Source organism: Elgaria multicarinata, chromosome 18 (genome assembly GCF_023053635.1).
Source record: "Elgaria multicarinata webbii isolate HBS135686 ecotype San Diego chromosome 18, rElgMul1.1.pri, whole genome shotgun sequence".
Lineage (NCBI taxonomy): Eukaryota > Metazoa > Chordata > Lepidosauria > Squamata > Anguidae > Elgaria > Elgaria multicarinata.
In genome coordinates, this window is record NC_086188.1 from 11,197,540 (window position 1) to 11,269,628 (window position 72,089).

A 72,089-nucleotide genomic window follows, 5' to 3' on the forward strand; every position below is an offset into this window, starting at 1 on the left:
TAAGTGATGGACGGTGTATGCATCGTACAGCTATCAGCAGCCCCCCCAAATGTAACATAAAAATCTCTTCATGCAAAGTTTACTAGAGTATTATTACACACTGCACACAATCCAGTACAGCTATAGTTTCCACGCTCAGATAACATGGCGGCGTTCATTTCCACCGGTGCTATTTAGGGTGACATAGATAAGGCTTGGGTCTAAAAATTCAACAGTAGGTGGAAAAACTCGCGGATCTCCTTCTGCCTTAGGGGACATATCAAAATAGCATCTGGTTGATAAAGGGCTGTTGCTACCATCACAGCCGTGGTGTCTAGGCTCAGACACCCACCTGATGCTAGCATTCATAATAAAGATAAAGATGCAATGGTGAACCCTACAGTGATAGTGGCAGCTGCTGTAAATGTGACATTCTTAACATCCCTCATTAAACCGCATCGTAGCAAGGAGCTGTTGGCTGCATTGGGAGGAAGAGACTTGGCCGTGTTTGTGACCTTTCTGGACCAATTCCAGGTAAGATCTCTCTCTCTTTTTTTTAAAAGGGGACTATTTCTCTTCTCTACACCCCCCCCCATCACCGCTTTCTCATTTGGACCTCAGGGATGTTATAACAGCTGTTTGTAAACACTGCAAATCCAAAATTAGCAGGGGGTTGAGCGGGAGAATCATTTATCAACGTCTGCCCTCTTGAGCATCTCAAAAATGTTGCAGATACGTTGGCACTTTGGTAGGGGATTTAAAGGGTCAGCCTAAGAAGCCAATAGCCAGCAGGCCGTCTCTTAGCAGAGATGCCCCCTATGTCACGGGACATGTGCTGGCACTCCGGAGAATGTCCATTTGGCTGCACAAATCAAGATGGTTGGCACTAATGAAACAGAAGCCTTGACGATCAGGGGATGATTTGGCCTCATTAATCATGCTTCGCTTCAGGAGATACCAACCCCGTTTTGAGTATGACCCGTGCTGAAGAAAACCCTCTGTCCTTCGCCCACTGGGTGATGAGAGAAGAGATAACATCTTGTTCCCTTCATAAGCAACTCACCTCTGAATATCGTAAAGAGAGCAAGTGAGATGGCCACCTTAAATGATCCTTTGCCCTCTACCAACAACAGATAAGAATGGTCATGCGTGAAGTACATGAAAAAGGCTAACATGTTTGGCCAAAACACCCATCATGTTACATGGTTCTCTGAGCTTCGTGAAGTATGTGAAATGTGGGTGAAATGTTGTTTTTATTTCTTTTTCTGGAACTCCATCCTGTTTAGCTTCTACAAAAAAAAAAAATGCCTGTATTAGGAGAAAGTTGCACAAAAAATGTTTAAGAATTCTCATGCAACTTTTTTTTAAAGTAGTGAACCAAATTTAAGACTGAAAAAAAAAGAGAGATGGAGGGAAACCAAAACTGACAGATTTGTCGATACCACAGCCCAACATTCAGTCAACGCCTTTAGCCCAGACATTCCCATGTTGATCTGGAAGGTATGAATGAGGTTACCACAGGGATTCAGTTGAACACACTCAGAAGTCTCCACATGGTTGGGAACCTATTGCATGGAGACTTCTAGGTGCAACCAGTTGCTGGGGAACATGGATGCGAGGGTGCTGTTGCACCGCTGCAATTCCTGGTCAAAAGCTTCCTGCCAAAGGAAGTGAGGCAGGTGGCTACTAGGAGGATGGCTTTCTCTGCTGTGGCACCCCAGCTGTGGAATGAGCTCCCCAGAGAGGTCCGCCTGGCACCTACACTGCACTCCTTCTGTCGCCAGCTGAAGGCCTTTTTATTTTCTCAGTATTTTAACACCTAATTTAACTTAAATTTAAATTTTGCTGGTTTAATTCCATATTTTAACCTATATCAATTTCTGCTGTGTGGTTTTATCCTGGTTGTACTTTTTATATTGTATTTCATAGAATCATAGAATCACAGAATAGCAGAGTTGGAAGGGGCCTACAAGGCCATCGAGTCCAACCCCCTGCTCAATGCAGGAATCCACCCTAAAGCATCCCTGACAGATGGTGGTCCAGCTGCCTCTTGAAGGCCTCTAGGGTGGGAGAGCCCACAACCTCCCTATTTGTGTTTTTAGACTGTTGGTTGTTTTATTATGTTTTTTATGGTTTTAATTTTTGTGAACTGCCCAAGGAGCTTTGGCTATTGGGCGGCATAAAAATGTAATAGTTAAATAAACAGCTTTTTGGCCACTGTGTGAACAGAGTGCTGGATTAGATGGACCCTTGGTCTGATCCAACAGGGCACTTAAGTTCTTACGTTCTAACCAACCAAATGTTCATAGAAGCAAACTTCACATCTTCCAGATCAATACAGGAAGGCTGAACCCCACTCATGTGCTGCTTTGCTCACTATACATTCAGGTCCTTACATAATAGGCTTAATACCTGCATGACAATGTGTGTGTGTGTGTTTTACTAGAACTCCTGAGATCCACCAACCCAGAGCCTGGTGCCAAAGGTGTACACTCATAGTTCCAGAATTTTGCGACCAGGAATTTGTTCTGAACACATAGGCCATAGCTAGACCGAAGGTTTATCCCAGGATTGTCCTGGGGTCAAACCTGTTCATCTAAGTGCCACACAGGGCATCCAGTGCTCAGGCAGGGACGAACCCGGGATGATCCTGGGATAAACCTTAGGTCTAGCTACGGCCATAGTCTTTCCACACCCAAATCCACTACCACTAATTTTGTTGTTGCAGTTGTTAAATCACTGGGAAATCCTTGCCAGTCTATGGCAAATCAATCAAGAATCCACCAGCAGATCCAGATCGACCTACAGCCTACCCTCCAGTCCTTACAACAACCCTGTAAGGTATGTCATATTTATATTATCCCCTATATTTATTTATTTTATTTACAACCTTTGTATACTACTCCTCATCTAGACAGATTCCAGAGCTGTGGACAATAAAAGACATGAGAACAGATAAAATAATAAAACTCCATGTTAATTATTATTATTATTATTAAAAAATAAATGAAATTCTGATTAAAAAAACATGGCTGGTCAGTTAAGTAACACTTCCTGAAATAAAGATGTTTACTTTTTTCTCTCCCGAATGTATTTTGTCTTTACTTCTGCCTTGTAGGCAGGGCAGGACCTGTGTTTTTTTTCACCTCAATGCCCCCCTTCCTATACCCCTTGTTGTTTTGTGGAGCACTATTAAAATGTTTGTTGTTGTTGTTGTTGTGGGCAGCGTTCAGATATGTGTAGCCGAAAGGAAAACCAAGTTTACTTTTGGCGTTTTTGATCCAAGGAGTTGTAGAAACGGGTAGAAACATCCTTGTGTGGTCAGGCATAAGCCAAAACCTAAACTAACAATGTGTTTTGAGAGTGACAAACTTCTCCCACAAGAATTTCCCTCCAACCGCTGAGCCGGTTGTTACGGGGGCTTTTGCCATCCCCGCCATCGGCCCATGCGTCCTGCCCCTGTGACTGGGTGCAATTTAGGTTGGCAGCACCCCTTTCCTTCGGATGTGTCAGCGAAATGTTTTCCAGGACTTTATTGATTGTCCTAGACAGCATCGATGGATTCCAACTTTTGCTGAAGAATTTACAATAAGCTAGTTGAGGTGGGGGCTTATATGCGCTCTCTTTGGATTCAACTCTCTCTTGAAATTTTAAACAAGGCATGGAGAACCTCAGGAATTCCGGAGGCCATTTTGCCCCCTAGATTTCCCACCCTTGTAGGCCACACCCACTCTGCGGTGCCCAGACAAAAAATGCTGTCTGGAGTGACTATGGAGCCAAGGGTCAAAATTAGCTTGTAAGGAGCGATGGAGTACTAAAAGGGAATATCCTGCTTGGTGTAGATGAGCCCTCTCTCTCTCTCTCTCTCTTTCTCTCTCTCTCACTCACTCACACACACACACCACATATATTGCTGTCACTTGGCAAAACGGGCCCAGAATATCCTCCAAGTTCCTTTCTCCGAGAGCAAATTCGTTGCCGAACAGAGAGAGAGAGAGAGAGAGATCAGCAACAAATTTGTTACTTTGGTAAATACATTGCTGAAATTACTCGCCCCACTGAGAGAGTTTGTAAATCCCAGAGCCTATGAGAGTAACTCCCCCAGGAACAGATGAATCTGCTGCTTTATGTTTCTCTCAGGTTCTCATTTTTCCAATCTTAGGTTGGGCTTCTCTTGAATGTGGAGGATTTTACCAGTCATAAATTCAGTGCATCCTGAACCTGGCGTATTTAGTGTGTGTGTGCATGTGTAATATGCACATGAAAATTCATAAGCCCTTTTGTGCACATTTCTCTGAACACATGTATTTGTGTAGGCATATGTGCCTTGTGTTGTTGTTGTCAAGCCATTTCCCAAATCTAACACATTTTTGTATGCACTTTTCGACTGTAGAACTTCGTTGGAAAAATCAGAGAGGCGTGAATTTGGAATGATAACTGAGTGTCCGTTTGCAGAGTGCAAAATTCATTACAATGCAAACTGAAAGGAATTCTCCCCTTTCCCTAAACTGGCCATGTCCTACTATACCTTATCCACCATTCAAAGCACACCTCAGCACCTGATGCATGCGTGGAATGGTGGACGGTGCTCTCCTGGGTGCCTCATTGCTCATGCACACATGTTCGCTGACATGTGCACTGGAGGCTAGGTGCACCTGCCCACCTGCCCTGAGATTGAACTGAGGAACAAGCTGTAGAGCGTCAGTATTAGCGACTCACACTAACAAAATCCAAATCAGGTAGCCAAAGTCAAAGGATAGGAAGAATGGACGAGAAAATAGAGTGATGGACACTGGTAAATAGGGATGGCTGGTTCATATGGATCAAAGAAGAAATCTCCCTGCATGTAGCAAACAAGCATGTCAGGGCCTTCCTCACTCGTTAGGTACCTGCACGGATTCTGACACGAGTGGTGGTCATTCCCAATGGGCATTCCACAATCACTGTTACTCTGAAGGAGGCCTCCATGCTTATGTCTGTATGCTTGTAGGGTGCCCTCCATAGGGATGTGATTCTTGATTGAATAGGATTTGTGTCCTCATAGGGGGAGCCCTACACATATACATCTGTACACACAAGGAACCCTTCTCTCCAGACTAAACACACATCAGCCAGGGGAGCAGTGATTTGGATTTTCTGAAGAATTTTGAATTGGAAAATTGGATGGAGGGAAGTCCATTCATCCTTATGTCCAATCCTGATTATTACCCACAATCCTTCCCAGTTGCACTGGCACAGACCTGCCATTCCTGCTTATGCCACTGTTTTTTCCATGCTCTTCTACCAGCTGTTTCCCTTTGGAGATGCTCCTCCCAGGTTCACCAGAGGTTGTTCTTTGCTTTTTTAAAAAACACTGTCTCTCTGTTGCTGCCAATATCCCATATACCTATTCAAACAAAATAAAGCACATTACAGAGCTCCTTTTGTGGTGGTCGTGGGGTACAAGCTTGTGATTTTATAGAGCTTGTAAACTGAGCTTGTAAAGTCTTTTAAGACCCATATCTTGTGTATATCACCCTAATGATGTCCCTAGAAAATGTCAGATCATCTACAGCCAAATAAGTTAAATAAATATAACTCCTACCGCAATCCCCTTGGGTCTAGTAAGTTTACACCATAGGTGAATCCCCCTCCAAACACACACTAATTACATTTAAATATAGTTTCTTCCATCTCTGTTTTCAATCTTCACTGGTGAATAATGGGCGAAGGGAAATTTGAAATAGCATAACGTAGCCACCAAGTTGCGGCAAATGACAGGAATTTATTTCTATAAAACGTCGATCCATCCCACAACATCAGATGAAACAGAATTCTGTTTCTTCTGATGGCTTGGATAAAGGGCACTTTAGGATCCACAGTACAATGATTTGGTTTTCACTCAACTGAAACTTGACCTGCAAAATCCAAAAGTTCCCTTGTTTAAATAAAGAGGCCCTACTTTACCCCAATCTCTGATGACTGTGGCCTTAACTAGACCTACCTGCTACACTGCGACGAAGGAGGGAAGATCTCACATTGTATTTAACGTGAGATCCCTCCTCCGTTTACACACGACGCGCCCACCATTTTTTTATTTTTAAATACTCGTGCACAAAAGGTAGGTAATTTTTAAAATTTAAATTATTTTCCCCGCTTTCCCCACACACACCCTAACCCATGTGCGCGGCTCCTGGCTCCTCACGAGGAATCTTGCATAGCCGGGTCAACCCGCTGCACCCGGCCACACGTTCCACGGTCTCGGGCTCAGCCCGGGACCACGGAAAAACCAGGGCCAAAGTGGAGGGCAAGATCCCGGGGCAAGGGAAGGATGATCCCTCCCTGATCCCGGGATCCCCTGTGCGCCATGTGGACGCACAGGGATGATCCCAGGGTTCGCCCTGGGATAAAGCCCCGTCTAGCTATAGCCTGGTTGGTTGTCAGGGCGGTGTAACAGAAGGCATACAACGTCAACACTGCCATCTAATACATTGACATCATAAAACAACATCACACTAAAAACAAATGAAGAGCGTGTATAGGATTGCCCTGTAGGAGACGCTTTCAAGAAGGTGATGGCTGCATTGATTAAATGCAAACAACGTTGAGATTTAGTCTGGCTATTCCGTAACCTACCCTCCCATCCACCCCCTCTCTTCTTCTCTTTTTGGTACATTATTTCTCAAGAAGAAACATGGGGACAGCACTGGCAACAGCCCTGCCGTGGACTTCTAAGAGAAGAGGGCCTGTCCGTGTTGTGCAGGTGCAACCGTCTGGCCAGCTGTGCACACAAGGATTCCCGGCAGGGAGTATTAAATTGGGACAGCTGCAGCTGGGCTCCAAAGAACCACCATGCACAGAGAGCTTAGGATGGATTTTCCCTGCATTAGGGAAACTGATTTTATGCAGTCTGCTGGGAGAGAAAGATGAGCCCCTCCGAGGTCTTCAGACGGTCAGCTGTGCCAAACTCTTGCAGACATGGCCGTTTGACCAGGCTCAAGGCGGAGTGTAACACTCACCTTTCAGGGGGGACACATGGCCTCTTTTACAGAAGGCAGTCCTCTATTTTGAAGGCATCGTCTATCTGAAGGGCTGTCCAGTCCAAATCCAATTTAAAGATGGAGCCGCATCAGAAGAGAGAGTTGGGCCTTGAAGTAGCTCATCACCATCACCTGGACAGCAAACTGAGCGGAACACTACAGTAAGACGTCCTGTGTTTCGGTTTAAATTGCAATAATGATTTCTAAATGTACATCTATAAATATAAATTAGTGATAGGGCAGCATCTCCACTGTATCAGGCTAACTTAGGAAGCACACAGCAGGCAGCCCAGCATACAGGTCCTTCCTTTAATATCTTGCTGCTGCCTCCCAGCAACTAAAGCTCTAAAAAGAAGCAAGCTCTGGCTTCAGGAATCATATAAAAGTTGTTTTATTGGTTTATATCCAAACATGCTGTGCTCAACGTTTTGGACTGCTTGTCCTTCGTCAGGAGCTATAATAATTTTAAAATGTACAAGTTATAGTAGAAACGGGAACAACACTCGAAAATTAAATTACATTCCTTTAGCCAAAACTATATAAGTCTCGCCTGTTCTTATATTCACATTTGCTGTTAACGAAAATGCAAAAAGGAATCCCAGAATAATACACAGAATATTTCTAGCCAGGAGAGATTCATCAACTTAGTCTTGCCCAGTTTTAAAAAGCCATAAAGACTGATCTCTTCTGGTAGGCCTACCCAGATATATATTTTTTAACATGTCCAATTGTTATTTTACTGTTGTATTAGTTTTATATGTTTTTAACCAGTTTTATGCATTTTATTGTGATTTTGTATTTAATGTTGTTCCCGGCCTCGATCCATAGGGAGAGGTGAGTAAGAAGTAAATATTCTATTCTATTCTATTCCATTCTATTCTTTTCTAATTCTCTATAAACCACAAGGTCTGTGTTTTGCTTCTTCTTTTTTTAAAGGCAAAATGCCAGCATTTCTGATAGATGACAACGGGTTTAGCCCTTGAGAGCACTCAGTTTCGCCCACGTTTGAGTCGTGAGATTGGCCTCAGGTTGGGAATCTGATACATATCAATGTGATTTCATGGTGGGACAGTCTAATGGAAGATAAAAGAGGCATAGGTTAAGGCTCTTCGGTTAGTGCCTTTCCTCTTGCCCAAGCAGAAGAAAATGTAAGGATAATCCAAGCCGAACACATGGGTGAACGTTGAGTTGTTGTGTGTGTGTGTTTTTCAAGACCCAGAAGCACCAGTAGCTTTCTTTTCCGATGCACCTGCTAAGTAGCCATACAGAGACATATTTTGTAAAGCCAAACGGGTAACACCACTCACACCATTAGCACATGGGCAAATGTTTTTCTTTCTCAATCAGGAGTGTTCAACGTCAGGTGCACAGAATAAATCTGGTCAATCTAGGGTCGCAAATTGGGTCTCCCCAAATGCAACGTCCCGTTCCATGCCCCCAACTGCTGCTTGTTGGGTGCTCTCCTGGCTTTCGGATATTCCCCCCACCCCCATTCTAGTAGGTCAAAATGCCTCTCTTAAGGCTTCGTTACTGGCAGTAAGAGCTTTATGCTGAAGCATGCTAGTGCTGTGGGCCCGCCCCTTTTGCCTTTAGCCCCGCCCACCACCAGAATGTGTCCCCAGGGACCTTCTCTCAGAAATGTCTGCTGGAGGTTGTGTCTAAGGCCATGGCTAGACAAGGAGGGTTGAGGGCGATGATCTTGCAATTTTATGATCCCAAGATCATCGCCCTCGTCTACATGTGGCGCGCAATGTCCAGGAAAGAAAAGGACATTGCATCCGCCATTTTTTAAAAATCAATTAAGAGCGCACGTGCGCTCATGCACAGAAGGTAAGTTTCCTTTTTTTAAAAAAAACCCATTCCCGCTCCCCCCATCCCATGCTCGATGGGCACAGAGCTCCTGAGGAGCCCTGTGCCCAGCTCCAAGCTCCTCGCAGTTACTCGCGAGCAGCTGGGACAAACCACGACACCCGGCCACACATTCTGCGGTCTTGGGATCATTCCATGGTGGAACACCACGAACAACAGGTCCTTCTTTTTCCGGTCTTGGGATCAGCCTGAGACCGCAGAAAAAGCAGGCTAGATGTGTGGGGCGAGATCCCAGGGGAAGGGAGGGATCATCCATCCCTGCTCCTGGGGTGCCCTGTGCGTCATGTGAACACACAGGGACGATCCCAGGGCGATCCCCGGAATATCGCCCCATCTAGCTATGGCCCAAGTTTGTGTTTGTCCTGGAAGATCCAAACTGGGTAAATCCTGAGCCAAAACGAACTGAAACGAATTCATCGTATATCCCCAGCCTATCCAAACCTTTCAAGTTTCCACACCCAGGTCTAGCTTGCATGGTTTATGAAAATGCCACACAATTAAAACAAAACTCCTAGTGGGGGGAGGGGCTACGAGGAAAAGGATAGCCACTTGTGCATCACTAAAAAAAAGGACCTGTATCACCAACCAAAGAGGTCACCGATTTGGTTCTGCACCTCATGCAGCAAAATGTCTTGGGTTGTCCCTGCTCAGAGGAAAGTCCCATTGTTCTCTATGGCCGTGTTCAGAAGACACCTTAAACCATGACTTTAACCATGGTGCTTAAGCCAGAAAGCTGGGTTGTGTTCAGAAGACACCTTAAACCATGTCCTTAACTATGGTGAATAAGGGTTTTTGCTTTATTCACAGTAGTTAAAGCCGTGGTTTAAGGTGTCTTCTGAACACAGCCTGGCTTTCTGGCTTAACCACTGTGGTTAAAGCTGTGGTTTAAGGTGTCTTCTGAACGGGGCCAATGGGGGCATATTCATAGGACTGCTACCTAACTCACTGAAGAGGTCAACCTTACGTTATGGAGCTCCTAACATAATTTGGCATCCCTCCCATCTCTGTCCCTTAGTAGAAGTACTAAAGGACTATCCAAGAGTTTAATAACAACAATTGAAGCAAGTCCTTCAGATGTGACTATCCACTGGGTCAGTTCCTGTCTGAGGGACTTGTTCGGAATGGAGCGATGGCTTCACGGGAAATGAATATGGGCCTTGTTTATTATTCTTAGGCGGCCTTCTATTTTCCAAACAGCACCCCGCGCATGCATAGTTTGGGTCTCGTCATGTATAGCTCCTTCCTGCATATGAGCCAGGTGTCAGTCAAAAGCGGCCGAGGGGGAAATCCGTGCTGGGAAGCCAGATGCTCCCAAAGGCTTTCGGGATCACTTGTCTATATTATTTGCTCTCCCGGGTTATGGGAAATGGACTGAACTCTCCAGGAAATGACAGCGAGACCCCTTCCTGTTATCTCGCTGGATGATCACTCAACCAGAAATGACATCAGCATCTCTGACACTGGGCATTTCATTTTATTTTATTTTTACCATTCCAAAGCACCTTTTGTTTTGCAGGAGGCAGGTGCCCAACCAAACAATGACCTGAACTCATCCCCATCCTGTCAAAATGAAGGGCTGTTTTGGCCCTCTCGGAAAGTCATGAGATGGCTTTCCCAACTTTTCTGTCTCCCTGTGTCTCCCCCCCCCTCAGATCAGCGGTGCTACAAAGTAAGTCCATTTCAGAAAATAGGGAAGATGAGCTTTTGAGCAACCTGTCTTTTGGAGGTGGTGCTCAGAGCAGCAAATATGAAAGTTCTTAATTTATATTCAAAGGAAGGAAAACAGCTAAGTTTGGGGCAACGTTCGGGGCAATGTTCCTGCAACTCAACTCAGAATCAACTCAGTAATTAATAGGAATGGACAAGAAAAATGTTTCCGTTCATGTAAGACCAGAATTTATTATTTATTTATTAGTAATACTTATAGTCTGCTTCATATAAAAGCTCTTAAGTGGTCCCCATCTAAATGCACGTAGTTTGCACCTCCCAGTTGAGAATGTGAATGAAATCTGAGATCGAAGCTCATAGACTCCAAAGCTTGTGTGATGCTGTGACTGGGAAAAATACTTTCAAAATAAATAAATAAATAAATGTGCACATTAGAAAAATACACATCAAAAAGACCAGTTTTTAAAACAGTGTTCACAGTTGTGTGCTTTAATCAATGAGAGAAGATGGCTTACTTTTGGATGGGTACCCAGGTATGTTCCCAAATATTTTGTGGCTTTCATGTGCTTCACCGCTGGGGCCTACCTGCCAGCAACTGCACCTTTGGATGCCAATGCTTTCTAGGATGGGGCAGTCACCCAGCCTCATCTTCTGGCTCCACAGGTGAAGTAGATTTATCAGGGGCCCGTCTACAGGTGCCTTAAGAAGCACTGTTGAAGAAAGGCCTGGTGTGACCACTTCAGTGAGTAGAGGTGAGGGGTGGCTATGGAAGTGCTCAACTCAGGGGGGTCTTATGGGGTCTTCACCTTCAGAGTCTTCATCCAAGGTGGAGACTTCCCAGCATGGGCCAAGGTCAGGCCAGTGGAACCTGGTGGCTCCTATTTTAGTGAGGCTTGGTATCCACTCTGGGTTCAGCACCTTGGATAGCTCTTTTAGAATTATGACTGGTTCTGAGTGAAACTACCATATTTCTTCGATTCTAAGATGCTATCGATTGTAAGACGCACACTAATTTCACTACCACCAACAGAAAAAAAGCTTTGATTCTAAGAAATAATAAACGCACCTGCGATTCTAAGATGCACCCCATTTTTAGAGATGTTTATATGGGGGGGGAAGTGTGTCTTAGAATCGAAGAAATACGGTATGTTTTATTCTGGTTGTCCTTTTATATTGTGGTTTTAAGCTTCCATATTATATATTTTAAGCTGTGCCTTGTGGTTCTTTGTGAACCACTCAGAGAGCTTTGGCTATTGGGCGGTATGGAAATTCATTCCTTCACAGCCCCACTGCAATAGGAGCCATCAGCCTCCGCTAGACCAGGCATGACACTATCCCAGGAACATAGGGATTCAGCATATCTGGGAGTTAGATACAGATGTGCCTGCTATCTTTGCTCCCTGTTTGCCTGCCCTGGATTCAAATCCTGATTCTCCCCTGCCTCCCCGAATAGCTTTACCATAGTAGATGAAAAAGAAAAGAAAAATGCCTAGGTAAGTTGGTATGATTCTTAAAAGAATCTTTTTTTTTTCTGAGTCATCAAAATACCTACAAGCTTAAAAAAGCAAAACTGAGCAGCTACGTGTTCTGATTTATGGCACGACTGTGGTGTAAAGTATGCGTCTAGCTCGGGTTAACAGATGTTTTGTTAATTCCCAATTTCTCCCATAATCTGTATATTTTTGTCCCACACTTGGGGGCACGGTCTACAGTGTATGATGGAGTGCTCCCTCATCAATCATGTGCGAGTGGAAGTATGAGCCAGTTTTATTCGTTTTCAGAGCTCCAGGCCACATAAATTAACTGGAACGTGTGTTTAATGTATCTCAAGCAACTCAGCTCACCTCTCAGAGTGACACAGTAGCTCTCACAGAAACGGTTTGGCCAATGGACTCTTAGACCTCTAACAGAATTCTTAGTACCTGCACTAAACGATTATTTCAAGGATTTGGGGCATGGGGAGAGGAGAAATGGGGAAGCCATGACTGTTAATCTAGTGTTTCACAGTCCCGAGGGAGAATTCCCAGAGGGAGAATTCTCTAGGGTTGTTTCCATTGGAAGAGGGATGTATGAGCATTTCATTTCTGTTAATGTGTTGCATTTTTCGGGGGGGATCTGTTGCATTTTTCGGGGGGGGATCTGTTGCATTTTTCTGGAAACATTCACCCATTCTCAAACTTGCGATCGCATTCACAAAATGCATCCTTTTGGCAAAATGTGCACTGTTATTATTTTTTAAAACACATTCTCATGCTTTATTCAATGGGGAGGAGTGTGCATTTGGAAGTGTACTTGGGGAAAATGTGCGTTGTTCTTGTTTGAAAATGCACATTTCTCCTGTTCGGGAGGTGGGGGATATTCACATTCATGAACAACTTTTGAAAAAGCGGGAAGGATTGGATTTTGATTTAAATGGGGGCAAAGTGGGATAAAGGGAGGGCATAAAAAAAAATCTTGTGTCACTCCATGTTTCTTTCCCAGACTTCATTCTTAGTCCCTGGAATTCTGCTGGTGTAACTGTCATGATGGTAGCATATCTGGCGTTGGACAGGTCTGTATTTTATTAACAGACTCTATAAGCACCCACCACTTTGTTGGTCCGCGCATTGGAAGAAATAGGTTTCTTTTCCTTAAGGAACCCAATATCGATGGCCTTATAGGCCCCTTACAACTCTTTTATATTGTATTTTATATTATGGTTTTATACTGTTCTTTTATACTTCGAATGGTTTTAATTTTTGTGAACCGCCCAGAGAGCTCCAGCTATTGAGCTGTATAGAAATGCAATAAATAAATAAATAAATAAATAAATAAATACTATTCTATGATTCTATAAGTGATTCACGATTCCCTCGGGGCAATCCATTGAAAATGAGGAGTTCCTCATCTCACTGGAATCAATAGAATGAGAGGTCACGAATTGTACTGCTAAAGACTGCTAAAGGCTAAGCAAGCATACCAGCAGGAAGTTTGATTCCATTGAACCTAGTGGAATTCACTAGCCTGGGCTTTCTTCCATTGCAACTAACTTTAGCTAGGGTGACCATATTTGGGAAACCAAAAAAGAGGACACCTAGTGAGTGTGTGGGGTCCTGCTTTCTGAGTCCTGCAGAAAGTACGTTATTCCCCCACCACCTTAAAGAACCCGATTGGAGTGGAGGAGGGGAAAGGATTTCATTCTGCACCACCACCATCCACTCCAATTGGGGCCTTTTCTAGAATGTCCACGAATGACCCACTTTCCCCTTTAAGACCTCAATTGGAGCTCGGGGTGGGGGAATGATGTGCCTCAAGAAAGCATGTCATTCCCTCCTGCCATGCTAATGGCAGCCTTAAAGGGGAAGGTGTGTCATTCCAGGACATTATTGAAAATTATAGAAAATCCCCCCTGACACCATGGAAAGAACAAAAACCAGGACAAATCCGGGGAAATCCTGACAGTTGGTCACCCTACTTTAGCTCAACTGTAAACCTTAGTCTTTTCACTATAGCAAACACACTAACAGGACTGTGGGGGTTTCCATCCCTGGAATTTAAAATAAATTATGATGGTTTTCTGTTAGTATACATATTTCAGAACTGGGCCAAGATAAGTAGGGCTGTATGGTTCACTCTGTGTGATCTGTTTCACTTTCTCACATGCTCACCCATACGTCTGTTCCATTCTGGGCCATTTCTGCATGAAAATAAATACCTATTTTCCACGTATTTTCTTTCAAAACACCCATTTCTAAACGTGTTTTCTCTTAAAATACACACGTCTAAACGTATTTCCCCACAAAACATGCATTTTAATTTCACTTTGATATGTTCCTTTTCGGTGGTGGGGGGGGGAGTCGTTAGCTGCGTCCCCACTTTTGGAGCTGTGCAAAATCCAAACATTAATGCTTTGATCCACACATTAATTTGGGGACTGTGGGTTAGGTCTGTTTGGCTTGGAATTGACCAAGATCGTATCCCTCAAGCAACCCTAAAGATAAGACAAATCCACATGTATTTGGAGGAGCAAAAGCCGAAGGAGGAAAATGAGCTGCCGAAAACTCAGCATCGTTAAATTAATTCGCCTTTAAAGAATATATGTATAAATCAGTGCTTATGGATAGATGCGTATAACAGATTTGACGATATTGTCACAGTATCCCCTTCAACAAAGAGGTGTTTTCCAGCCAAATGGGCCAACCATTCTTTTTCTTTGTTTTTCTAAGAGCAAACCATATGTGCAATGGAGGAAGGCTTTTTATGGGCAATTAAGGAGCATTTTTAGGTGCCAAGCATCTGTATTGCTGTAAAATTAAATTAATTGCCCAATGGAGTTGGAAACAGAGATTCTGGATAGCCATGCTTTGGCTGGAGTTCCATCGAGGGGAATATCACCTGATTAATCAAAGCCAATGTTATTTCCTCTTGCCGCTCAAAACACACAAGTATCTCCCCTTCGTCCTTATCATGAGTCCTCTTCAATCACTCCCTGCCATGGGGAAGGGGCCTAATGGAAGAGACAAAGGAACAGCCAGGCATCCGTTGCCTCAAACCCAATCTCTCTTTCCTTCCTGGTTCTCTGTAGCATCTTTCATGATTCCATCAGAGGACAGTTAAGCTGCCGCCAGGGCCGTTGCTTCCTCGTTAGGGCATCATGAAATGCTGTGTGTGCCGAAAGCCAGACAGAGGGTGGTGGTGGAGGATATGAATATTAATTTCACAGCCTCATCTTTCCCTGTGCGCAGGGGTTATAGGGGAGGAGCAGGAGAGGAAGCAATGACTAAGTTCTGGCTAGTTTCACCTCCGAATGATATATGACTTCTTCCCCTCTTCTCTCTTCACATAATTAGGGGCCAGAATGCATGAGTTACGAAGGCCGAACAATGGGACATTGGAGTATTTCATTACTGCTGGAGGTGAAATAAATTGGGGGGGATGGAGAGGAAAGGAAAGGAGTTAGAACCGAACTGGAGATGCACAACCAATGATCTCACAACTTCAAATCATCTGTGTGCGATTCTTTCATGGCCATGGCAGACTGAGCTTTTGTTGCTACACCTCGTACTCATTGTTCTAATTTCTTTGTCCTCAAAAATTAGATGCCCTCCTGCTGGAAATCTAAGTTCTGTCATGAGCCTTGGGGTGGGTCATAATGTCCATGTGGAGAACGCACTCATAGACTGATCATGAGCAGTCCTCATTTCCTCCCCCCATCCCTTTGCTATTGGAAAGTTGGGCATAACTTGAAAAGGAATGGGAAATAAAACTGCCGATATCGTACTGACCTTAGGCAAATCTATGGTGTGACCATACTTGGAATTTTATTTATTTATTTATTTATTACATTTCTATACTGCCCAACAGCCAGAGCTCTCTGGGCGGTTCACAAAAATTAAAACCATTCAAAGTATAAAACAACAGTATAAAACCATAGTACAAAATACAATATAAAAGCTCAACCAGATAAAAACAGCAGCAATGCAAAATTATGAATTTAAAACACCAAGTTAAAATTTATTTATAGACTGTTAAAATGCTGGGAGAATAAGGTCTTCACTGGGCGTCTAAAGGCATACAATGTAGGTGCCAAGCGAACCTCCTTAGGGAGCTCATTCCACAGCCGGGGGGCCACAGTAGAGAAGGCCCTCCTCCTGGTAGCCACCTGCCTCACTTCCTTTGGCAGGGGCTCACGGAGAAGGAGCCCTGTGGATGATCTTAAGGTCCGGGCAGGCACATATGGGAGGAATACTGTGTACTGACATTTATGATTTGCTACTTCTGGATGTGTGTTCTGTGCATTTGGCAAAATGCATCTGAGAATGTGGCTTCCTTTACAAGACACAGTTGAAATCATGGAAGGGAGAGATCTAGGTGGAGAGAGAGACCCTCAACGGGCCCCTCCCTCAGTGAGTCAACCTTCTCACCACTATGGTCACCAGCTGTTCTTGCTCCTCTTCCTCTTCCTCATCAAGGCTACTACTGCTCCTCCTCCTCACCACCACCACCATGGTCTGGACCAGAGCAGGAGGTGGGTGAACAAGCAGGTTGCAATGGTGAAGAGGAGCAACTCCAGGGAGCTCTTGTTACTGGGTCCCTGCTGGGATGTGGACCCACAGTGGCTGCCCATCCATGTCAACCCTGGACACCAGCTCTGCATATTTCCATTAAACTATAGTCATTTTTCCCCAAATTTGCATCTGTACATATAAATCCACATATGCAATTGTTTCACAAATTTGTGTCGTGTGTGTGTGTGTGTGTGTTGCATTTCCTCTTTTGGGAGGGTGATGTGTAATTGGCCACCCTTCTTTGAGATTTCTCTCCCACCTCCTCTCCCCCCTTCTGTCCATCTGACATAGTCTGAAGATGTCGGATATACTGAAGTCAACAAAATGCTTGACTTGTAAAACTTGTCCGCTAAGCCAAAAATCACATTTCTTGCTGCCGCTTCAGGTGGCGTCCAGAGAGCTGTGAAACATTAATTGAGAACTTAGGGCTAAAGACGTGGAACGCAGGAAGCTGCCTTGTATGGATCCGATCCTTGGTCCAATCTAATCCGAATGAGGAGAGTCTGAAAGAACGGGGCATGTTTAGCCTGAAGAAGAGAAGACTGAGGGGAGATATGATAGCACTCTTCAAATACTTGAAAGGTTGTCACACAGAGGAGGTCCAGGATCTCTTCTCCAGCATCCCAGAGTGCAGGACATGGAATAATGGGGTCAAGTTACAGGAAGCCAGATTCCAGCTGGACATAAGGAAAAATGTCCTGACTGTTAGAGCAGTATGACAACAGAACCAGTGACCTAGGGAGGTTGTGGGCTCTCCCACACTAGAGACCTTCAAGAGGCAGCTGGGTGGCCCTCTGTCAGGGATGCTTTAGGGTGGATTCCTGAATTCAGCAGGGGGTTGGACTTGATGGCCTTATAGGTCCCTTCCAACTCTGCTATTCTATGATAAGCCAGTATTGTCGACACTGACTGGTAGTGGCACTCCAGGGTTTGAGACAGGAGTTTTTCAGCCCTCTGGACAACATAGCAACTTGTGGGTTGGGAAACGATTTATTTTTTTATTTATTTTTATTTATTTAAGGATTTTTATGCCGCCATTCAGCCAAAAAAGGCTCTCATGGCGGCTTACAAAAGTATTTCTTGACAGTCCCTGCCCACAGGCTTACAATCTAAAAGACATGACACAAAAGGAAAGGGGATTGGGAGGGAGGAGGAGGAGGGGGAAAAGGAAAGCAAACTCAGGCACTACAATCTTAGTTGGAAAGTTCAGCAGTTACAGGTGACAGCAGGAGGGAGGGGGCTCTCAGCTGGAGCTGGACCCAGGCACGGTGGAGAGGTGCCTGGCTGCTGCTTCCTCCCTCTCTGGTGGCCTCTGCAGTTACAGGTGACAGCAGGAGGGAGGGGGCTCTCAGCTGGAGCTGGACCCAGGCATGGTGGAGAGGTGCCTGGCTGCTGCTTCCTCCCTCACTGGTGGCCTCTGCAGAGACAGTTGGTAGCAGGAGGGAGGGGGCTCTCAGCTGGAGCTGGACCCAGGCACGGTGGAGAAGTGCCTGGCTGCTGCTTCCTCCCTCACTGGTGGCCTCTGCAGAGACAGTTGGTAGCAGGAGGGAGGGGGCTCTCAGCTGGAGCTGGACCCAGGCCCGGTGGAGAGGTGCCTGGCTGCTGCTTCCTCCCTCACTGGTGGCCTCTGCAGTGTCAGTTGGTAGCAGGAGGGAGGGGGCTCTCAGCTGGAGCTGGACCCAGGCACGGTGGAGAAGTGCCTGGCTGCTGCTTCCTCCCTCACTGGTGGCCTCTGCAGAGACAGTTGGTAGCAGGAGGGAGGGGGCTCTCAGCTGGAGCTGGACCCAGGCCCGGTGGAGAGGTGCCTGGCTGCTGCTTCCTCCCTCACTGGTGGCCTCTGCAGTGTCAGTTGGTAGCAGGAGGGAGGGGGCTCTCAGCTGGAGCTGGACCCAGGCCCGGTGGAGAAGTGCCTGGCTGCTGCTTCCTCCCTCACTGATGGCCTCTGCAGAGTCAGTTGGTAGCAGGAGGGAGGGGGCTCTCAGCTGGAGCTGGACCCAGGCCCGGTGGAGAGGTGCCTGGCTGCTGCTTCCTCCCTCACTGGTGGCCTCTCCAGTGGGAACAACCATTTGGGGAGGGGGGGATAGGAATGGACTTACAACTGCATGTGAAACAGACAAATAGACTGATCTGATCTGATCTGCGGAACCTGAGAAGTGGGAATCCAGTCAGTTTGTGTCAAAACGTGGGCCAAACAAAATTTCCCAGCCTCTCTCCTTTGAGACTGACTTTTAAGAGAAGTCCATTTCTTTCAGACAAACCTGCTGCAAAGAACGGTAGTCTTGATCAAGGTGGTGACATAGTCCATGTACGCAAATGCCATACTAAAACGGCTAGCCTTTAAGATGCCACCGAACTTTTTTATTTTTTGCTAAATCAGACAAAGATGGTTATCCCCTCTGGAATAGTTTCCCCTCGAACCCCAAGCAGGGGTACCATGTCCAGCCATCGTTAGAGTAAGCAACGGACTGATCTAAGAAAATCCTGGTTTCTCATCTTGCTTAATCTAGGAAAATCCTAGGCTCTAATCCTGCTTAAGCTGCAGACTAACATTTTGAACCTCTTTGAGTCTGACTTCATCCCTTCTTGCCTGACACAGGCCAGATGTACAATAGTGTGAAAAACCAGGGCTTTGCTGAAAAACCACATGGATTTCTCATGGGGAGACGAAACCCACAACCGCCAAGCGTTGGGAAGCACCTGTTGAGGCCACGGAGGCAACAGTAGATAGAGAAATCTTCATGGATAGTGTGAGCCTCTTATCAAGGACCAACGGCTGGAGGACTGGCAATAAATCTACATATTTGGCTGACAGCTAAAACCATCTTTTGAAACATGGAATCAGGGGACGCACAATGTATGGACAACCTGAAAACTTGTTCCATCTTTTTAAACCCCAAATGTGTGCAATAATATGATCAGTGGAGGGGGGCATTTAAGGTTGTTTCAGGAATTCAATCTTGGTCCATTTTGATAGATATGGACTAAATCTGCACCTAGGGTTGGATGTGCCAAGAAAAAAGGACCATCTGCAAGAGAAAGGACTCTACTAGTCCATGCCGGCTCCGGGGGTCACTGAATACATAAGAACATAATGCTGTAAGAAGAGCCCTGCTGGATCAGACCAAGGGTCCATCTAGTCCAGCATCCTGTTCACATGGGAAGCCCACAAGCAGGACACAAGTGCAACAGCACCTTCTGACCATGTTCCCCAGCAACTGGTGTACATACTGCCTCTGATACTGGAGGTAGCACATAGCCACCGGGACTAGTAGCCATCTTCCTGGGATTTATCCAACTCCCTTTTAAAGCCATCCAAATTGGTGGCCATCACTACCTCTTGAGAACGTGAATTCCATAGTTTAACTTTGCACTGTGTGGAGAAGTCCTTCCTTTGATCTGACCTGAATCTCCCACCGATAACTTCATGGGGTGACTTTGGTTTCTAGTATTATAAGAAGGGGGGGAAATGTCTCTCTATCCACATTCTCCAGACTAGCAGAAGCTCCCCCCCCTTTGAAGACACTCTCAATGGGACCCCTCCCTCAGTCCATCTAGCATGCCTGTAGCATGCCTCTGACTCAACTTGCATTCGTGTGCTAAGCCGTGGGTTTTCCCTGAACTCTGTGGACTTTTTATGTATTTGGGAGGAGGGGTGTCCCTATCTGCATAAATTGCATCCCAAAATGTATGTAATTTGTGCAAATCGCAGCCATACTTTGCACCAATTTGTGCCAGTTCAGCAAATTGGTGCAAAATTCAGCCACAATTTGCATTTTTAAAAAATAAAATAAAATAAATAGCTAGCTGGACCGAATCGTGGCAGATTGAATCGGGCCAGTGAGCAGAGAACAGACTGAAGTCAAGGGGGCACGAACCAATGAAATCTCATCATGCTCCATCACACACACACCCCAACAGATTCCTCTGACATCGCCCATAGTTCTAGAACATTGGCAAAGTTCTATTTCAGTGCCTTCACCACCACCCAATATGTCTTTGCACTATAACGTAGGTAAACTAAATGTTAATCCAGCCTTCTCCACGTACTTTCAAGACGATGTCGGTAGCCGACGTGAAATGTAGCTGCACAAGTGAATACTCGACTTGGAAGACCCACGTCTCTGGTTTCATATTTATTCATCCGCTGGTTTTTCTAGTTTGGCAAACCGTCTGTGTCAATATTTAGTTATTGCTGTGGGAACAGCAAGTAAAGAAAGACGGGAAATAATACGAAAAAACATTATGTTAAGGCTTAACCTACTTGGCTGTGCCGGTAGGTTGAACTCATTTATTTAACTACCTTTTCTTTTCTTTCCTCTTGTGTGTCTCTCATACACACACACACTGAAGGCAAACAGGAATCGAAAAAGGAAAGCAAGACCCAAAATGTTTACATGGCTTGTAGGCAAATCCAAGGGAGGCTGCCAGGCATTCTGTGAGTGTCTCTCTCTCTCACACACATACACAATCTCTATCCCAATCTCGTCTCCATCTGCTCTCAATTTCTTGAATTTCGGGGTCTACACATTGCATTCCACACTCCCCTTTTGTTGCTATAGATCTGCCGATAAGGAGGCGACAACGGTCATTCAGCAGCGGGGCTGTTGTTGATATGACTCACCACGTGTTCAGAAATGCGTGAAGGGGAAGCAGGGTTGTGCCTGCTGATGTACGTGCATAAGGCTCCTTCACTCGAGCAGGGACCCTGATTGGCTAGGATCAAAGGAACACAGCTCTACGCATGCAGGGAAATGTGAATCAGCAGAACTGGAGCTCCCTGAAGTTCTCCAGATTCCATCTCAAAGCTTGTTCTGACTCGAATATGTATCAGATTGCGAGCTTTATTTTTTGGCCATTGGATTCTTGTGGGAAGGAAGGGGCATAAAGGACTTCCTGTTGCCATTCCAGCTGTGCAACATGGTCTTCCTGACCTCTGATGGGTTCTTATCTCCTTGGTTAATAGAAGTATAGCTTCCAAATCATACGAGGTAGTGGTTCCTCTCTATTCGGCACTAGTCAGGCCTCATCTTGAGTATTGCATCCAGTTCTCGGCACCACACTTCAAGAAGGATGCAGACAAGCTGGAGGGGTTCAGGGGAGGGCAACGAGGGTGATCGGGGTGTGGAAACAAAGCCCTATGAGGAGAGACTGAAAGAACTGGGCAAGTTTAGCCTTGAAAAGAGGAGGCTATGGAGAGGCATGAAAGCACTCTTCAAGGACTTGAAAAGTTGCCACACAGAGGAGGGTGAGGATCTCTTCTCGATCATCCCAGAGTGCAGGACACAGAATAATGGGCTCAAGTGACAGGAAGCCAGATTCTGGCTGGGCTTCCTGATGGTTAGAACGATACGACAATGGAACCAATGACCTAGGAAGGTCGTGGGCTCTCCCACAATAGAGGCATTCAAGACGCAGCTGGACAGCCACCTTACAGGGATGCTTTAAGGTGGATTCCTACATTGAGCAGGGGGCTGGACTTGATGGCATTATAGGCCCCTTTCAACTCTACTATTCTACAATTCTATGGTTATTCTTTGGTCCTGCTTCCGAGTTTATCCTCCAGCTCTAACTTGTTCTTCAGTCATGACTTCATTCATCCTGTCCCCTGCTTTATCCTCTGGTCCTAACTTATGACTTGTCTTATGGCTTCTGGTTCCTGATAGGGATGGACAAATGTGTCAGCTTCACTATAGGGATGTGCAAACCAGTCAAACTCAAGTTCTCCAGAGCTCTCCGAAATCCATCTCAAAGCCTGTTCCGACACAATTCTGTATCATATTTTGAGCTTTGGGTTTCCCCCCAACAAATGGATGTGTGCATATTTCCCCAAATGTCAATAGTTCACCTATTTTCAATGTATGCATTCTTCTCCCATTGATTAAAACTTATTTGTTCACCTTTTTCAAAAGTACGTATTTTTTCATGTGCATTTTTCAAATGTATGCATGCTGTCGACTGGAAGTTTTATTTTTTGAAGGGGGGGTGTCAGTGAATCACCCTTCCATAATGCTTTGGAATCATTTAACATCTAGGGCCTTGGGTGTAATTAAATGGGTGATTACCTCCAAGAAGATCCACCCCTGCCACTGGATTAAACCGTCTCCCTCTACCAAGTAGTAGAAAGGAAGAATGAAGGTGTACAAATGGGGATAATGAAGAATATACACATTTGGTTGTCAATGCATTCCCTTAGGAATAAATGAAACTGAACAGAGGTGGCCTGTGGTGTTACACCCCACAAGTCAGTTCCCAAATGTATGTCTGCAGTTTGTAAGTCTGTGGTGATTTTAGAATGTTGGCCTGAGTGGGCGGAGTTAGAATGTCTTGGGAGTGGGGAGGAGTGATATATAAGGGAATGACGGAGGGGATTGTGAGGGACTTGTTAGGTACTCTTAGAGTCTTTAGTGCTCTCTGTGTTTAGGGTACTTACGTTCTGGGAAATTTGAGGTTCAGGGTAGAGAGTGGTGTCTTTAGAGTGTGGTGTGCACATAGTGGATGTATATTAATCAATACTGAGAATAAAGAAAGTTCAAGATTGATTGTGTGAGAAAAAGGAAAGCGCGTATGTGAATGAGTGAAAGGATTGGATGAAAGGTTTCAAAAAGGTTTTTAAATGTTTTATTTGAAACAAAACTTGTGAACTTTTAAAAATAAATTTTAATTATTTTGTTTTTAACTACCACAAAAATCCCACGTGTCTGTTTGACATAGCACCCACTCTGACAATCATTCATCTCAGCACATATAACTCACAGTGTTTTATTTTATATATTGAAATCCTTCTCCATTTAAACCCCTTTCTCCACATTGTTTGGAGGAAGGTGGTTTTTGTCCCTTGTCTCAGGTGTATCAAGCGGTGGTGCTTGGCTTGAGCAGGGAGTAGCTGCGGCCAGGCTTGGTGTTCAAAGCCTGTGTCGTGGCAAGGCCCCATTAGGTTCCATTTTTCATTCATTCCTAAATGAATGGCAATCCCCAAGTGAGTCTGAAGAGCCCCAGTAAAAGTCAATGGGCCCAGCTCGATGCCTGCTTAAAAGCTGCAGGGCCTGCTTCCAAATTCAGCTGCTGGTATGCAGAGTTGTCTTAGCAGGTGATTATCCTTCTGCCAAAAGTGCAAATTCCTGATGAATGTCTAAGGAAATGCAAGACAGAAAAAGTACCCCAGGCTTTGGCAAAAAGCACGCAGACATGTACCCATTCCGGGCTGGCTTCCTGAATGCAAAATGGGGGGGAAGAATCACATCATGCTGGCAGCAAGCAGCATCCTTGTGGTTTGTGTTCTCTGATCCTTTCGCAACTCCAAAAAAACAGCAAGAAGTCGCCGGAAGGCTGAGCCAATCCCATGTAGTGCTCTCTACCAAAGCGATGCATTCGCCAGCTGGAATCAGAGAGGTAGCTCATGGCAGGTGAAATCCCCTCCGTCAAATGGTCAGGAATGGGGAGAGGGAAGCAGCAGCAAACCAGAATGAAGGAAGTAGGGCAAAAGCCAGCACGGAAGAGAGTTCAGGGCAGCTGGGATGGACCCACCCAGAGCTGGCACCAAGAGCTGGCAGCTTTGGCCATCCGCCAGGGCTCCAGTTCAAGATGTATAAGAATTTTGTTCTTGCTCTTAAAACATGAGAGCATACCCTGTTCAAAGCTCTGAATATGACTGCAAGCGTGTGTCCGCCACACTTCAAGAAGGATGCAGACAAGCTGGAGCATGTCAGGAGGACGGCAACCAGGATGATCAGGGGTCTGGAAATAAAGCCCTATGAAGAGAGACTGAAAGAACTGGGCATGTTTAGCCTGGAGAAGAGAAGATGGAGGGGAGACATGATAGCGCTCCTCAAATACTAAAAAGGTTGTCACACAAAGGAGGGCCAGGATCTCTTCTCGATCCTCCCAGAGTGCAGGACACGGAATAATGGGCTCAAGTTACAGGAAGCCAGATTCCGGCTGGACATCAGGAAAAACTTCCTGTCTGTTAGAGCAGTACGACAATGGAACCAGTTACCTAGGGAGGTTGTGGGCTCTCCCACACTAGAGGCCTTCAAGAGGCAGCTGGACAGCCATCTGTCAGGGATGCTTTAGGGTGGATTCCTGCACTGAGTGGGGGGTTGGAATCAATGGCATTATAGGCCCCTTCCAATTCTACTATTCTATGATTCTATGAAAATATTTGCAAATTATCAAACGTGTGGTCACATGCCTCTCATTTCTGATTTCCAGTTCAATTTCCTAATTCATCCACGTTTCCTCAGTAGACTGAACGAGCCCTGTTTTAGTCCACGGAGGAAATCTGTACAAATTAGGAGGTTTTCGCAAATCTGGGGAGATTCGCCCAAATTTGGGAAGATTTGATTGCTGCTCAATTTGTGAAAAAAATTCCCGCAAGCAGAAATGAGAATCTGACATGAGACAAGACGTGAGTCAATGTTCAGAGAATCCTATCCATCTTGAACATGGCTTAGATTTTTATGAATCAGACCCATGGATTCAGCAGCAGATAATCTTTTACCCAGTTGGGCAGTTTCCGTGGACTCGCAAGCTGTTTTTCTAACTTTTCTAAGTTTTGCGCAAATTTAACAATACAAAAATATGCCAAATAAAATTTAAAGAACTAGCCGGAAATGCACATTTCTCCTATAGGCTAAAGTGTGAAAAAATGCATTGGGGGGATCTCTTTATTTTGGGGGCATTTGCACACATGTAGAAATTAGAAAAAATAATAATCCAAGTCCATTGATGAGCAGACAACGGAACCAAAGGCACCTGATCATCAATGATACACAGATGTAATGGATCACACACAATCTGAGCATCCCTAGCTCTAGCTGATAAACATTTAAAAATGGGACCCAATCAAAATGTTGTGGAGTGGAGTGACAGTTCCAGCCAGCCACACTTTCCTTCTGGGAGCTCCAATCTATGACCCCTTCTCCCGTTGCCTCATTTACAATTGCTTTCCCATGCATGTGTAAGTAGGAATCATAGAATAGCAGAGTTAGAAGGGGTCTATAAGGCCATCGAGTCCAACCCCCCACTCCATGCAGGAATCCACCCTAAAGCATACCTGACAGATGGTTGTCCAGCTGCCTCTTGAAGGCCTCTAGTGTGGGAGAGCCCACAACCTCCCTAGGTCACTGGTTCCATTGCCGTACTGGTCTAACAGTCAGGAAGTTTTTCCTGATGTCCAGCCAAAATCAGGCTTCCTGTAACTTGAGCCCATTTTTCTGTGTCCTGCACTCTGGGAGGATCAAGAAGAGATCCTGGCCGTTCTCTGTGTGACAACCTTTTAAGTATTTGAAAAGTGCTCTCATGTCTCCCCTCCATCTTCTCTTCCCCAGGCTAAACATGCCCAGTTCTTTCAGTCTCTTCTCATAGGGCTTTGTTTCCAGACCCCTGATCATCCTGGTTGCCCTCCTCTGAACATGCTCCAGCTTGTCTGCATCCTTCTTGAAGTGTGGTCCCCAGAACTGGATGCAATAGTCAAGATGAGGCCTAACCAGTGCCGAATAGAGAGGAACTAGTATCTCACATGATTTGGAATTAAGTCCCATTGGCCTGGTTCAGACAACACGCTAAACATGGGTTAGTGTGTTGTCTGAACCAGGCCGTTATGTCCAGTGGGGCTTACTTCCTAGTGAGGGTGTTGAGGTTTGCACCCTGGCGGGTCTCCCATCCCTTCGTTCAGAGCTGAGACATTGGGAAGTATGTGTGTGTGTGTGTGTGTCTATTTTATGAATGTTCCTCTCTCCACTGCCATCATGTTGCTCTGTTCAGAACACCACGTCCCTCCTTTCTCCTTCAATTGCAGGAAACGTGTAAGTTTATAAGATTATCAACCCATTATTAACATTTTGGGAAAACAGAGATTGGTTTCCACTTTATCTGTTTATTCTGTGACTGATAAAAATTGTTGCCATTTTTCAGCTTTCAGTTTATAATCCCCATTCCCCGTCTTCCCAGACAATATGGTTCATGTTTGGGGCCGATACCTGACTTCCCCCGGTGGAGCCGTTTCTCTTGGCCACGGTGACGCAGGAAGTTGGTGAAAACCAAGTTGTTTGCACAGGATTTAGGCAACTGGAGAAGTGGGAAAGCGAGGGGGGAGAGAAGGAGAGGGGGGGAATTGAAAAATGGATGTGAAGGAAAATGCCCAGCTAGTTGTAAAAAAAAGTGTTTTGCCATGCACACAGCTGCTTCCTGGCTGTTTCGTTTTTATTGCATTGAGTGCAAGGTTTACAGGAAATTCCAGTTTGGAGACAATCCCAGACACTCCTGAATTCGGACTGCAGAATAAATGGCATCTCTCTTCTGTCTTGATGAGAAGCCATAGGTTAGGGAGACATTTCTCTCTCTAGCTCATAAGACTAGAAACCGGAGTCATCCCATGAAGCTGATAGGTGGGAGATTCAGGATAGATAAACAGAAGGAGGTCTCCACACAGCGCAGAGTTAAACTATGGAATTCACTTCCTCAAGAGGTAGTGATGGCCACCAATTTGGATGGCTTTAAAAGGGGGTTGGATACATTCTTGGAGGAGAAGACTCTCAATGGCTACTAGTCCTGTTTGCTTTATGCTACTTCCAGTATCAGAGTCCGTAAGCTTCTCTTCTGTTCTCCAGACTAAACATGCCCAGTTCTTCCAGCCTTTCTCAAAGGCTGTCTCCACTGGTACCCTCCAGATATTTTGAACTCCCATCAGCCCCAGCCAGAATGGCTAGTGGTCAGGAATACTGGGAATTGTAGTCCAAGAGCTGGTAGTAGAAGCCAACTGGATATCTCTCCAGTTTGTTAGAAGCGGTTGAAAAATCTAAGCTCACCTATGTATTGTTTGACTACTTGGTAGGTAGTCAAATGTTTTGAAAATGTGGTATTAGTGGGTGGCTCCTCCCAGCTTAGCACTATGTGTAAGGTTGTATATCTCAGAGTGGGTGGGAGAGGAAGTCTTGGGGTTTGTTGTGGTTCAGCTTGTTTTTTCCCAAGCAAAAGATGATGAACACATCCCCCGAAGCACAGTTCCTTTGCCAATATTTAGGTTTGCATCAACAGCTCACAACAACTTCCTTGTCCTTCAGGGTTACTGGGTTCACAGGATCCCAGATCTAAAAGTAGGACATGCACCACCCAAAAATGGTGGAAGACGGAAGAGGACACAGATTTGCATGAAATGGAAATCTAGTACATCTCGCCAAATCTGGAAATAATTTTCAGAATTGAAATAGAAATATAGTACATCTCACCATGGTGTAGAAGACCATGACCACCAGGTCACCTGTGTGCCTTGCTCAGCCTGCTATCCAGGTGCTGTTGAAAGGTGATTTCAAGGCCCAGTTCTTCCTTCTGTTGAAGAGTCCAAGACTAATCCAAGCCCAGTTTAAGATAGAGTTAAAACCAGACATTTATTTATTTATTTATTACATTCATATCCTACCTTTTTTCCTCCTTAAGGAACCCAAGGTGGCATACATAACTCTCCTCTTCTCCACTTTTATCCTCACAACAGCAACCCTGTGAGGTAGTTTGGGCTGTGAGTCTGTGACTGGCCCAAAGTCACCCAGTGGGTTCCCCGGGCCGAGTGAGGACACTCCTAAGTCCCAGCCCAACTCTCTAACCGCTACACCATAAACATTGAGTAGAGAGCATTTTAAACAGAGAAGGCCTTCAGAAGAGTGGGCTGATAGCCCATCGAATAAAGCTCAGTCCACTGTCAAGGAGTACACATGGACAGCCCAGATCATATTCTGATGGATTTGCTGAGGCAATGTTCCCGAAACATACAAATGAAAGAAAAATCACACACGACACCAGCATGTACGAAATGTTTTAATCTTCAGCATTTATTATTAGCTCAATAACCCCAAAACATGCTCTAAGCATTGGCAGTAGGCCTCACCAAGGGGCGGTGCGCGCGTCAGCCATATTGGCTTCCCATCTGAGAGTGCTCGTGTGAAAGACAAGCATGGACAAAGTTCGCCGTTTTCGCTGACTTGGCACAAATCCTACTGCCCCCTCCCCAAAGCAGATGCAGGGGGGTGGGGAGAAAATTACACACCCAGTCCTTGGAAAGCAACTCAAGCGTGTATGTACAAATTAGTGTTTTAGCATGCCCTTGCCATTTGCAGATTTGATCGTTTGGGGACCGAATCAAGACAGGAGCGGGGAGAGAAGCTGAGGCAGCATGCTTTAAACACACGCCGGACCGGTAGACAGAAAACCTGTGCTGGGTTTGGCCCAAGGCTGCGCTTCGAGGGACGTTGTAAATCAACACGCAACAGCAAAAAAGCCAAAACACAAACAGTTTAATGGGGGTTTGGAATTAAAGTCCTTTTCATGTGTGAAATAATTGGAGTGAAAATGACACTTAATTTTAATCAAATTACACAAATGAGGTGTTAAGTGCTTTCAAATGATCTCCTTTCCACTCACGGCCCCGCAGATGGGAAGGCAGAAGCAACTTTAATTCTTGCTGAGCAAACAGCATGTTCTCTTTTATATCTCCACAAGAATTTATTTATTTGATACGTTTCTAATCAGCCCAATCACGAATGTCCTCTGGGCGGATTACAGGGTTTTTTTTAAAAAAAAAACACCTAAATGGCACTTTAAAAAAATCAGTTAAAAAGGTTTTTAAAAGGCACACATGTTTTAAAGAATACAATGCAATATAATGCCAAACAATAAAGAGCACAGGAATTGAGAAAACACCCATAATAGCTAGGGGTGGGTGAATTCACCTGGGTCCGATTCGTGTGACGCTCGCCCTGCCACTGCCCTGAGATCCCCGTTGGTGAGCGCCCGACAGCCGGCCGCCCCCAGCCAGCGCCTCCATTGTGAGTGACAATGGAGTCTCTGGGTAATTCCCCCCACTGCATAAATGGGGCTTTGACAGCTGCCATTTATGCAGCAGGGGCAAATGAGCAATTTCTGGAGCCTCCATTGTCGCACCCAATGGAGGTTCTGGATGGGGCCGGCCAGCTGCCCGGGGCTTGATGGAAGCAGGCGAGTCCATCGAACTCCTGGAAGTGAGGCAGGTGGCTATCAGGAGCAGGGCCTTCTCTGCTGTGGCACCTTGACTGTGCAATGAGCTCCATAAAGAGGTTCGCCTGGCACCTACACTATATTCTTTCAGACGCCCCGCAAAGACCTTTTTATTCTCTCGGTATTTCAACAGTCTATAAATTAATTTTAACTTTGACGTTTTAAATTTGTATTTTAAATTTGTATTTCTGCACGGCTGCTGATTTTATCCTGGTGGGTGCTTTTATATTGTATTTTATATCATGTTTTTATACTTTGAATGGTTTTAATTTTTGTGAACCGCCCAGAGAGCTTCGGCTATTGGGTGGTATAGAAATGCAAGCAATCAATCAATCAATCAATAAATTTGGGCTCCCACGACATCTCTAATAATAGCCTAGCACTCGGTCTCTAAAAATGCCTGGGAGAAAAGAATGGTCTTTGTTTGGCACTGGAAAGATAACAGTGTAGGTGCCAGGCGAACCTCTTTGGGGGGGAAAAAGGACCAGGGACTCGTTTGTTTTGCTCTGTTTTTTAAATGAAAGCTGAATATGCAGGGAAGAGGTTCAGAATATCCATAAGGGAGCCAAACCCTCCTCATTACCCACCCACCCTAACTTACCCCAGGGATGAACAACCTTTCTCAGCCAAGGGTTGAACTCCACTTTTTGAGACGCTTTCGGGAGCTGCATTTATTTATTTATTATTTATTTATTAATTATATTTCTATACCGCCCAATAGCCGGAGCTCTCCAGTGGTGGGCAAGGCTGAAGGCAAAAAGGGGTGGAGTCAAAAGTAGTCACATATTGCAACTTCAAATCCTTGCTCCCAGTAACAAAGCTGGGTTATAAATACCGCTGAACCAAAATGGGAGAGGGCCATTTTTGATGGAAAATGCCCTCTCTTCCCTTCCACTGTCCCGAGTGAAAAGTGACCAGCTTTGGATGATTTTTCAAAGGGGAGGGGGCTACAAACAAGAGTGAAAACGGTCACGTGCTCAGAATGTGGGCGAAAAGCATGGCTCTCCCTCGAAACTGTCTTTGTGACATTGCCATAAAGCCAATCAACCTGGCTCTGTAATGCCTTCACTTGGATCAAAGAAGTCACATCATTATCCTCAATGGACAGAGATTGAAAGATTTCATCTTAATTAGTGCCACCTTGTGTTTATAACCAGCCCTGCATCCCAAAGGTATCAAAATAATATCATGTCTTTTGCAATCATTTCATTATCACCTCATGCTACACACACACCCTAAGAAAAAGCAGATGGAGGAGATTTTGAGCAGGGAAAAAGTGGTCTGTGTAGAGAAAGAAGCTCTTCCACACCGTTGTGAATACTTCTGTGGCTGCATTTTAGGAAGAAAAGAAAAGAAGGAAGGATGGATGGATGGATGGATGGATGGATGGATGGGAGGGAGGGAGGGAGGGAGGGAGGGAGGGGATAAAATTACATGCAATATAGCATCTTGTAGACTTTGACACCCCCCCCATGCAATAATACTGAGTCCAGGATTTTGAAGGCCCTTGGACATGACATCTCAATGGGCTTCCTTAACCAGGAAGAAGTGGGACATTAAAAAAAACCAAGACTTTTTAAAAATAAAACAAAATAGGAGGGTATCCAGTGGGGCCACTCCGCCTCTGCCTGTTCAGTTGCAGTGGCACTCAAAAATGAGTGGAAAAGCTCCTTTCTACATTAGGACAGGTCAGTGGGAGCGGTGAGTCCCATGAGTTGATGGCCCAGTAGGATACTACAGTGGAGGCTGGTGGCTCCCATTTTGATGGGCCATGAATCCATTGTGGGTCTCAGAACCGGCTGTCCAAGGTGCTGAACCTATTCTGGAGCTAGGGTTCAGCACCTTGGACAGCTCATTCAGAGTTCTGGCTGGTTCTAACTAAACCTCAGCCTGCGTTGCAATACTGCCCTCTCTCCTCGAGTACTTTGTGCAACGTGAGAATGGGAGCTCTTTTAGGGCAGTGAGGCCTCTCCTGATCTTGGGGCTCTGGCAAATAGCCAACGTTGCCACCTTCCAGAGCCAGCCTTGCCCTAAAGGCTCAGAAAGATTGTGCTTTGGATTCTTGTTGAACCGACGCGAATTGGATCACTGGAAATGATTTCAAAAGGGCTTAGTTTTTTAAGACGTTGCCGTGCTGCCTCACTTCCTTTTGAACTATGCCACACCCCTTGCAGTGTGCTCCGTCACTGCGGTGCAACACATTGCAGACAGGGATGGGGCAGAAATTCATTCGGTTCACATTTTAGAGCAAACGTACCCCATTTCATACTTTTGAACTAGTATACGAATTGAATATGAAAATTCGCACTCATCTGAATTTTGCAACGGAGTTCTCCAACCATGCTATGTGCACCAAAGCTCAGTTATCCTTCAGAATTCACACTTGTTTACATTTTGCAAAGGAGTTCTCCCAGGAACTCCTTTGTAGGAAAATGAGTATATTACCAGAAATAGCATTTTAAAAAGCATTTGATCAGGATAATTGCTTGCAAAAATAAATAAATGAATGTGTGCTTTAGGCAAACCCCAAAATGTGGGAGAAATTCATGCAGAAATGAGTGCAATTCATGCAAAATTTTGAGCAATTTCTGCAAACTATGGCAAAACTTGAACAAATTATACAAGTTATGGACAAATTTGCATACTTTGCAAATTCAGCCATAATTGTGCAAAATGCTCAGAAATTTTCACAAATTTTAGAACCTCTCTCTCACACACAAATAGGTGCAAACAGTTTCCTGGAATTCGGGGAACAGCCTGCAATGAGTCATACATGCTGCAGAACTCCGCCGAACCCTCCAAAAAGTAGATTTCCTAGTGAAGGACAATCCTAGCAGTGTCCTAGCAAGTAATAAATAAAATAAACCAAAATATGCTCACAAGGGTATCTAAAATATGCTCACAGGTATCTGTAAACATTCTCTCTCTCTCTCTCTCTCTCTCTCTCTCTCTCTCTCTCTCTCTCTCTCTCTGTGTGTGTGTGTGTGTGTGTGATCCGACAGAACAATCCCATCTTGGAACAATCCCATCCATCGAGAAAGGAACAGAGAGACCATATAATGCAATGTTTGCTCAGCATTGTCTGGCTTCCAAACCAAACACCTAAATGCGTATTCTGAATCCTCCACCAGTAAAAGAGGCAAATGTAACCCTCCTCCCTCTTGTTTGCAAGAGACTTCTTCAGGGCGTTTGCTGTGACAGCAGGTAAAGGCCCACCGTGAAAGTCAACAGATGAGGAAAATGACAAGCGTACAAGAGTAATGAAGATAATGAAAGAAACCATTCAAACGTAATTCAGGAGGATGGACTCAGCCGGATCTAGACATGTGATACTCCCTGGCCAACCTCACCAAGAAACACCCATGGGTCCTTTTTTTAAAAAGTGCTTCTAATGTTAAAGCGTCAGTTGTTGAAATGTGGTTTTTGCCTTAGAGTCCCTGTTTGCCTTGCGGCTTTCATAGGGCTTCTTACCCATGTAGAGTTACCTAGGAGGAAGCCCCATGGAACGTTCCCAGGTAAACATGGATAGGATTGTACTGCACGGTTAATCAATGAACCCTCAATCTGTCCAACACCTTACTGGCAAGAGCCAGGCATTGTGAGAGGAGTACAGAGAATTTGCATCTGCTCCTTCCTCCATAAGAAATAAATCCCAGCATTTCCAAAGAACACTTCATTGATTATCTCCAGCTCCAATCCTAGCTATAACTGCAATTAGCTTTTTCTTTCACCATGCTTCCCTCCTCTGTCCCCCTACCAGGTCCCTTCCATGACAAAGCTCAAAGTGAACAGTTTGATGGGATTCCACAAGAGGCTTTTGCAACCTTCTTTTCCTCTAATTTCCTAGTTTTGAACTAGACAGGCCTCTGAGCCCGTCCAAGAGACCCACATCTCTCCTTCCTCCTCCCCTCCTTAGCCACCATCCTGCCCCCTTTCCCCCCTCTGCACCTTTCTCCTGAGGCCACTGTTGTGACCTGAGAAGAGGAGCTTTCTGTGGCAGCAACAAGGGATGGGGGAATCCATGGATTTCTCCCCTCCAAAGGTTGCAACTGTGCCAATAGCCTTGGGGGCGGGGGAGTTGCAACATGTTATGGATGCCCCTGGATGTCCTCCCAGGGACCATTAGGTTCCTTTGCCTGTGGCAGATCCAATTGGACAGTTTTTCAGGGCTTTAAAAACAGTCACCACCACACAGTCCATGAAAATGAATCAACCAACAATCGGTTCCTTCCCTTCCAAGGAAATTCCAAGATGGTCCTTCGTTCCTTCCCTATTTATTGATTTGTTTTATATTTGTATCCCAGCTTTCTGTCCTAACTACCAGGGGTGGATGCTGGGAATTGTAGTCCAATATACCTGGAATGTTCCTGGTTGGAGAAGGTACAGGAATCATTTGGAAAGCAAGAGATGCAAGGAAGCCCCCCAAAAAAGTTAAAACATAATTTCTGCCTCCAAGGAGACACTGGCAACTCTTCCATGGCATGTTCATAGGACTTCACGTACAGGATGGTCCTCTGGCATCCCAACAAATAGGGAACTGTCCTCTGTAAAATAAGGGACATAGGGGAGACTCTCCCTGAGGACCAAGGACCTACAGTGTCAGGCTTTAGATGTCAAAACGAGCAACTCAGCTTGGACTCAGAAATATGGTGATATTGGGGACAGACAAAAGAGGCTGTGGTGCTTTGGGGGTGTGACTACCCTGCCACCAGCAGAAATGAAGACTGTGAAGGCCTGTCTTCCATTCATGGCCCACCTGCCAGCTACCTAGGACTGGCCCTAGAGTGAAGCAATCATTTCAGGTGGAAGATTCTGGGAGGCGGCAGCAAGCTATTGAAGGAGAGCTGGGAGGCCATGTAGCTTGTCCTGTCCCCCCTAAGCTAGCTTGTTGCCTTCAGGTGTGGAGGAGGATGCTATCCCACTGCCAGTCTGGTTGGATTTCTACATGGGGTGGAGGAGAGGGTGCGGTCTTGTCCTTCACCACAGGCAGCAACATGTTTCGGGCCAGCCCTGCGACTACCCTGCTTCCAGCAGAAATGAAGGCTCACCTTCCCTTCGTGGCCGGCCTGCCAGCCAGCCCACAGCTCTGCCGCCTTTCCGCAATCCCTGTCCGTCTCCTCCGAGCATGCTGTCAGCAGTTCAAGACATCACTCTGAGCCTTCGGCACTCTGACACCTTCTCTCATACTTCGCATTCTCACACCCACTCCACCACCGAGAGAGACGATTCCCAGCAAAATATTTAAACAACTCCTTCTGAAAAACTCCAGGAGGATTAATATTTGGCACGTGCACGGTGCGACAAAGGCACCTCTCTGGGGAAAGGGGAGGTACATCCCGAGTCCCATCTTGAGAAGAGCTGGGTTCTTCAGGGTCCTAGGAGTCTTTGCCTCTCAGGTCTGACTGCTTCAAAGACAAGAGTTTCCACCCGTCAGCACCGCCAAGTAACCCGAAATGGTTTATTTTTGATAGATACTCTTCCATCAGTCACAGAATAACTTCCTTCTTTTCCTTTTATGCCCAAGCTCAGTATACTCACCCACCCGTGGTATTGCTAGATACTTAAGAGATTTGGTGCCCAGGCCTACAGGAAACAAATCTGTATATATATGCAAATTTAGAAGGAAATGTTAGGATTTAGGGATGTGCAACATAAGAGTTTGGATTTCTGTGGATCCCACACCGGACTGGCTTTTTCCAAGTCACATTGGTTCCATGGAATTGTAGAGCAGTTTTTCACTTTTGAAAATTCTCAAGGTTCGGGATGAACAAAACTTAGGATGGGGAAAATGAGAAATGGAGAGAAACCAAGATTGACAGATGTATTCAACCTTAGTCTCTTCAGCCTCAAACAAGCTATAGTTTTTTAAACAAACAAACACACACACACACACAGAGGGAGAGGGGGGGAATATTATGCATGTGTAAATTTACATTTAACCAATCACAAGTGATCATGGAATGCAGGCTGATCATTAGGGGAAGAAACATAAAAACAGTTTGGAGGAGGAATGGAATATCCTAGAAAAGGTCTTGGATGGTTGGATGGCTGGCTGGAACCCTGAACAGGATTACTCTACACACTGCAACATTTTTTGTTTCAGGTCCCAATGGTCTGTTCCACTTATTCTTAGAAAGTGTTGCTGCAACAAGGATCCTACAGCTTCGTCAGCACTCGCCTGCTCCGAAAGCCATGAAAGAGGGAGGCCAGGTGTCTTCTTTTAGAGAGGGCCGTCCTCTGTTTTGAAGGCATCCTCTATCTGTCAAGTCCAAGCGAACGTTGAAGATTAAAAACCATCTGAAGGAAGACCTGGGCCTTGAAGGTGCCCATCAACAGCACCTGGACAGCAGACTTGAGTGAGCCACCCAGGTCACCTCCTATGTTCCACACTATGGGGAGATGCCCTGTATTTCTACTTAAATTGTAATAATTATTTCTACACTTGCAGCTATACATATAAATCAGCATATGCAGATTCCGTGCATTTGGGTGTCCTCTTTTGGGGCCGGCCATTTTAAATACAGCCCAGCAAATTTTGCGGCCGGCATTATCCACTCCTTCTTTCCCTCTTCCTCACTCCCCTTCCAGTTCCAACTCTGGAGACCAGGTGTCCTCATCCCCCCCACTGCCCCCCCCACCCTGAAGAATCAGGCCAGTGATGTAAGAGAGAGGCAGGCTTGCTATAATTAAGACACCACACTGTTCCCATTAGAGTCACCAACAGCTGAAGCTGGGACTAAGGTTTCATAGGAGATTTTATGACTTCTCCCATTTGCAAAAGGGATCTAGTTTAAACACTCCCCGGGCTCAGCCGGTGAGAATTGGTGGCACTGGAGGATTCGCCTCTGTGAAAAGCTGCTGGTAAGGATGAGTAGGAGGGGTTCTCCACTCCGGAGCCAAGCGATGGGCTTGGCCAGCTAACAAAGTCCACCCCTCCCCAAGAGAGAGAGGAAGAGCAGCCTGCTGGCACCTGGGGAGAATTAGTGTTCGTGGAGTGTTGAAAGCAATCAGCCTTGGGGTAGCGTGATAGGTTACTCCGAAGCCGATACGGACCAAATGAAGCCAAATTCTCCTGGCAAGTCAAGGAAGCATTAAGGGTGCCTGTTAGGGCCAATCCAAGCAAGCTCCTCAACAGGAAAGATACCAATATGTGTTGGACTGCAAGTTGCATCATCCCTAGAGGGGTAGTCAGTGGCGAGGGACGATGGGTCTTGCAGTCCAAAAAACACAAGGGTGTGCCAGATCACAACAGTGCCTGTTTCTTTTTGGGCAAGGCCAACATTTCGGAGTCCGGCTCCTTCTTCAGAAATTACCTGCTCTAGTCCATGCTAATCCTTGCCACTACTTGATCATCCCAGAGTGCAGGACATGGAATAATGGGCTCAAGTGACCGGAAGCCAGATTCCGGCTGGACATCAGGAAAAACTTCTTCACTGTTAGAGCAGTATGACAATGGAACCAGTTACCTAGGGAGGTTGTGAGCTCTCCCACACTAAAGGCCTTCAAGAGGCAGCTGGACAACCATCTGTCAGGGATGCTTTAAGGTGGACTCCTGTATTGAGGAGGGGGTTGGACTCGGTGGCCCCTTCCAACGCTACTATTCTATGATTCTATGATTCTAGGGTAGTAGGAAAGGTAACAGATGGATAACTGCTGATCAGAATTTTCTATTGGAGGACTTTCTGCCTAGATCCAGCTGGTCTATCCAGGGGAGCACTGGTAGGTCTTTTCCTCCTGTGATTCTATGAGCTTGTGCCCTGATAACCAGAAACCGTGCCTTCTGGATTTATTCTGAAAAAGCCTGCCTAATCCTCAAATGTGCTACTAAAGAAGACCGGAGAGTTGAAATACACTTGACATTGATTTATGTGCATTGGTATTAGATTGTATATGTTGGTTTTGTCGAGGACAAGCTGTTTTTTCTGGCCTTCACCGCACATAGGATGCAAGGGTGAAGTTTTAAGTCATTGCATTGCAATGTTTGGCCACTGTATATTATTCTAATGCATTCCGTTTTGAGTATTTATATATTCCATTGCATTCTTCCGGGCATAAACTTTTCCATTCTTCCAGCAGCATTTGCCATTTTTGTTGTGAGCTTTTCATACTGAAGCCTGAGTTTGAGTGGTCATTCCTTTGTTCAGGAGTCAGGCATTTGGTCATCAAGGGATGAGCATGCCAGAGATGGACACCGCATGTGTGAACAGAGCATTCAGACAAAACGAAGAAAAGTTCTAGTTAAATACCAATGACAAAAGCAGCCAAACTGTTATCTCGGCGACTTCATCTTGCTACATCCATTAGGGGACAAAAGATCAATACTTAATTCTGGAAAATCTCACTCTGCTGGAATAATGTCAAAAACATGGTTCCTCGGCTGTTTTTGGACTCGCCAGATTTCCACAGCCTCCCGGACTTGGCTTGCATTTTGTGGTCTGCGGGTTTTTCCCGCAAACCAGGAACTCCTTCTACTTCTTTTTTAACACGCGTAAATAGAAATGATGTGCAGATTTCAACCGCAATTTGTGCAAATCACAGCCCCAACGTGCGCAAATTATGAAAATTACATCCAAAACGTGTGCAACTCATGCAAATTTCCGCCAATTTCTATTTATGCAATTTTTTTAAAAAACGGGGAACTCAGCAAATTGCCCCAGTTTGATGCAGGTTGATTCCTCCCAGCTTGCAGGAAATTAGCCAAAGTCTGGGAGTGGGGGGAGAGCTGTTGAAAACTTGCTGAATCCCACCCTCTGGACAGTTTCCTCCAACATCCATACATTGGTACGTATTTTTTGTTGTTGTTGTTGTTCAACTCATCCATTTGCTGCAGCTGTAGAAGACAGTTCCAAATGCATATCGAATCTGTGCTTTTCGGACATTGACGGGAGATTTGATTTGATCCCATCCAAGAAATGGTTAATGGGCCAGACCCCTCCAAAGGCTGATGCTGCTGAAATGTGTCACTGCCTTTTGTGCGGATAGACGTGTTTTTGCAGGGGGAAGCTTAGGTCATCAGCACGCCAGTTGGTTAAGTCCCTCATTTCACAAATACAATACAAAATGGCTCCCCTGGTGCTGGAAGGCTGCAGAGGTTAAACACTTAGTTCCGGCACATAAAGTTTATATTCACTCACACCCGCAAAGGAACTCCCATCAACCTAACCCACATTCTGCTTATGTTCAGGAGACAGACCGGGAACCAGAAAAACAACTAAAATGATAATGGGGTTGGAGCATCTCCCCTATGGGGGATGGATACAACAATTCTGATTGTTCCATTTTGGGGGAAAGGAGGGTAACGGGAGACATGATAGAGGTGTACAAAGCTATACCTGGTGTGGAGAATGAGGACAGAGAGACATTTCTCTCTTTCCTCCTCATAATACTATAACCCGGAGAATCATCCCAATGGATGTCACTGGCCTCTCTGGGCGGTTTACATAGGATAAAAACACTTAAAAGCAATATACAAAAATTTAAAATCACAAAAACATACGATTTAAAAACACAAAAACAGGAAAACAAACCCAGGCTAATTACATATTGCTAACTGCCTGGGAGAAGAGAAAAGTCTTGACCTGGCGCTGAAAAGATAACAATGTCCGCGCCAGGCAGGCCTCATCAGGAGTTGGATAAATTCCTAAAGGAGAAGGCTATCAGTGGCTACTAGACCAGATGGGTATGTGCCACCTTCAATATCATAGGCAGTAAGCCTGTATACACCAGTTGCTGGGGAACATGGGTGGGAGGGTGATGTTGTACCGTGTCCTGCTTGGGGGTCCCTGGTTGACCGCTGGTTGGCCTCTGTGTGAACAGAGTTCTGGACTAGATGGACCCTTGGTCTGATCCAGCAGGCTTCATCTGATGTCCTTATGAGCAGATGGGGAGTGACCAGCCCAAAGGCCGTCTGGTATAAGACAACAATGCTCCTTTGCTCGGTGCCACCCAAAACGGCGCTCCCTGAAACCGGTGCGTTTCTATAACTTAAGGTGCCGTCTTTCCTTGGATGCCCAGCCTGAATGTCTAGTCTCAGCCGGTTCAGATGATCCTTAGAGAAACAGCTCTAGGGTGCTTATCTAAACGGGAGATCCTGCCCCTTTGATCATGGCCAGGCAGTAATAACAACACCCCGATACATATGTAGCATCTTCCATGCACGGAAAGCCCAACGCCCTTTGCGAGCCTTAATTAAGTGCTGCAACGCCCCTTTCTGATTGCTCTTGTAATTATCCGACTGTCAGCTTCAAAGCAACATCTAATGATGGGAGCCTGGGACGTGTTGCAGCGGCTCCTGAGAAGGCCTCCGCCAAATCCTGTGGAACTCCAAGTTTTCCAACCTCCGCATCCTGCATGTCAAGAGTTCATGTAAGGGTGAGGACCCCACGGGGCATCTGGTTGAGGGCAACCATCCTGGCTACTTGGCTTTCAGGGACCTGCTGTAGAATCCTGGTTTAGCAGCACTGGCTCATGCGTGGGCCACTGAGGAAGGCAATGTGGCACGGTAGTTACAGCAGCCTTCCCCCAACTGGTACACACACACACACACACACACACACACACACACACACGTCAGACTACAACTCCTATTATTGCTCACCCAGCATGGCCAATGGTGTTGAAGTCCAACTCGCAGAGCCGGCCCAATATTTATTTATATTTATTACTTTATTTATTTATTTATTACACTTATATACCGCTCCCATAGCCAGGGCTCTCTGGGCGGTTTACAGAAATTCTAAAATTGAGGTAAAAACAAGTATACAAAATTTAAAACTCTAAAACACAGAACATACACACATAAAGCAATTAAAACCGATTAAAAACTAAACATGTGGGTAATTAGGATGTGCCACCATATGCCTGGGCAAAGAGGAAAGTCTTAACCTGGCGTTGGAAAGATAGAAGCATTGGTGCCAGGCGAGCCTCATCAGGGAGATTATTCCACAGTCTGGGGGCCACCCCAGTATATATACCCCAGTATATATACCCCGGTATATAAATGTAAATTTATTACATTTATATACCGCCCCATAGCCGAAGCTGCCTGAGGCAGAGCAGCCACCCACCCAAGCTGAGTTACATAGTACCCAAAGTTAGCTGAATTATTTTGGTACATGTGTCAGAGAATGTCATAAACACCTCTCCCCCTCCACAGCAGAAGAAATACAATAGCAACAAGGTCAATACCTTACAATCTACCACCCTTTTAGGACACCCAAAATTGGTGGCCTGAGGCAACTGCCTCACTCTGCCCCATGGTGTTGAGCCAAGGGAGAGACCAAGACAGCCCATCCATTGGCCGGAAAAAGGAGCAGTTGCAAGGAGGTTTTCTCTGTCAGAAAGAACACTCAGCTTCTACCACCTGTAGCCCTGAGACTTCGGAAAGAAGGTGAAAGAACACTCTGGGCTCATCTACACCAAGCAGATATTCCACTATGAAAGTGGTATAAAAAAGGCAGGAGCCACACGACTGCTTTATAGCAGTATTGAAGTGCACTGACAACTGTTGGGGCCCATGACACATGCCATAGACCGCTTCCATACCACTTTCATAGTGGAATATCCTGCTTGGTGTAGGTGAGCCCTCTGACTCCGTCCAACAGCCAAATAGCCACCAATGGCTCAGAGGCCTTTCTAGAGAAAAATACAAGCGGTCAGAGAAGCAGAAATCACCCTACCCAATGCCAAAAGCAGGATCAGAGCTTTCTATCTAACAAGGGTGCAACCCACAGGATCTAGGACTCTAGATTTCAGTAGGTTAGCACAAACCACAAGATTTCATTTGGGAACAATTACGTCACCAGAGACGTATGATGATGACATTTATATACTGCCCCATAGCTGAAGCTCTCTGGGTTCTTTACAAAGTTTCAAAGACTGAACATTAAAAATCAATATAGAAAATTTAAAACCATAAAAACAGCTAACATTTAAAACAATTTTTAAACTCTCAGCCAGGCCAAAGATAGTTCCGGAGTCAGTTAAAACTCCACATATTCTGTTAAATGCCTGGAAGAAAAGAAAAGTCTTGACCTGGCGCCGAAAAGATAATGATGTTGGTGCCAGGTGGGCCTCATTGGGGAAATCGTTCGACAATTGCGGGGGTCACCACAGAGAAGTCCCTCTCCCTTGTTGCCATCCTCTGAGCTTCCCTCGGAGTAGGTACCCGGATGAGGACCTTAGATGTTGAGCGTGGAATTTGGGTAGATTCATGTTGGGAGAGGCATTCCATTAGGTATTGTGGTTGGGGAATTTTTCTATAGATTTAGAAAAATACCCCAGCCAATCCTGCCCCCAAATATTTCATAATAATGACATTTTTACATGACATTTATGCTGAGTTTATAACATACTTCTGACACCACAGACACAAGTTTGTGGGGGCATTACACCATCCTAGGATACATTCGAAAATGGCTTGACACAGTAAAAATCCTCTCCCCAAGAACATGCTGATCTCGACCACTATAGGAGGCTAATCTTGATCTTTAATTCACTGTTTCGGCCATTCTTCCACAGAGGAAGGAAACACGGGCAAAGGACCTTCCGTGCCTCTGGGTCCCTTGCAGTGCTTCTGTTCTATGCCCAAAGTCGGTTTCGCTTCACAACCAGGCCCGGCGAAGGAGAGACAGGACGTAGCCACTTGCTCCAATGAGCCTGGCCCCTTAAGGGTTATCTCAATCCCGCCTCCTCGCTTTTGTCCTCGCGCCTCACAAATCCTTCTCGCGTCCTCATAAAAGTGTCGAGCTGTCTCTTAACCCCATTCACGTTATTTGTTTAAGTGACCTATCTTGGCAAGTATTCGTCTTAAAGCCTTTTTGACGGCCAGGCTCGCTTTGTCACGGCTTCCAGTTTTATCTCGGCGGCCGCTTCCAGTTGCACCACACACACACACACACACACAAAAGGGTTGTGATTTGGACACAAGAAGGAACAGGGTGATAAATGCTCAGATAAGAAACACTCAAAAGCAAAGGGGAAAGGTGGGGGAACCTTTCCAGGAAGGAGCAATGCCAGCGTCATGTAATTTTGCCCACCTCTCCTTCTGCATTTCACATTTCCCCAGGTCTAATAGAAGCTTTGCCTTCTATTTTATTTCTTCAAAACATGTCTCAGGCTGGATAGGATTGTTTGCGGAGCAGTTTAAAATACACAAAACTTGACAGGCGACCATCAAGTAGAGTCTATGCTTGATCTCTCAATGTAGGTGTGCTTTCTACATCTATAAATGATGTTTATTATATTTTGATGGAGATATTTATGGCATGCCACCAGAATTCATGCAGGTGGTTCATAGAATCATAGAACTGAGGAGTTGGAAGGGACCACAAGGATCATTTAGTCCAACCCTCTACAATGTGCAGGAAAACCAATTAAACCAACCAGGAGAGGTGGCTGTCCAGCCTCTTCCTACAGCTCAGTGTGACAGATTCGATCCTGGGCTTCTCCAGGTAGGGCGAGGAAAGAATCCTGCCTGAAACCCTGGAGAGCCGCTGCTGCCAGTCAGTGTTGGCAATACTGGGTTAGATGGACTAAGGGTCTGACTCGGTATAAGGCAGCTTCGTATGTTCCTATGATGAAACACCTACAACCTCCGTAAGTAGATTGTTCCACTGTTGTACAGATCTTACTGTTAATTTACACCCATTATTTCGGGTCCTAATTTTTGTGGCAATGGATAACAATTCTTGACCATCTTCCCTGTGAGACTCATTTATGTACCTGAACACTGCTAATACGTCTCCCCTCAGTCTTCTTTTCTCCAGACTGAACATCCCAAATGCCTCAGCCTGCACTCACAGAGTTGACTTATTTGATTTATTATTATTATTATTTATTTATATAGCACCATCAATGTACATGGTGCTGTACAGAGTAAAACAGTAAATAGCAAGACCCTGCCGCATAGGCTTACATTCTAATAAAATCATAATAAAACAATAAGGAGGGGAAGAGAATGCAAACAGGCACAGGGTAGGGTAAACAGGCACTGGGTAGGGTAAAACTAACAGTATAAAGTCAGAACAAAATCAAGTTTTAAAAGCTTTAGGAAAAAGAAAAGTTTTTAGCTGAGCTTTAAAAGCTGCGGTTGAACTTGTAGTTCTCAAATGTTCTGGAAGAGCGTTCCAGGCATAAGGGGCAGCAGAAGAAAATGGACGAAGCCGAGCAAGGGAAGTAGAGACCCTTGGGCAGGCGAGAAACATGGCATCAGAGGAGCGAAGAGCACGAGCGGGGCAATAGTGTGAGATGAGAGAGGAGAGATAGGAAGGAGCTAGACAGTGAAAAGCTTTGTAGGTCAACAGGAGAAGTTTATATTGGATTCTGAAGTGAATTGGAAGCCAATGAAGAGATTTCAGAAGTGGAGTAACATGGTCAGAGCGGCGAGCCAAGAAGATGATCTTAGCAGCAGAGTGGTGAACAGAAACCAATGGACTGATGTGAGAAGAACGAAGGCCAGTGAGAAGAAGGTTGCAGTAGTCCAACCGTGAAATAACCAATGCATGAACAAGAGTCTTGGCAGAAGAGACAGACAAAAATGATCGAATCCTGGCAATATTATACAGGGAAAAACGACAGGATTTAGCTACTGCCTCAATATGAGGAATAAAGGAGAGCGAGGAATCAAATATAAAGCCAAGACTATGAGCTTCCTTGACTGGAGTAAGCGTGACATCATTGACAGTAAGAAAGAATGAGAGATGAGGAGAAGGTTTAGGAGGAAACCTAGTTTCCTAGTCACTACTGTCCTGTGACCCCTTGATTCAAAGACTTTTTCACATTCTGAAGGTGGAAAAAATGCTGTGATAATGTTCAAGAACCCCATGGCTAAAAATGCACAGGGCCTTTGCAACAGCTGAAGCACAAGAGGACCTTTTAACCAGGCCCCTGTTCTGTGGGCAAAACTGTACAAAAGAGGCAAAATCGGGGCAAGCTAAATACCCAGAACTGCTGATTCCCACCAGGCAGATGTTGAATTATGAAAGGATGTGTGCGTTCATTTATTCCTTAGCAACCCAAATCTCTTTGTGTCTTCCCCATCTTTGGGGCTTATGTCCCAGATCAACAGGCAGGGACATTCTGCCGGCATGGATGATTAAGACATCTGCATCTTTAAAAATGACTGGATCCCATTTCTTCCTTGAAATCCTGCCTTCTAGAGAGAGGGGGGAAAGGCACATAAGCCAGTGAGCTCTAGGGGTCTTTAGTCACTGATCCCTTAATTATGTGGCCCAGAGATTGGACTACAAAAGACCGATGGAACTGGGTAGAGAATCTTGCTGTTTTTATCCAGCGGAAATTGATGCCTCCAATTTGGGTGGGTCTGTGAATCCACTCTGAGTTTCAGTCAAAACCAGCCAGGACTCTAAAGGAGCTGTCCAAAGTGCTGAACCTATTTTAAGGACAGGGGTTCAACATAGTCTCCCTGACTTCTGACGTGTTCTGCTCTTCTTGGTTATTCATTGGTCCTGCTTCCTAGTTTGTCCTCTGTTTCCGACTTGTTTTCAGTAATGACTCCTGGCTAGCTTATTGATCCTGCACCCCGTAGCTTTTAGAGATGTGGAACCTGTCAGGAAAGAGAGCTGACAGCACTAATTCAGGGACCACCACAACCACAGTTTGAAACACAGGCACTCAAACCCAAATACTGAAGAGCTGAGCACCACCACAACTACTGTTGGAAACCCAGGGATTCAAAACCAGATATTTAATAGTCTGTACCTGGAAAGTAGATAGGGAGACATTTTCTTCCTCTCTCAAAATACCAGAACCCAGGGTCATCCACTGAAACTGAAGGATGGAAGATCCAGGACAGACAAAATGAAGGAGTTCTTTACACAGTGCACAGTGGAACTATGGGATACATTTCCTTAAAATGTAGAACTTGGACAGCTTTAAAAGGGATTAAACAAAATCTTCGAGGAGAAGGCAAAGTTTAATGTGATGTGATGCGATGCGGCTTGGTAGATGGCCAATACGGAGGAACCCCCATTGTTTTAAGATTCTGCCGTTGTGATTCTGAGGCTATTGAAATATTGATACCTATGAGACTTTAGCACAACTTTTATTGGGGGGCTAGAACAAAATTAATTCAGCCAATCTGGCATGCGATCATGGTCATTTAGAACAGGTTTATAATGTCAACTTTACCCAGAAGGTTGCAGTGTTTTTAAATACTGTTTTAAGGGTTAAGGTTCTCGTTGCATGAAATCCGTTAGTACATGAAATCATGAACCGCTTATGTCTATATCAGCCCATGCTGTTTGCAGTCTTAGGGAAATGTGCAATGTACCCCCAAAAGCTGACAGACAGAATTCAGTTGCCCCAGCAGGAAATATCTTAACGGAAATATATATGTTTCCCACTGATCTCTCTGTCTCAACAGTTCTCTTATTTGCAGTAGTGTGAAATAATATTGACTCAAGATTTGCATGGCAAAGCCCTTTCTATTGCATACGGCAGGTTAACTTCCCAACAGGTTGGCGTGTTGGTGTTTTTTCGCCCACCTGGTGATGCAAAAGGACGTTGACTCGAATGATAAGGAAAATAAGCTTCCCTCAATCCCTTTGTCCTGTCTTTCCGATCTGATAAACCATAACTCCCATCAGGTAGGCAGAAAGGATTAACTTGGGTGGACTTTCTCGTTTGCCATGTAACATGGAGGGAAAGCCCTGGGGCCAAAACATTTGAGAACCAAGGGAGTGAACTGATGCATGTCTTAATAGCTTGTCCATGGGAACCTCTCTGACATGACAAGGAGGGTATTAAAATTAGCGTTCATTTCTTCAAATAATGACTAATAAGGCTAATTGTAGCACTGTGCCAAAAAAGTCCTGTTCTTTTTCCCTATCAGTAGTAGTAGTAGTATTTGAAAAAGATTATTCTACATCTCCCTGGGCAAATTTTTGCATTAATTTCTGAACTGTCTTAAGATGTAGGAAATGTTTATTTAGTGGAATAGATACTCAACCAACAGCACAGACTACCTGTGGGGTTATATGGGTGAGGTCTACACTTCCAATCGTTGTTGCATGGATGAGTCCAATGGAAAACAAAAGAAACACCAGCATTTTGAGTATTTGCCCTCTCTTGAAGAACATTCACTGTGGCTTTGCTATTCCCACCCCTTAAATCTGACCTCAGAACTCCTCTCTCTCTTTCCTGGGACTGGAGGGCAGAAGCAAAGCACACACTGGCTTCTGCCATTAACAAGGAGACAGAGGGCCAGTTAGATGGCTTTAAAAAGGAGGTTAGACAGATTCCTGGAGGAGAAGGCTATCAATGGCTAGTAGTCCTGATGGCTATATGCTACCTCAGTATCAGAGGCAGTAAGTCTCTAAACACTAGTTGTTGGTGGGAGGGTGCTGTTGCATCATGTCCTGGTTGAAAGCTGGTTGTCCATTGTGTGAACAGAGTGCTGGATTAGATGGACTCTTGGTCTGATCCAGCATGACTCTTCTTATGTTCTTAACAACCCAGGAAGAGAACCCATAGGTGTGAACTCCGTTTTTTTGTTTTTGTTTTGTGGCTAACAACCCATAATGAAACCATAGTGCAGGATTTGCATGTAACAACAACCCACAATTCAACAACAACTCACAATTCAACGGCAACACATATTCAGCCCACAAGCAACCCATATGTTGGGTTATAGTTACATGCAAACCAGGTCAATGTCTGCATTTAGCCCATGGACCTATGGTTTCCCATCCCCATGCAATGTCATAAAGTCTTGCTCTCTAAAAGAGTCCGGACCAAAGGTGGCAGAAGTTGCAACCTAATTGGAATGTTAACCACAAATAACCAGGAAGAGAACCCATAGTTTGTTGTTGAGTTGTGAACTCTGGGTTTTTTGTGGCTACCAAACCATAGTGAAACCACAGTGCAGGATTTGCACGTAATGACAACCCACGATTCAATGACGACGACAACTCACAATTCAATGGCAACACATATTCAACCCATACATTGGGTTATAGTTACGTGCAAACTGGGTCAACATCTGCATTTAACCCACAGACCCATGGTTTCCCATCCCTGTGCAATGGCATGAAGCCCTGCCTTTGGTCTCTGAAAGAGTTCATTTCAAAGGTGGCAGAAGGTGCAACCTAACTGACGCCTTCAGTGGAGGGATAGTGATACCAAATGCTCACCTTCCATCTTATCAGAAAAGTTAGACCACACACACACACACACACACACACACATGCAAAGATAAGGCTTATTAGCAAAAACATAGCCACGGTGCTCAAGTCAGAGAGCAGGGCAAGATAAAGTTCTTATCTTATCAGCTTTGTTTAGAATGGCTCGGGTGCCCACTCCAACATTCGAATAGCAATATAAACAGGATCCACAGTGCATTGTGGCCTTTGAAGTGTTTGCTCTGTTTCACCAGCCTCTTGACTTAACAAGGTTCGCTTCTCCTGTGGCCATCGAGTGGATTTCTTGTCCCACAGCAGGTGCCTTTTAAAAATGGCTTTGTCCTCTGAGTTTCTCTTTTTTCATTCCTCCCGCCTCCCCCCTTGTCTGTTTAACATCCTAGGTGTCACGAAGTGTTTTGACGAGGCAATGATGCCGAGCTCGGGCTGATGACAACGGTGTTCCTGGAAGGAGAATTATGTTTGGAGAATCACTTGGAAACCGAACCTCCTAACACAAACTGCAGAACTAGGATCAAGCCAAAAGGCAAGCACAGTTTATTTATTTAGGATGCAATCCTATGTAGATCTAGACAAAAAAATCCTACAATTCCCAGCACTCCTCAGCCAGCAATTATTATTATTATTATTATTATTATTATTATTATTATTATTATTATATTATTATTATTTATTTATATAGCACCATCAATGTACATGGTGCTGTACAGAGTAAAACAGTAAATAGCAAGACTGTGCCGCATAGGCTTACAATCTAATAAAATCATAGTAAAACAATAAGGAGGGGAAGAGAATGCCAACAGGCACAGGGTAGGGTAAGCAGGCACAGGGTAGGGTAAAACTAACAGTATAAAGTCCGCACAACATCAAGTTTTAAAAGCTTTAGGAAAAAGAAAAGTTTTTAGTTGAGCTTTAAAAGCTGCGATTGAACTTGTAGTTCGCAAATGTTCTGGAAGAGCGTTCCAGGCGTAAGGGGCAGCAGAAGAAAATGGACGAAGCCGAGCAAGGGAAGTAGAGACCCTTGGGCAGGCGAGAAACATGGCATCAGAGGAGCGAAGAGCACGAGCGGGGCAATAGTGTGAGATGAGAGAGGAGAGATAGGAAGAAGCTAGACCGTGAAAAGCTTTGAAGGTTAACAGGAGAGAAAGAAAGAAAGAGAGAGAGAGAGAGAGGTCTAATTTTGCCTAAATATGCAGATTGTCATCTAAACTCATGTTATCTTATGTTATCTAAAAATGTCTTCAGCAGGCGCCAAAACAATGTCAGCGCCTGCTTGACATCAAGAGGCAGGGAGTTCCACAAAGAGAGCCATTACATGGAACGCTTTACACTGAGTGGACTCCAAAGAGACTGCAGGGATTTCCAGTTATTGCATCAAAAGGGCAACAAAGCCTATTCGGGAAGCACCACACTCACTCTGAATTGGCTTTGTTTGGCCTCTGGTGATTCTTATGGTCCCTTCCAACTCCACAATTCTATGATTCTATGTCACCCTGCAGCTTAACAGAAAGGGACAATTTGTGGTAGAAAAGCCACCACTGCGGGTAGGCCTTTCCCTGTCCACAGTTTCAGGGATGTCTCATCCACATCTGAGCCTAAAGTATAGTTAATGCCCCTTCACCCTCCCTTCTTCTCGAGTGCACAGGACAGCAAGTTTTCATCGGCCGCCTTGCACAATTGCTCCGATGACAGAAGGCGTTTTGGGCGCTCTGGATTTTTGGGAACTGTCTGGAATCATGGAGCCACCAACCTGGCCTTGCCCATGAGTTTGCCTTCTCCACCCTTGTAATGCTTGCCTGTTCAGCTGGGAAGAATTAGCAGGAGTGTCCTGGTAAAGGGCTTTCCTGGACCTCCCTCCAGTTGAGGAAAGAGGAATGGGGGAAAACATTTCCTACATCTCCACCTGTTCTATATGATTCATGGTAGTTGTTACTCCCATTGATGTATAATTACTGGGTTGAATCTGGGATCTGGTGTCCACGAGAAGAAGGGCTCCACCTATGGACTGTCCTTCCACCCAATGTGGGGGAGATCTGGATCACTCACACACACACACACACACACCTCTCACCCCATTCAGCAGGATCTCCGGACTCTGTGTAGCATTTTCAGGGAGCCAGAGGGTCTGTCAATAGCCCCCCACCACTCATGCTCCCCAGCAACTAGTATTAAGAAAGGCCATCAGTGCAGTTGGTCCACCATGAATCTGGATCCATGCCATGGACTGTACCCAACTCATTTGGCCATATCATCAAGCCTGTTATCCAAGTATCCTGGGGAAAGAATATCATATAGTAAGTAGTAGGACGTGCAGATTTTGTGGAATCAATTCTGTTTCATGGATTGCATTCTATCACTCGCACATTGATGGAATCAGATGATTTTTTATTTTGTTTTATATATATATATATATATATAGTGCAAGTGTGAATTTGCACAGATCGCTCCTTCCCAAAGTGAAAAACCGGTCTAGAAATCCACATGATCCGGGGGGGGGGGGGAATAGGTCTGCTGCAAAATCCACAGACTGGATTCACAGAAATACAAACACGTTTGAGTCCATTGCAAGTTTCTCCAACCAGTGTTAGTATCTAGCAACCATGGACAACTGCGAGGTCCCAGCAACCTGGCAGGGCTCACCATTGATGCCCCCTTTTAAATAGGTATTTCTGGCACTAAATGCTGATCAGCACCAGATGACTGAATCTAGCTGGCATTTGAATTTCCCAGAATGCCCCCAATATACGGTCAAAATAGGTCATTCTGGGAAATTGTTGGCAGCCCTCAGCCAATCAATGCAGCCGCCAACTGTCACCACTCCAGGGTAAGCCTGCTGCGTTCCACCAAGGATGGGGTCCACCAGAGGGCATCCACAGCCCCACAAAGAAAATGGCTGGAACTGGCCCTAAACGTAAGGACAGATTTCATAATCTGGTGACAGAAGAAAGTTGGGACAGGTTGGCCTGTTGAAGCTTAAGAAAAACAGAATGCCACAGAGAAAGGGGAATTGCAACCCCTGGGGTGCTCCATACAGCCGTAATGTGTAATTTAACGTGGGTTTGCCCAGGGAAAGACCTCTCATTAGGGATTCAAATGCGATTTCTGTGAATCTCACCCATGAATTCTGCAGCTTTTTCAAAATCATGCAGATTCCATGGACGTGCGGACCAGTTGCACTACTGCGCAGCAGCGTGTTTGCGCAAGTCAGTAGTAGCGCAAATGTGGATTAGCACAAGCAGAAGGACATTCTGATTAAAACGGTATCAGATCCCATCAATGAGTGAATGGCAGAATGATAGAGGCCTGACAATCCACACTACTCGGACGGTACGGATTGAATAAAATCTGTACAGCCCCACATTTCTCTGCCCTTCGCTTTGTGTTTGGAGGAGAAACAGAGGTGAAATGGATGCACATCGCGGAGTGCAACACAGCTAATCATGCACAGAGCTGCTGCAGGGTCAGTACTCCAGATATTAAATAGATTATGGAGGAATGGGCATGCACCAGCCTGAGCCAGGTTTCATTATTGGTTTTTTTCTGATTCTGCTCCTTTCCCGGCGCTTCGAGGGATCCTGCGCGAAGTTCAGAGCTTTCACACACTGTGAAGACCAGAGTTAGGACTTGCCTAAAGGCACGTTCCCATCTCAGCAGCGGTGAAACCGCAGGGAGCAATAAGGTGTTGTCTCCATTTCTGTTTTCGCTGCTCCTTCTCCCGTTGGAATGCTCCCCTTTGATGTGGCTGTAGAGGTATCCCATGATTCAGAGTTCTCTGCCTGATGGTGAACAAACAAACCACCCAGGAAGGGTTCACCCAAGAGGCATTTTGGGAGAGCTGATTATATCATCAACATCATGTTCCCCTTGACTCTTTCTTCACCTTAGATCTTGATGACTCTGTTCGCAGTTGGTTCTTTTCCTAGTTGTGGAATTGCTCATTCAGTGGTTCCCACTGGAAGGGACATCCCCCATTCTTACTCCTTTCTCTGGGGTTCTGCTCTTGGTTCCCTGCTGTCTTATCTACATTCTTTATCATAGGATGACCCCATCAAATCCCATTTCTCTCAGTACCATGTTAACCTCCATTTCCATTGAGGGAAGCCACATAAATTCCTGGAGGAGAAGGCTATCAATGGCTACTAGCCCTGTTGGCTATGTGCTACCTCCAATATCCGAGGCAGTAAGCCTATATTCACCAGTTACTGTGGAACATTGGAGGGAGGGTGCTGTTGCACCATGTCCTACTTTGTTGGTCCCTGGTGGATGGCTGGTTGGCCACTGTGTGAACAGAGTGCTGGACTAGATGGACCCTCAGTCTGATCCAGCAAGGATCTTTTATGTTCTTATGTATTCTACTTTTCAGAGGATGGTCCTCTATTTGAAGGTGTCCTCATTTTGAAGGGCTGCCCAGCCAAAGTGTGGTTGAAATATAAAGAACCATTAAGGAGAACAGAGCAGTGACCCATCAGCACCTGGACAACAGACAGAACGGAGACATGGACTCCCTAAGCAGTACCCTGGTTGTGGAACTCACTCCCCCCTGATTTGATAGGGAGACATTTTTCTCCCTCTGTCATAATACTTGAACCCGGGGTCATCCCATGAAGCTAATTGGTGGGAGATTCAGGACAGATAAAAAGAACAATTCTTCACACATTGCATAATTGAACTATGGAATTCGCTTCCATCCATGCACAAGAGGGAGGTGGAAGGGCCGTAGCTCAGTGGGCAGAGCACTGCAGAAGGTCCCTGGTCCAATCCCTGGATCTCCAGGGAGGGCTAGAAAAAGTCCTGCCTGAAACCCTGGAGAGCTGCTGCCAGTCAGTGTGGACGATACTGGGCTAGATGGACCCAGGGTCTGACTCAATACAAGGCAGCTTCCTATGTTGTTATTAGCATGCTCTGAGGAACCCCAATGTTTGCAGAAGTTTTAACAAACCCTTTAGGGGGGAAATCTAGAGCGTGGGGGACTCCAAAAACAGTGCTCAGTGACCGTGAAAAGCTGTCTGTTGGGTGTGTGTTTGTGTGGAAATTTCAGTGGAAAGGAAATGGAATGACGTATCCTGAAAGACACCAATGAACAGAGACACACCATGCTGCAACATTTTGTTGCAGGTCCCACTGGTCTTCTTTGATATCTTCTGAACCAGCAGGAAATCACAGAGGGAAATTCCCCTTTTTTAACACTTGTGGTTCACACAAGATTCACTTCCAGATATGAAGTCTCTTACCTGATTAAGTTTGAAAATGAAAACCCATTTGACTTCAATTAACTGAGTTCTGGTTGGGTTTTTTCCATACTGTTAATCAGGGCAGTATTTCTCTGCCAGGCGTTCTAACCTTGGGTGTCCAAGAATGTCAGAAAACCAGAGGAGACACACCTCTGAGAATACAACCACCCAAGTAGTCAAGCTGATCTTGGGAGTTCACAGGGTGTTCAGGTCTTTTCCATAGGAATTTATTTGGGTAGGTCAATTCTGTTCTTCTCACAACAATTTGAGTGCCATGATCTGGGAAGAGAACATAGATCCATGGCAAGTGAAGTTGCAATGGGTTCAGAAACCCCGATTCTCCTGTGCAGGTGAACCGCCTGCTTGGGAGCTCCACGCATGAAGCCCCTGTGTACAAAGCTCCACGTGTGAAGCCACGCATGAGGTTTTAGGACAGGGGTGGGCATCAACTTTTTTGCTGCCCAGATGCACAAGCAGAACACAAGGGCAATAGCCCCCCACCACTTATGCTCCCCAGCAACTAGTATTAAGAGGGATACTTCATCCGATACTGGAGATCTGGGTGGACTGGGACATTTTGAAGGACAGGTGCTCACAGTGGAGGCTGGCGGGTCTCATTATGGTGGGGCTGTGAATCCATTCTGGGTTTCAGTCACAGTCAGCCAGAACTCCAAAGGAGCAAACCAAGGTGCTGAAGATTTGGTCAGGATCATAGAATCATAGAATCATAGAATAGCAGAGTTGGAAGGGGCCTACAAGGCCATCGAGTCCAACCCCCTGCTCAATGCAGGAATCCACCCTAAAGCATCCCTGACAGATGGTTGTCCAGCTGCCTCTTGAATGCCTCTAGTGTGGGAGAGCCCACAACCTCCCTAGGTAACTGATTCCACCGTCGCACTGCTCTAACAGTCAGGAAGTTTTTCCTGATGTCCAGCTGGAATCTGGCTTCCTTTAACTTGAGCCCTTTATTCCGTGTCCTGCACTCTGGGAGGATGGAGAAGAGATCCTGGCCCTCCTCTGTGTGACAACCTTTTAAGTACTTGAAGACTGCTATCATGTCTCCCCTCAATCTTCTCTTCTCCAGGCTAAACATGCCCAGTTCTTTCAGTCTCTCTTCATAGGGCTTTGTTTCCAGACCCCTGATCATCCTGGTTGCCCTCTTCTGAACACCTTGGATAGCTCAGCACCTTGGATAGCTCCTTTAGAGTTCTGGCTGGTTCTGACTGAATCCCAGAATGGAATCACAGCCCCACCGATATCGGAGCCACCAGCCTTCACTGCATTTTATTCCCTCCACACACAGAGCAACTGCTGTCTGGAGCAGCTGCTACCCCCTGCCTAAGAGTTGGGCCAGCTCTGCTTACAACCTGGACATTTCTTATCATTTATGAGTCAAGAGTAGCTATTCTAAGCAAAATAATTAAGTTCCCCTTGCATATTACCTTAACGGGTCTTTGGAGATGCATATTCCCCTTTGTTCCTGAGAAGTGACCCATGACTCTCTTGCTCACCTCTGGAGTCCTCTAATCGCTGGAGGTATGAGGGTAGCTGTCCCTTCAACCCCCTTTTCCCATGTGCCTCTTTTACTGAGGACCATGAAATTTTATCTCACTTTCTGAACCGGTTGTCCGATCATCAAGTTGCCTTGGTTGGCCAAAATGCTCTTTACAGAGGCCAGCGACGGCGGTGAAAATTAATTCTCCTCCAAGAGCAAAGCCGTTCCTGAGGCGACCCTCGTAATTGCCACGGCTGCTTTTCGGAAGTTGGTCGTTACGAGGAATTGGATACTTTAAGACTTAAAATAAACGTTTTGCAAGCTTTATGCATCGCCCACTGCTGAATGCATTATTCTACAGCACAATGGCGGTGGTGGATTATTTGCACCATGCTGCCTGTTTCCACCTGATAGCTGCACCTGTACCGCATTTGTCATGACGCTGCGGAGTCGCCAGCATAATGTGGCACACCTTCCACTCGGTCATCTAGTATTGTTTATTTATTTGGACAATGAGGACTCAACCAAGCTACCATCAAAAGAAGAAAAGGTATAGACCGCAAGACGCTGCACAACTTTTTCTATGATAAAACTGAGGGTAAATAATCAACATAAGAACTGTATTGATCTGGAAGATGTGAAGTGAGCTTCTATGTACATCTGGTTGGTTAGAAGATAAGAACATTAGAAGAGCCCTATGGGATCAGACCAAGGGTCCATCTAGTCCAGCATTCTGTTTACACGGTGGCGAACCAGCTCCCTACGAGAAATTCAGAAGCAGAACATGCATGCAACAGCACCCATGTTCCCCAGCATCCAAGTTGGTGGCCATCGAAGTTGGCAGCCATCACTGTGTCTCGTAGTAGCAAATTCCATAGTTTAACTCTATGCTGTGCAAAGAAGAAATGTTTTTAGAGGGTATCTATGGAGTCAGGGAACGGAGCTTGTCGGATTCATTAAAAGTCCCCTTACTGCCCCCAGGGACGCTGAAGGAGTCTGAGGGGTGGGTGGAATCCGGCACACGCCTCTCGGCCTCCCAGACTCCAGTCCGCGGGCTGCCACTTACCCACTCCTGTTCCCTCAGTGACTGCCCTGAGATCCTCTTACAACGAAAGGTTGCAACAACGAAAATGTTATAAATGAAATAAAATAAATCTGCTGGTGCAAAAAGAATCATGTGGTAACAATCCATGGGTTTCCTTCATCGGCCTGATCGTAACAGGCTGACTTGAGATCCTTTAAAGATGTACGTGGCAGAGAGAGTGTCAGGGAAGGGTTCCATTACTGAAAAAACAAAGCAGACCTCTATTTGGAAAGAAGACTTTAGGAGCTATTTAGAATCTCGGAACTGTTACACATTGAACCCATCATCGCCATGGGGCTATGATGGATGGAAGAGAATGAAGGGTGCCCTAATTGACCCAGGATACTTTCCTGTGTTCTATGAAGAAACAAACAACAACAAAACAACAACAGGAAAAGATACTTTTTGAAAGAACAACAGAACCATTAGGCCTCCGTTCAGAAGGAACTCAATAAACTCTACTCCATTTATCACTCCTCGACCAGCTAACCTACCAACATAATCCTTAGGGCAGATTCTATGGCCTAAACATGGCATGAATAAAAGCATCAAACTAAAAGGCATTTGAACAAGAGGTTATGGATCATGTGCTTATGACTGGCCACATCGCCTTGTTTACTAAAAGCATCCCCTTTGTGGCAGGAGATCTAATCCAGATCGGTGCTGTGGCACAGGGTAGGGGGAGATTCATTCTTTCCCCGTGCACTATTTTCCCATTAAAAATCGCCCTGATGTTCAACCCCATTCTGTTTTTAAACTGGGCGAGCCCTGTCATTAAGCAGAGCAAGGCGGAAAAAGAAGAAACGCATCGCCCCGAAAGAGGGTACTGATTTGCATAAAAAATCCATATACTAATTTGTAAGGATCGATGCCAATTTAGAAATAATCATTATAATTTAAACAGAAACGTTGTACATCTTATCACAGGGTGGAGGTCTGTGTAACCAGGTGACCTATGGCCCTTTTTCTTTAACCGGGGATTGAACTGGACTGCCTTTCAAACAGAGGAGTGTGCTCCTGAAAGAGGACACATAGACACACTAGTCTGAATCTGACTTCAATTACAGATGTATGAGAATTTTGTTTCTGTTCGCAAATCATGCAAACATGTGCCGTTTGCAACCCTAAACTGGATCACAACACTTGGGAAATGTTCACAATTTTCTGAACTTGAATTCATGTTTGAACGTGCGCACATGCACCCTTCTGAAAAGTGCACTTGCGCATGTGCGAACCTTGTGCATTTGCACAAATCTTCCCCAAATTTGCATTTGAATACTGTCGCTTATGGGGGGAAATGCATATTTCCTGATCAAGGGGGGGAAATCCCACTCGCATTTGGGAACACAAACAAGGCAAAATGAGCTTCATGGAAGAATTTGGAGAATCTCAACGAACTTGGACATTGCAAGGTCGCCCATTTCTAACTTCAAGAGGAAGCCCAGTGCCATCTTGTCCTTTGCCTCAGGGAGCAAAATGACATGACCTGGCACTGTTTTTAAACAGTGGGCAGGTGATTTTTGGAGGGCAGGTGATTTTTCAGCAGGAAAGTGGTTCACGGACAACCTGCGACTAAAGCTTCACTTGATTGGCTATCAACCACCACAGTGCTAGCCAATCAGCAACCACATACTGTCAGAGCACTGACTGAGTTTGACCTCTGCCTCCACCCCCTCTCCTTCCCATGAATTCTGATAAGGGATGGGCTTACACTCCCCTGCATGATCACCCCACAGCAACAGCAGATGCCTCCAGCCAGAGAACCACGTTGCTGGCCGCCGTTCATCAGTGTAGAAAACATTTCCATATTCCATAACCCCACGCTTGATGAAAAGATAATATTAATTACAGCGTTTCATGCAAGAAAAAACAACCGGCATCCCTTTTTACGGGTCTTTTTAATAAGGCAGTGCAGGTGTGAAAAGCGATTATTATCTGCATGTGTAATAAGATCTGGAAACATTCACACTTCCATGGGCAACATCCATGATGAAAGAAAATATTAATTCTCCTCACAGCTATTTCAGCCACCCCACCGCCAAACAAAAAAGTTTAACCTGCCTGTGTAATTTAGCGGAGAGTAGCTGTTCACTTCTTGAAATATACTCAGAATATTCCCTGAATTGACACACTTGGCCCAATCTACATCAAGCAGGATATGACACTTTGAAAACAGTTTGGAAACTGTATACAGAGTGTGTCCTGGGCCCCCAACAGTTGTCACTACTAATATAAACTGATTTAAATCAGTAGTGAAGATCCCGCCTGGGTCTGTTCAGACAACATGCTAAGCCATGGCAAGATGTTTAAACCGTGGTTGTGTAGCTGCCATGGTTAGGAATGGTTCACCCAACATGCCACGCTCAAAATGCCACAGCTTAACCACTGTGGCTTAGCGTGTTGTCTGAACAGGGTCAATGTGGTTTTAATATGTTCATCTTCATCAGTAGGTTTGGCACCAAGGGTAGGCGTGGTTGGGCACCTGCTGAGGACCCACAGCCCAACAGGGGCATGCAGATGAGGGCCACCTGAAGATGTTTCTCCTCTTCACCATTGCAATGTGCTTCTTCTTCTGGTACAGATGATGGTGAGGAGGAATACGAGGAGATGTTTCAGTCCCCTTGCTCACTGGCTATCATACCAGCAAGTGGTAGGAATGATGAGAAAAAGGGTGAGGAGCAATAGCAGTTGGTGACAATGGTGGTGAGAAGGTAGACTCAGTGAGGGAAAGGGGTGCATTGAGGGTGCCTTGCCCTAGAAGACCTCCCAAGCCTGGTACCAACACTTCTTCTAATCTCCCTCCATATTGATTCCCTCTAGGCTATAACACCTGGAGCCATCACTGGTTATCATCTTCATTGCTAATAGTGTGTTATTTACATTTTTTTTTATTAAAATGGCTGCCTATTTGCTACCAGGCCAAGTTTAAGGTTCTAGTACCAGTGTAAGAAAGGAAAGGAACCTCTCAGGCAAGCACTGAGTCATTACTGACTCTTGGAGGGACGCCAGCTTTCGCTGACGTTTTCTTGGCAGGCCTTATAGCGGGGTGGTTTGCCGTTGCCTTCCCCAGCCATTATTACCTTTCCCCCAGCTAACTGGGTACTCATTTTACCGACCTCAGGAGGATGGAAGGCTGAGTCGATCTGAGCTGGCTGCCTGAAACCAGCTTCTGCTGGGATCGAACTCAGGCTGTGGGGAGAGTTTCAGCTGCAGAAACTGCTGCTTTACCACTCTGCGCCACACGAGGCTACCTAAACAACTTGGGACCAGGATACCTGAATGAATGCCTTCTCCCCTATCAACTTGCCTGACCACTGAAGTCATCTGAGGGCCTGCTCCTGATGGTTCCACATGGACCTATGGTTTGATCAGACTCCACCAGGGGAAGAGCCTTCAGTGTGATGGCCCCCTTCCTATGGAATTCCCTGCCTCTGGAAGTCAGGCAAGCGCCTACTTCATATTCCTTCCAGCACCTTTCTTCCAGGAAGCTTTCCCTTAGTGACTAGCCTCGGTTTTATTTCCCCTTTTTCCTTTTAAAAACATGTATTTTTAATGTGGTTTTTATTCTTTTATTCAATTTGTTCACAACTCTGAACTTCTTGAATGGGGAGCAGTATATATTTACATTGTAAACAAAAAATAAATAAAATGTCTACCCTGCCCAATCCATCCATCACGAATTCTCTTGTGCGGCAGCAAATGGCATTCAAAGCAACAATGAAACACTGTCATTCAATTGCCATGCTTAACCAAATCAGCCAGACAAATAGACAAGATCACATTGATTTCAAGATCAATATCAGAGCGACCCATCATTTCAGCTAGTGGCTGGCTTCCCGAACCCAGTTGCTGCCTCCAGGTCAGCTGGGTGGGCAGCAGTCCAAAGGTTTGTATCAGTGTTGATGGTCTCTGCCAAGGTTCATGGGCCTTGGCAGCAGCCAAGGAATGGCACACTAACTAAAGTTTAACCGAGGAATCTTCTACATGTCTACTCAGAAGTATGCCCCTTTGAGTTTCCCAGGGAAGTGTGCATAGGACTGCAGCCTTAAGAACCTTCAACTTAAGCCCATGCTGGGAATCTGGGCTCCTCCAGAAGTTGTTGGATTCTACTTCCCATCATTACTGACCATTGGCCATACTGGGTGGGGTGCACACACACACAGGCCCCATTCAGAAGACACCTTAAACCACGACTTTAACCATGGCGGTTAAGCCAGAAAGCCAGGCTGTGTTCAGAAGACACCTTAAACCACAACTTTAACCATGGTGGTTAAGCCAGGTGTCTTCTGAACACAGCCTGGCTTTCTGGCATAACCACCGTGGTTAAAGCCATGGTTTAAGGTGCATTCGGATCAGGGCCACATACACACACCAACAAAGAGATTTATTGTGGCTTAGCAAATTGCCATCATACACAAATGTATCATACACAAAAAAAACCACTGCAATTTAAAACTCTACTAATAAACCATTAAGAGTTGAATAGTTTTCCATACAGCCTTTAGACTTCATGGCACGTATTTGTAGAGCATTGACAAGGAATCTAGAAGTTCTAAAAGATATGTACTTCACAGCATCAGACAATAGGAAACAAGCCTTAACAAGGGATGGCCTTCCCTTCAACAATCTTAACAACGGATGAATGTATTTGGGTCTGAGATTATTATAAATCGAGCATTCTAGCAGTACATGAATAGTGTCTTCAATTGATACAGAATTGCAACTGCAAACTCTATCCCTCTTTGGAACCCCCTTGTGCTGACCCACCCATTCTAATCTTGCCCGAGTGAATTCCTGCATTGTGGACTCCTGCATTGAGCAGGGGGCTGGACTCAATGGCCTTGTAGGCCCCTTCCAACTCTGCTATTCTATGATTCTAAGGCTACCCTCGTTTTAATATTTGGTAGATCTACATGGTATTTTGGAAAAAGATAAATACAAGGGAATAAAGGAGGCATAGAAGCTATTAGATTGGCAAGTCTTGATCTCAGCCACCTGAGAATGCATCTCAGTATCTTTAAGCCTTTGGAGGCGGTAATACTTTAGTTCTATCAGGACCGTGAGTTAAGAGAAAAGAGATAGAGAATCCCAAGTTCATGTCAACCAGCTGTTCTTTATGTTTCTATGAGTTTGAGCCCATCTCTTAGTGGGGCAGATGGGAGTTGTAGGGCTTTTTTTCTGTCTAAACCTGCATAGAATTGCATCCTAATTGTCACTATTTCTTTACGAAGGCATTGTTCCCATGGCCCGTTCATTTCAAGCAGTTGTCCGTGTTTTTCGGCATTCCCAAGAAAGCCCGATCTCCATCTCTCCCATTCCTGGGAGCCCGTATTTTTTAATCTCTGCTGGGCCCCCTTAAACCCACCCCTCCTGTGCACACACAGCATTGGGCTTCTCGGGTTTCACAGGCCATCTTTGAAAACAGTACAAATGAGTCTGGAATCCAAGGAGCGGGGTTTTCTATTGACAAATGTATGTATTACGCTGGGTCGATGCAGTGCCGGAACACCTGCGGCCACATGATCCCTTGCATTTTGGGAAGCCTCTGATTCAAATCCCACCTGTGAGCAGGTTGTCTGCTGCTGCCCCGATCCTCTAGCTAGCACAGTTTGAATGACTGCAGCCACTCCTGGCATTGCAACCCTACATGTTGGGGAGGCGGGTAACCCAAAAGCGTGTCCTACCTCTAAGGTTTGCAGATACAGTAACAGGCAAAGATGCAAAGTAACATGCAAACATAAAAAGTAACATGCAAAATAACATGCAAACATACAAAGATGCAGTAACATGCAAGTTATCTCTCAACTTCCCCCAACATGGTTCAGGTCCAGGGTATCTGAAAGACCGTATTCTCCCTTATGAGCCTGCCCGTGCTTTGAGATCTTCGGGAGAAGCCCTTCTTTCAGTCCCACCATCTTCACAGGCGCGCTTGGTGGGAACATGGGAGAGGGCCTTCTCGGTGGCTGCTCCGGTGCTCTGGAACTCTCTTCCCGGGGAAGCTAGGCTGGCTCCCTCCTTGATGGGCTTTCGGAGGCAGGCTAAAACTTGTTTGTTCCAGCATCCTCCATCTATGTTAAGAACTTGTAAAGTTTATGTTTTAATATTGTAAAAAAAAAGTACATTTCTTTTCCTTGGTTTAAAATGTGTATGTTTTAAATTTTGTAAGGCCGCCTTGAGGCCCAGTATTGGGCAAAAGGCGGGATACAAATAATAATAATAACAACATTTCAGTGATAATTATAGGGACCCAGTTCTCAGAGCATAGATGGCTTCCCAAGCACCTCAACCCTGTTCAGTGCACATTTATTTATTTTATTTATTATTACATTTATATCCCACCTTTTTTCTTCCGAGGAACCCAAGGAGGTGTACATAGTCCTCCTCCTCTCCATTTTATCCTCACAACAACAACCCTGTGAGGGGGGCTAGGCTGGGAGTCTGTGACTGGCCCTCACCCACTGGGTTTCCATGGCCAAGTGGGGACTAGAACCCAGATCTCCCGACTCCCAGTCCAACACTTTAGCCACTACACCACACTGCCCGATGGCTATTCAAAGCATCTAAGAATCAGTCTTGGCTTCAGGTTTTTGAGGTCCCTTGGATGGCCCCCATCCCTCAATGAATCCACCTTCTCGCTACCATTGTCACCAGCTGCTCTTGGTCTTCATCCTCTTCTTCATCATTGCTGCCACTTACTTGCTGAACAAGCGGAGAGCCAGGAAGCAAGCAGGCAGGGCCATCCACTGCTCCTCCTTCTCACAACCACCATTGTTTGGGCCAGAGTGAGACGCAGCTCAACAAAGCAGGTTGCAATGAAGAGGAGCAGCAACTCCACCGGGTTCTTGACAGCAGGACCCTGCTGGGGCATGAAACCTTGGGAGATATCCAACCATGCCTACCCTTGACACCAGCCCTGCTAAGAATCCTGTGTTTACTTTTAAAATAATATGAGCCAACAGTGCAATATGGCTGCAAGAAAGGCAAATGCTATTTTGGGCTGCATTAATAGAAGTATAGCTTCCAAATCACGTGACGTACTGGTTCCTCTCTATTCGGCCCTGGTTAGGCCTCATCTAGAGTATTGCGTCCAGTTCTGGGCTCCACAATTCAAGAAGGACACTGACAAGCTGGAGCGTGTTCAGAGGAGGGCAACCAGGATGATCAGCGGTCTGGAAACAAAGCCCTATGAGGAGAGGCTGAAACAACTGGGCATGTTTAGCCTGGAGACGAGAAGATTGAGGGGGGACATGATAGCACTCTTCAAATACTTCAAAGGTTGTCACACAGAGGAGGGCCAGGATCTCTTCTCGATCCTCCCAGAGTGCAGGACACGGAATAACGGGCTCAAGTTAAAGGAAGCCAGATTCCAGCTGGACATCAGGAAAAACGACCTGAGTGTTAGAGCAGTACGACAATGGAATCAGTTGCCTGGTGAGGTTGTGGGCTCTCCCACACTAGAGGCCTTCAAGAGGCAGCTGGACAACCATCTGTCGGGGATGCTTTAGGGTGGATTCCTGCATTGAGCAGGGGGTTGGACTCGATGGCCTTGTAGGCCCCTTCCAACTCTGTTATTCTATGATTCTATAACAGCTGCAGGGAGTGGAGGAGGGTTACAGTATCATGGTTAAGGACTCTGCTATGTGCCATGATCACAATGGATGTCCCCTCGCTTCTGGAAGCTTCTATTTATCCCAGAAGGGAAGCGGCCACTGGCGGCAACATCTCCACATTTCAGAAGAGTTCAAGAGCAGACAAGAGACAGGAAACTAGGAGTTGTATTTGCGTATAACCATTGTGAATCCTGGCACATAGAAGAGCGTGACTTATGAAGGGTCTAATGCAGAGTGGCTCGGTATAGTTCCATTCCAGGACCCTCTGTCTTTTAATCTAACTGAAGAAAATACATATCCCTGAATCCCCGGAGAGGGAGATATGGCAAACGACTCGCCGGTTTTCATCGGAGAAAAATTGGCACACGATTTTCTCTGCTCAATGCATTCAAGTCTTGTAACAGGTGGGGGACCCTTCTCTATTTCACTTTGTCTGAAAATTGCCTGATCCTTGACATGTAATTTTTGTTGGGGGGGGGGGAGGAAGGTTATATCTAGCAAGGCTCTGATCTTCTTCTGTTTGATGTGTCTGCTTCTGACGGTCTGCAGAACAAATACCATAATTAATCTACAAAATAGTTAATCCAGCAGCCATCATGGACGCTACAGAGGCATTCCACGGAGAATACAATGCCATTTCAGGGATGGCTCATTTATAAGGCCTTTGTCCTTTTTGAGACGTGCCTCATCTGCTACATTCATGCGAACAATAGAACCTGCTGATCAGAAGCGTGCTCCTTATTTTGGTAAAGGTGTCCACAACTGTTGTATAGAAGTCCATTCCCCACAAGTCCAAATCAAGTTTATTGTATTTAGCAACCAGCCATCATACAGTTTCACATAGATGTGTTACATTCATTCATTCATTCATTCATTCATTCCCTTGGCCTTTGTGTGCAGGAGCAGGGCCAGCACAAGAAATTTAGCAGTTCTAAAAGCTACATATTTGTTAAAATCATTCAATAAAAAACACAGTTTTTCGAGGGATTATCTTCCCTTCATCAGAACTAGCAAAGGAAGGATATAAATTTTCCTAATGTCTGAATAGACTCTGAAAAGAATTGTGTTCAGCGGAGGCATGGAAAAGTGATACCCAGAGATGGAGTCCTTTTTCTTTGCGTTGCATCCATGTTCTTATTAACAGGGGGTTGGATAAATTCCCTGGAAGACAAGGCTATCCATGGCTACTAGCCCTGATGGTTATGTGCTACCTGCAGTATCCAGGGCAGTAAGCCTGTGTGCACCCGTTGCTGGGGAACATAGGTAGAAGGGTATCACTGCACCATGTTCTGCTTTGTTGGTCCCTGCTCAACAGCTGTATGAACAGTGCTGGACTAGATGGACCCTCAGTTTGATCCAGCAGGGCTCTTCTTGTGTTCTTAAGAAAATGGTGGAGCTGTGTTCTTGTAACAGCTGCCTGTACTAGGAATCAGTAGCCATTAGCTCAAAGGGTTGGATCCAGACTTAGGATAGACCAGGGGTAGGGAGCTCTTTCAGCCTGAGGGCCAAATTGAATTTTGGAGGAACGCCTGACGGAACGCCTCTCCCGACGTGAATATACCCAGTCACTACATTCAACATCTAAGGTCCTCCTCCGGGTGCCTACTCCGAGAGAGGCTCAGAGTGTGGCAACAAGGGATAGGGCCTTTTCGGTGGTGGCCCCCAGACTGTGGAATGATCTCCCTGATGAGGCTCGCCTGGCACCAACGCTGCCATCTTTCTGGCGCCAGGTTAAGACTTTCCTCTTTGCCCAGGCATATGGCGGCACATCCTAATTACCCACATGTTTAGTTCTTAATTGGTTTTTAATGCTTTATGTGTGTATGTTCTGTGTTTTAGAGTTTTAAATTTTGTATACTTGTTTTTACCTCAATTTTAGAATTTCTGTAAACCGCCCAGAGAGCCCTGGCTATGGGAGCAGTATATAAGTGAAATAAATAAATAAATAAATTCCAGAGGTGGGCAAGACCAAACGGGATAAGGCTTGACTGATTTCAATGGGACCCATTTACCCAGTTTGCACAGGTCTATTTAAAAATTAATCCCACTCTAGTGAATGGGTCTTGCCTCTGGGTTAAGTACGCTTGGGACTGTGCATTAAATTCCGCTGATTTCAATGGGTCCTAGTCCAACTTCAACTAGAACCAGCTGAACATAGTAGCAATTATCAGTAGGAGTAGTGCATTGTCCTCTCAGAATTTCACCCATGCACACAAGCACATAGGCGCATCTGTAAAACACTGCACAAAAGGGATCTTGATGCGATCCTGCATATAACCCTATCACAACGTTGGGTGGGTGCAGTATTTTACAAATATGCATGTAAGCATTAATAACGTGGAGCAGGGAGAAGCGCCAATAAACTCTGTGTGCTCCGATTTCCGGAATTCAGTTTGGACGTTCTCCAAGTTAAATTGGACCTCAAGAGGATTGTAAAGCCAGGCACAGTAAAGTGGAGGACCAATAAAACTGGGACAGGGGAACCTGCAACCTTCCAGTTTGGGTTGGACTGCAACTCCCATCATCCTTGAACATTGGCTATGCTGGTCGGGGCTGATGTATTTTATTTTATTGATTTATTATTACATTTGTATCCCATCTTATTTATTTATTTATTTATTACATTTCTATACCACCCAATAGCCGGAGCTCTCTGGGCGGTTCATCTTTTCCCCCTCTTGCAAGGAATCCAAGGTAGTTTACGTGATCCTCCTCTCCATTTTATCCTCACAACAACCCTGTGAGGTAGGTTAGGCTGAGAGTCAGTGATTGGCCCAAAGTCACCCAGTGGGCTTCTTGGCAAAGTGGGAACTAGAACCCGGATCTCCCAAGCCCCAGTCCAACATTGGGGACACTAGAAGAACCCGACAACATCTGGAAGGCTACAGCTCCCTCACTCCTGAAATAAAGGAATGGAAAATGGGTAATGTCTTATCCTTAATTCTTGATATTGTGTGTGGAGGGGCATTCAACAGGCTGCACTCATTTGAACCTGCCTGAACTTTGAAATCAGTTGTTGAACCCTTTCCCTCTAGCCTGTCAGTAAGAGAAGTTAGATCAGCCTTGCCCCAGCTGGAGCCCTCTAGAAGTTTTGGACAACATATTCCATCAGCGCCCCCCCCCCACAGCCAGTATACCTGGTAGACAGGGGATTATGGGAGTTGTAGTCCAACAGAGAGCACCAGATTGGGGAAGGCTGCATTAGACTGAGGGCTGCCAGGGACAAGAACTTCTCAGTGGTGGCCCTGCATTTGTGAGATTCCTCCTCCCAAGAAAAAACAAATGGCCCTGTCATTGTTGACTCTTTAAAGGGAGCTCTTAAGAGAGGTTTTATTTCAATCCAGATTAATTTAGCTGTTGTGTTTTGATTCCTTGTTATGGTATCTCCATAAAACTGGGGCAGGGGGTAAAGTACAGTGTTAATCTATAATTTTATAGAGTATTATGACTTGCCATGTGGTTTTTGATAGACAAATGAACACCACCCGGGCACATTCTACCAGAATGCAAAGAGCCTGTTCCTTAACTGTCCATATCACAGAAGAGAATCAACCCGCCTATATTTCTGTGTGCTAACATCGATTGCAAAACATTGAACGAAGCTGTCCAATTTGAGCTTTAACATGCAGAGACACGTTCCTTCGGATGCTAAACTGCCTGCACCAAAAAAAAAAAAATGGTGAGAGAGAGAGAGAGTGTGTGTGTGTGCACGCGCGTGTTTCATTATTTTTTGACAATGTTTAATAAAGACTTAATACCTTAATTAGGGCACCGAGGACTTAATTATGGACTTAGTCCATATTTAATACTTTAATGGAAATAAGAGCGCTTAAAATGAATTATTTAAGGTTAAAAAAATGTATACGCATGTATATACAGACAACCAATTATAAAAGAATTTGAACGTATCAAATTCTAAACCCCGCATACAAGGAGCAAGAGGGAATGGAGGCTTCATTCTAGATCACATCTTTGTAGGCCACTTTATGTCACTCTTTTCCCAATACAGATATTTGGCAAGAATTTGGTAACTGGTACAGAATGCATAATCCTGAAAAGCTTGGCTTTCTTTTTTGAAAACAGGTATTTGGGAAGAGAAATCTTATCCGGAATCCAATGAGTTTGGGTTTCTATGAATACGACCGGTGGATTCCACAACAGATTGGCTGTTCTCACATCACATGGGTTCTGCATACTTGAGGACCAGTTTTGCGTGTGTGTGTGTGTGTGTGTGTTTACTTTATGTAGCTTTGTGCAAATTTAATCGTGGAAAAATATGTAAAATAAAAAAAACCACTGGCTGAAAATGTACATTTCCCCCATAGCCTAAAGTATGAAGATATGCATTTGGGGAGGGGATTGAGGCATTTTTGCCAGAGCAAATTTGCACAAATTCAGGAAATTTACAAAAGCCGATTCTGCCCAAGAGCAGGCAATGGAATGAAAGGCACTTGACAATCTGCAAAACACAGACACCCTCACAACCAGGTGTGGGTGCTGGTGAAGCTTCCCAGCAGCGGGTTGAGACAATGGAGACCGCCATCTTGAAAACCCAATCGCCTCAGTTCTTCATTGCTACCTTTTCTGCCTTCGGAAAACCAACCCTTAACCCTAGCCGTCTGACAACACATGCCTGGAAAATCGAAGTCTCGTCTTCTGTCCGACTGCTGCTTTCAAGAAAAAAACTAAAAACCACCCTGTCATTAACAAATGAGGCCTAGGCCTTGATTAATTCCACAGGTTTATTCCATTAGAAGTCACTACATCATTGTTGCCAAGCCAAGCCGCCTCTTCCCCCTTCCCCTCAGAGCTGACCTTCTTCCCACCATTTGGCCATTTCCCTTGGCTGTGGAAGTTATTATAAGCTGGTTATTTGAAGGACCTGGAAACCAGGGGCAACCGCTGCTTCCTTTCATCTGTGGCTCTGCGGCTCCTCAATCCTTGGCAGTTTGGAAGGATGGTGGAAGTAATTAATGGCTGAGGAGGGAAGGAGGAGGCACTCCCAAGAGTCAAAAATTCCTCTTGACAATGACCACATGTCTGAGGCTTGGCTACCAGTTCACCTGACAATCAGAATGGTCTAATAGTGATTAGTCACCATAACAGACACCCATGCTGTTTTTTTTCTCCAGGAATTTCCACCATTATACCTCAATCTAGTAGCCATATTATATTCTAGAGTCGAAAGTTAGAAAAGTTCAACATTAGGCCAATATTTGGGGACAGTTCAGGGGTCAGTGGATGGGTGAAACTCACCCGTATTCCTCCCAAAATGGCGGCCATTTTGTTTTCCCCAGAAAGCCTCTTGGAATGCCATTACTTCATGGCGATCCCAGCTACAAAATCTGTGACAGTCAGTAAGTCTCTGAAAACATTAACCCTCCAATTGTCTCTTGGTTTCAGCCACCCCTTTTTACTCCTGCCCACTGAATTTTGAACCAGCCGTTCAAAAATTTCATCTTTTGGGTCAGCCTTAGAAAGGACTAGAGGTTGCCAACCCTATTGTACATGCCTTCTTCAGATTAGAAAATATGGCGCTTACATGGCTATGGAAGAGGTGATGTCTCCTGTTTACATATCCTTGGCCACGTTGTGCCGTAGCTCACAAAACAAATGTACCTACAGTTAACATCCATTATTATTATTATTATTATTATTATTATTATTATTATTTATTTAGCACCATCAATGTACATGGTGCTGTACAGAGTAAAACAGTAAATAGCAAGACCCTGCCGCATAGGCTTACATTCTAATAAAATCATAATAAAACAATAAGGAGGGGAAGAGAATGCAAACAGGCACAGGGTAGGGTAAACAGGCACTGGGTAGGGTAAAACTAACAGTATAAAGTCAGAAGAAAATCAAGTTTTAAAAGCTTTAGGAAAAAGAAAAGTTTTTAGCTGAGCTTTAAAAGCTGTGGTTGAACTTGTAGTTCTCAAATGTTCTGGAAGAGCGTTCCAGGCATAAGGGGCAGCAGAAGAAAATGGACGAAGCCAAGCAAGGGAAGTAGAGACCCTTGGGCAGGCGAGAAACATGGCATCAGAGGAGCGAAGAGCATGAGCGGGGCAATAGTGTGAGATGAGAGAGGAGAGATAGGAAGGAGCTAGACAGTGAAAAGCTTTGTAGGTCAACAGAAGTTTATATTGGATTCTGAAGTGAATTGGAAGCCAATGAAGAGATTTCAGAAGTGGAGTTACATGGTCAGAGCGGCGAGCCAAGAAGATGATCTTAGCAGCAGAGTGGTGAACAGAAATCAACGGACTGATGTGAGAAGAAGGAAGGCCAGTGAGAAGAAGGTTGCAGTAGTCCAACCGAGAAATAACCAATGCCATTCCCATATCCCCAGCTGGGTACCCTGAAGATCAGGATTATGGTGAAAGCAACACAAGGACTCTTTGGGAATTAACAGGACCCACTGTTTTCTCCCCTGTCAACATTGCTTTACTTCAGGGGAGATTCTTAAAAACAAGGTGCTTCCATGGCTGTCTGTCAAGGGCAGTGGGTTATTTCTTGTAACCCAGGGGGTTGCAACCTTTTTTTAGCACATTCCATAATTTGAGAAACCACCACAAAAGGACTGCCATGGGAGGCATGGCAAGGGAGAAATAAGGGTGCAATCCTATGCCTGTTTAGAGAGAGAAAAGTCCCACAACTTTTTTCTCTCTAAACATGCAAAGCATTGTACCCTACTTTGCTCAAAAGACTAAACAACTCCTTTGAACCTACAGTTTTCAGCATCAACAGAATCCTATTTTACTGCAATCCCAGCTGCCAGTAAGAAAATCTGGATTGTGCCTTATTTATTGATTTGTTATTTTAATGCATATAACAGCCAACTGACAGATGCCCTCAGAACAGTTTACACAATATTTTTTTAAAAAAAAAAACCAAGAAAATGACAGCCAAGCCAAAAATCCAATGAAAACTCAAAGTATTAAAATATTTTTTTAAAAATATTAAAGAGCCAGCAGTAAAGTTACTATTCACAGCAACAGGTTAAATACCAAATGCCTGCCAGAAGAAGGTATTAACCTGGCATCTAGACATGTACAATGAAGATGCTAATCAGATCTCCCTGGGAAGGGCATTCCATAGACAGAGGGGCCACTACAGAGAAGGCTCTTTCCTTTTTAGCTACCTGTCGCACCTCTGAATTCATTTAGTATGTTTCTGTCAGCGGAGGCTGGTGGCTCGTGGCTCTAATTTTGGATTTTGTTAAATGCATCCTATCTGTGTTTCACAACTTATTTATTACATTTGTATACCGCCCCATAGCCGAAGCTCTCTGGACGGTTCACATAAGATAAAAACACTTAAAAACAATATACGAAGATTAAAAACCACAAAAACAAGCAAAATACACATACATTTAAAACCACTATAACAACTTTAAAAACGAGGAGCCAAAAAAACAGACCCAGGGTCATTACATATTGCTAAATGCCTGGGAAAAGAGAAAAGTCTTGACCTGGCACCAAAAAGATGACAATGTTGGGACCAGGCAGGCCTCGTCAGGGATATTGTTCCACAATTGGGGGACCACCACAGAGAAGGCCCTCTCTTTCATCCCATCATCCACTGATCAATGGAATCAGATTGTTTGTACCAGAATTTTGTTCTACTTGCACTAATTTACATTAGAACACGCAGCTGCGCATTAGTTAGTGTGAATTCGCGGTAATGCGAATTAACACAAATCTCGCCCTGCCCCAAGTGGGGAAAAACAACAGTTCACAAGTCTGCGGGATCTATAAGACTCAGAAAAAGCTGGTTCACTGCAGAATCTGCAGGTCGGATTCATAGAAATATGAACTCATTTGAATCCATTGTGGATTTCACCCACATTGCTAGCTAGGCCAAGTAATTGTTAAATTCCTGCTTTGAATCTCAGCTTTCCTTAGACATGTTGCAGTTAGGTGTGTGTGTCTGCCTATGTGTGTTTCTGCCTCGGTGTGTGTGTTAAGCAGGTTATATTTTGAGGGAAATGGGGAAAGCTTTGACTGATGGCTAGTGACCATGCGGAACTTAAACCAGATGAGCTGTGTCAGCCAGTGTAAGGCCAACCAACAGAGTCCTCTTCCCCCAGATTTGTCACTGACTGTATTGTTATCTGCAAGGGGGGAAGAATGTAACCAGAAACACATTTTTGAGTGAAGGGCTGACCTTTGAGAAATCAGTAAGACGTTCTGAGGCTATCCAGCTGTGTTAGGAGTGTCTGCTGTTTGAGGAGACACTGGCTCCGTTCAGACAACATGTTAGTCAATGCAGTGTGAAAACTCCACTCAAAGGTTGAGTCCCTAGGAGGTACTCCCCACACAACGTATTCTAACTCCACCATTGTGCGACTGTGGGCTACCGTGTACATCACATTTCTCAACAGTGGTATAAAAACTTCACAGAGGAGTTCTAAAAACCCCGTTGAGAACGTGTTGTCTGAACTGAGCCACTGTCGTGTGACTGTGGGCGACCATTGAGTTGAGTAAAATCCATTATGACATTTGATTGACAGTTCATCCACTCTCTCGCCTTCCCAGGTCCTCCCAATGGTATCCCATCAGCCATTGCTGCAAAAAAACCCAATCCCAGCAGCTCTCCTAGAGCGGCACTCGTTCCTTTTGCTGCTCTTGCCAGGGAACTCTGTAGCCAGTGGGAAAAGTCAACTCAACGCAATGGAAAACTCCACCAAGCCCTCTACACAACACACAACACAACAGTTGTGTAGGAACTCTCCTCTGCACAGAATAGATATTCTACATGGAGTTTTCCCGCCAGACAATACATTTCTCAACGGTAGTATAAAACTTCCAAGGCGGAGTTCTAAAACCACCATTGAGAAATGTATTGTCTGAACTGAGCCACTGTTTGGGACCGTAACAAACCTCACTGCAGGAGGATCTTTATAG